Below are 72,089 nucleotides of genomic sequence, written 5' to 3'. Positions count from 1 at the left end.
TTTTGATAACCCAAAACAAAGAATGAAATCACCCATATGCCTTTTCTTATGTTTTTCTGCCCTTATCTAGAAGTTTTGTGTGTGTGTGTTTTTAATTTGAATTAAATGAAAATCCCTATTACCCAGTGATAATTAAAGAAGCACACTGGTGCATGTATTTTGTCCAGATTTTTAGGTTGATCATATTGTACATGCAACCCTGAAACCCATTTAGTTCCACCTAACTTCATAATATAAACACATCTCCATGTTATTCTTGATTCAAAATGAACACTATTATTTTGCTACATAAAATCCCACCTAGTGAAAGGTCCATTATTGACTTTAAGTTGGTTCCAATTTTTTCCACATTATAAACAACACTGAAATAAATACCTTTGAGCAGTTTCTTGTTTGTTGTATTCAGATTACTTCCCTGAGACACAAACGAATTTCCAGGTTAATTACAGGGATATAAATATTTTGAAGACTTTGGATATACCTGTCAAATTACCATCTGGGGAAAGGAGAGGTACCCGTATGTCCTAATACCAGATGGTATAAAATCCATGCCCTGTCCATCTTGCTTCTCAACCTTCTCAGTGAAAGCCTGTTTAACCGGATACTAAATAGACTTTCTCTATCACCCCCAAATATGACCTATACTCAAGGTCCCTGACTCAGGATGGCTTGACTTCTAATTTTTTGACTTTACAATGTTGCAAAAGCGATATGCATTCCTTAGAACCATACTTTGAATTTTGATTTTAATCTTTTCCTGGACTAGCCACACACAGTACAATACTCTCCTGCGATGCCAGAGATCAGCAGAAACCCCCAGCCAGTCAGCCCCGGAATCATGAGGGTAAATAACTTATTTACCCACCACTACTTTGCACCTATACAACCATTCCGTTTTTCACTGTTAGTACAGTATTCAATAAATTACACGAGGTATTCAACACCTTAGCATAGAATAGGTTTTGTGTTAGATGATTTTGCCCAACTGTAGGCTCATGTAAGCATTCTGAGCATATTTAAGTCTGGCTAGGTTAACCTGTGATGTTCCGCAGGTTTGGTGTATTCAATGCATTTTCAATTTACAAATATTTTCAACCAAGAATGGGCATATTGGGATGTTCCCCCATCATAAATCGATGAAGATCTGGAGTCCCAGAGCAAAAGACTCTGAGATTACCCACATGCCTGAGTAAAGAGAAGATAAACTGTCCTTCGGGACTCACCTCCTACCACCAACCAGGGAAGAGAAGCAGGAAACGGAAGTCTTTTTTTTTTTTAATGTTTATTTATTTTTGAGAGACAGAGCATGAGCAGGGGAGGGGCAAAGAGAGAGGGAGACACAGAAGCAGGCTCCAAGTATCAGCACAGAACTTGACATAGGGCTCCAACTCACAAACGGTGAGATCATGACCTGAGCTGATGTCGGATGCTTAATGGACTGAGCCACCCAGGTGCCCCAGGAAACTGAAGATTTTAAAGGAGTGATCTATAAAACGAGATGAATAGTCAGCTTGGTGGGAGGTATTGTGACATTTCCCCTTCTTCAAGCCGAGAGAATCGTCATAGAGACAGAAGATGCCTTCAAGGGAGGTTATCTTTCTTCCTCCACGTACAAGGGACCTAAGAAAATCACAAACCACGTGATGTGTAGGAACAGAAGGCTCAAGAATTGCCAGATGCTAGGGCGCCTGGGTGGCTCAGTCCGTTGAGTGTCTGCCTTCAGCTCAGGTCATGATCTCATGGTTTGTGGGGTTGAGCCCCACGTCAGGCTCTGTGCTGACAGCTCAGAGCCTGGAGCCTGCTTCAGATTCTGTCTCCCTCTCTCTCTGCCCCTCCCCCTTTCATGCTCCGTTTCTCTGTCTCAGTAATAAATAAACATAAAAAAAATAGAAATAAAAAAAAGAATTGCCAGATGCCTAGCTAGTATGCATTTCCCCCCTTAGTACAGATTGCTGGTTTTACTCAGTGTATCGTGCACCCTGAGAAGGATTACATTTCTGGGCCTGCCTTGCAACTAGATATACCCCAGCCAACGTAGTGGAAGTGGGGTTTCTGGGCAAGCTCTTTAAAGGGAAAAACTCAACTGAAAGGATTCCTATCCTCTTTTGTCCTTCCTCTCCCTGCTTCCTGATGCCTAGAATGTAGCCAGGAAGTCTGGCATTCCGGCAGCCATCTTGGACCATGAAGAGAAGGGCTTACAAATGGCAGAATATCTATAGAAATAGCCCAGATCCCCAATGATCATGGAGCCAGCATGTAAATCCTGGACTGCTTACTGTAAGGTTAAAATTGGCAGGAGTGAGAAAGTCACAGAACAGAGAGACTGGAAAAAGAGATTAGAGTACCCTTTATTAAAGAGCTCTTGGGCGAGTTTCTGTGGCTCGGAGGGAATTAACCAGGGAAGTCTCAGAAATGATACAGAAAACTGAGGTCAGAAACAAATGTAAAAGGCCTTTATTGGAAGCACTCTCAAGCAAGGTTCCCTAGTCCAGACAGGATGGGCCAGGGAAGTCGCACCAGGGGGACAAACAGCGAGGCCTTATATAGGGCACTAGTTCCAAGGGTGTGTCCAGGGGCAGATGATGTGTTTTCCAAGTCTGCAGCGGGTGGAAAGTTCCAAAATGGTGGTCAGATGATGTGTTTTCCAAGCCTGCAGCGGGTGGAAAGTTCCAAAATGGTGATCATCGGCAACCTTGGTGTGGTTCATCAGGAAAGTCCTGGGATGGCAGTCTGTCAGTCATCTTGATGTTCCTTTCCCCGAGCCCACCAAACCTATCACTTACCTCTGAACTTCATTTACATGAAAGAAAATGAACTCTTATGTGTTTCAACCACCTTCTGTTTTTACCTTGGACTTTTAGCAAAGTTGCAAAGATAGTGCAGTGAGTTCTCCACATTCTCCCTGCCAGTTTCTCCAGATGTTAACACCTTGCGTTCCTGTGCCTCATTTGTCAAGGTGAAGAAACCAATGACAGTTCATTACTGTACCCTTGGGTGTTACCAGCTTTTCCATTAATGTTCCTTTTTCATTCTAGTATCCCATCGGGATGCTACGCTGCATTCAGTCACCATGTCTCCTTAGTGACCTCTGGCCAATGAGTTTCTCAGTCTTTCTTCTTTTCATGACCTTGACCTTTTGACGAATACTGCTCAACTATTTTTAAGAATATTCCTCCATTTGAGGGGTGGCTCAGTCAGTTAAGCATCCAACTTATGCTTGACCAAGCAAGCAGCCCAGGTCATGATCTCATGGTTTGTGAGTTCAAGCCCAGCATCAGAGTCTGTGCTGATGGCTCAGATTCTTTGTCTCCCTCTCTCTCTCTGACCCTCTCCTGCTCACACTCTCAAAAATAAATTTCAAATTTATTTAATTATTAAAAAGAAGAATGTTCCTCCATTTGACTTTGTCTGATGGCTTCTCATGATAGACTGGGTTTAAGGGTTTGGGGAAAGAGAACAGATGTGAAAGAACCCTCCTCACTGCATCACATGGGAGTAACAGGATATCACCAAGACTTATCACTGGTGATGTTAACCTTGATCACATGGTGAATGTGGTGTCCCGCCAGGTTTCTTCACTGTTGTTATCTTCCCATATTCATTTGCTTAAAATTGAGTACCAAGTCCAGCCCACACTTGAGGAGAGAAATGTAAGCACTGTCTCTTGGTGAGAGAGGAGATCTACATAAGTTATTCAGAAGTATCGGTTAAGGAGGATTTATTCCTTTTCTCCCATTTATTAATGTATTCAATCATTTGTTTTTAATCATTTATTTGGGTTATTTATTTTGTTGCTCAAATGTTGTTCCCCTTTTGGCCATTGGGAGCTCTTTCAGACTGGCTAAGTCCTCTTGACACACACTCATCCATAGTTTTTAGTTTCATTTTGTTCGAGTTTTTTTTTTTTTTAACACTTCTTTACACGAACCTCCAGGATCATCTTGTATTTTCCCTCCCTCGATCTTGGAATCAGCCATTTCTCAAGCCCTAGTTCCTTTTTTTGGAGAATGGTGTTTGGAAAGGAAGATGTGGGCTTCGAGTATGTTCCCTGCTCCTGGAGTGTCACTGTTCCAGGCCCTCTCAGCAGAGGGAGCTAGCAAGTGTGTGTGTGCCCACCAGCACGTGCAACTAAACCAGCGAGCAGCGGATGGGGTTGCTTTGACAAACTTTAGTATTCTTTTTTACTTTTTAATTTTTTTAATGTTTATTTATTTTTGAGAGAGTGTTATACCCAGATTTTAATATCGCCCTCAAAAACTGTAAGAACACAAGTCTGAACCAAACAGACGTCATGACAGGCTTTAAGTTTCCCCTCTAAACTAGAAGGTCTAAGATTCAGTTTCTCCGGAACTATTAGGCAGTTACACATTGCCTAGAGCAGGAAACCACTTTGCAATATCCAATCAGGAAAGCCCAGCTACCTCTCCCCACATTTGTAAGGGTAAGGCCTGCAGATGGGAACTTTAGATAGGACCCTATTACCTAATGTTAAAGTTAACCCAATAGTCACCAAACAAGACCCTCAACTCGCACTATAATTGGTTAATTTCAAAGGTACTCTAAATGTTGTAACTGGGTCCCGCCAAAAGTAACGAACGCTCTGAACAATGTGTATGGTTAAAGTTGCTGCCAATACTGTTGTACCATTATGATTGGGTCACTGTACCTATGTCACAGTTTCTTGTCACTCCCCCTTCCCAAACCCCATAAAAACCCTACTCAGCCCTTGTTCGGGGCTCTCAGCACGGATCCACTGCATTGGTGAAGCTGTGAGACCGAACTTAGGCCTGGCGAGCCTCAGCCGTAATAAGTGCCCTTTGCTTTTACATGCGTGCCTCGGTCTCCCTGGCTGTTTCTGGTTTTGGGGTGATATTGAAATCTTGGGCATTACAAAACCAGAGACTACCGGGGAGACCGAGTCACACATGCAAAAGCAAAGGGCGGTTTTATTACGGGCTTAGGCTAGCCGGGCCCAAGCTCGGGCTCACAGACTTTACCGGCACAGTGGATTCATGCTGAGAGCCCCAAACAAAGTCCGGGTAGGGCTTTTATGAGTTTGGGAAGGGGGAGTTACAGGAAATTGTGACACAGGTACAGGGGTCCAATCTTTATTATACGATATTATTGACAGCAGGTTTAGCCACTCATTGATATTTTGGTGGGAGCCAGTCACAACAATTAGAGTATGGACCAATCGCAGAGTGGGCCCAGGACCCTCACGTAGGGCGTGACTAGTCTTAAGCAATAGGTGATTATCTTATAGCCTCCATCTTTAGGCCTGCCCTTAGAAATGCTAAAGATGTTAGCTGGCCTTTCCTGATTGGGTGTTACAAGGTTTGTCCCTCCTTCCTTGGGCAATGTGTGCCCTTCTATTGTCTAATGATACTGAGAAGCCGAATTGAGACCTGCATCCTTACAAGAGACAGAGCATGAGTTGGGGAAGGGGCAGAGAGAGGGAGACACAGAATTGGAAGCAAGCTCTAGGCTCCGAGCTGTTAGAACAGAGCCCGACATGGGCTGGAACCCACGAACTGTGGGATCATGACCTGAGCAGAAGTCAGACGCTCAACCAACTGAACCACCGAGGCACCCCATACTTTAGCATTCTTGCAATGCATGTCTCCTGGAGTTTGGCGTCTGTCAGCAAACACAGACACTGATGTCTCCTTCCTATCTGGAGAACACTAAAAGTGGTGAGTGGGTTATACAGGCAGGAAGTAAAGGGTTAGTGCAGTTTTTTCTCTGATGGCAGCAGTGAGGTTACCTTCACTCTCAATGTTTAGAATCGCAAAGATGTGTCTGTTTTCTCAAGGAGCAAAATGGGTGCTGAAGAAAGCAGCAGGGCGGGAGCCATCCCGAATTTTCTGTGTCTCAGAAGACAACCTGCTCAAAAACTGAGACCCCCGCACTGAGATCTGTGTGGCGTGTACTATTGCGGTAGGTTTGCCAGACAAAACACAGGTTTCCCAGTTAAACTAGAATTTCAGATAAACAACAAATAAATTTTTAGTATCAGTTGTGTCCCAAACAAATACGGTTCATCTCCAATTCCAATTTGCCTAGAGTCTTGAATTTTTATTTGCTAAATCTGGTGCCCCCACTCTGGGGACAGAAGTTGAAAGGGGGTTGTAGACTCGGCTCTAGAAAGCATCCTCCATCACAGAGATACAAAGCCCTGGGGCACCTGAGTGGCTCAGTCAGTAAAGTATCCGATTTGGGCTCAGGTCATGATCTCACAGTTCATGGATTCGAACCCCACATCTGGCTCTGTGCTCACAGCTCAGATCCTGGAACCTGCTTCAGATTCTGTGTCTCCCTCTCTCTGCGCCCCTCCCCTACTCAAACTCTGTCTCTCTTCCTTGGTGAAAAATAAACATTAAAAAATGTGTTTTTTTTAAATAAAAAGAAGTACAAAGCCCTGAGCTCCTGAATAATCTCTGTATCTGCTCCCAACAAGGCCTGTCATATAAAAGGCATCATCAGCCAAGATAAATATATAAATAACACGAGATCAATGAACTTGGTACACCTAGTTATCCGTCAGAAGGCAGCTCAAATGCCACATCCTCTCTGAAGTTTCCTTAGCTCTGCCCCGAGCCAGATCAACAGCTCTTAAGCTGTGTTTTCCAAAGCACCGGGTGTGAGCTTCTGTCCGGGCCAAGCGATCTAAAGAAGAGGCAGGCATTGCTGATGGGGTCTTGGACTAGTGGCTCTCCGTGTGCAGAGCTCTGGCTCTGTCCATCTCCGTAGCCCTGGTGTCCACCATAGGCACAAATCGAGTCCGCAGCAGCAGCCCTCTGAATGTCTGTTCGAAGAGCAAGCTGATAAATGAACAACTGCTCCCATTTTAAAGATGGAGAAGCCAAGGCCCGGAGAATTCAATTCAATTCCACACAGAGTTTTTTTTGTTTGTTGTTAATGGATCCACCAAAAACAAGGAAAATGAATGATATTTCAGAAGCCAGAGTGGAAGACACCGATATACAGTAAGGGGTAGATACGTCTGCTCTGAAGGATACTGAGCATGGCCTTTCTTAGTCTGGGGCCAGTGTAGCATCGAAGGCTGGACCCAACTGCTGCTTTTTGGCAGCAGAAAGAGCCCCTCAAGGAGCACCTGGGGGGCTTAGTAGGTTGAGCGTCCAACTCTTGATGTCGACTCAAGTCATGATCTCACAGTTCGTGGGATCAATCCCTGAGTTGGGCTCTATGCTGACACCGCAGAGCCTGCTTGGGATTCTCTCTCTCTCTCCCTCCCCTGCTCATGCTCCCTCTCTCTCTCAAAAATAAATATACTTAAGAGAAAATAAAAAGAACGAGCCCTTCAAAGATTGGAAGCCAAAAGTTCCATGTCCCATTCTGACTCTGACCCTGGGCAAATCACTGTGACTCCGTTTTCTTGTCTGTAAATGGCCAGGGATGATCTACACTAAGCAACTCTAAAGTGTTTTAAGTCTGCTTCTCTATTCATTCATCAATCAGCGTTTGTTGAGGCCCTTCCAGGCAGATCTCTGGGGATAAGAAAAAAACAAACAAACAAACAAAACAAGACTTAGTCCCTGCACTTAAGGGACTAGAAAGGCAGAGAATTGAAATTAAATGGATGGAAATGTGGCTGGTACCATTTTAACAAAACAATGGCCACCATTTACTTTGCATTCCCACTCACCCTGTTACCACTGCCACCTTACAAATGGGGATCATTTTAAACCTCATTTAGGGAGATGAAATGACTTGCTCAAGGTCACTTAGCTAGTAAGTGCTAGAGGAGCCACTGAAACTTGTTTGCCTGACTCAAAAACTACTGTTCCTCTCGCTCTCAAGATAAACAACATAAGCTTTCACAGGGGGTGGGGGTGGGGGGTCCCTGGGTGGCTCAGTCGGTTAAGCGTCCGACTTCAGCTCAGGTCATGATTCTTGTGGTTCATGGGTTTGAACCCCACGTTGGGCTCTGTGCTGACAGCTCAGAGCCTGGACTCTGATTCTTATTCTGTGTCTCCCTTTCTCTCTCTGTACCTCCCCTGCTCCCATTCTCCCTCTCTCTCTCTCTCTCTCTCTCTCTCTCTCTCTCTCAAAAAAAATAAACATTAAAAAATAATAATAAAAATAAAAGCCGGGGGTGGAGGTGGCCTCCTGAGTGGCTCAGTTGGTTTCACATCTGACTGTTGATTTCAGCTCAGGTCATGATTCTGGAGTCGTTGGAAATGAGCCCCAAGTTGGGCTCTGCACTGATTGCTGAGTATGGAACCTGCTGGGGGTTCTCTCTTTCTCTCTCTCTCAAAATAAATACAATAAACTTAAAAAAAAAAAACTAGTGCTCATGACCACTCACATACCACAGCTATCCTGATAAAAGTATATGAAAAAAGTCATGGTCACATCAAAGAAGGGCATTGGGAGTTTCTTAAGGCCTTTCTAACTATGACACAAAATCCAGAAACCATAAAAAAAGGTTCTAGGAACCATTAAAAAGTAAAAGGTATCAAATACAGAATTTACTATGTTCCATACAGAGCATTGTTACAAAAACTTTAAATATATAAAACATTTAATCCTCACAAAAGCCGTATGAGGTTGGCACTATCGTCCCCATCCTGTAGATGAGGAAAATGAAGCACAGAGAAGTAAATTTCCAAAGTCACACAGCCCATTGGCAGAGCTGGAATGTGAACTTGGACAGCCTGACCCCAGAGTCCATGCTCATCTCCATTATGCTATCTTGTCAAAGCCAAAGGTAAATGACAAATGAAAGAGAAAAAATAATTGAAATTCATACCACATAATATCCCTAATATACTAAGAGCTCCCCCTAAGAAAGAGGCCCACAAACCTACAGAGAAATAGACAAAGCATTTGAACACAGAGTTCAATAAAATACATACAAGAAAAATGCAAAAATGCAGATTTTAACCCTGCTGAGATAATATTTCTCACCGACCAGATTGGCAAAAACCCAGAAGTTGGACAAAACACTCTTTGTGAGGCTGTGGGGATGTGGGCCTCCCTCACATCCATGGTTGGGGGGGGGGGAGACAAATCAGTACAAAATCTATGGATGGCAATTTAAAGTGACCATTCCATATACTCAGCAATTCTAGATCTAAAAATTATTCTACAGATAACTCACACGTGCAAAATGGCATTAATGCAAGACTAGTCATTACAGCCTTCTTTGTGACAACAGGGGGCACCTGGGTGGCTCAGTTGGTTCAGTGTCCGACTCTTCTTTAGGCTCGGGTCATGATTCCAGAGTCATGGGATCGAGCCTCACATCAGGCTTTGGGCTGAGCATGGAGCCTGTTTAATATTCTCTCTCTTTCTCTCTCTTTTTCTCTCTCTCTCTTTCTCTCTCTCTCTTTCTCTGTCCCTCCCCTGCTTGTGCTCTAAAATAAAAGAAAAAAAATGTTAAGACTAAAAAACACAAAAAACCTTAATGCCATTACTAGGGACTGGTTGACTACATTTGGCATAACCACATACTGGAATATTTTGCACTGGAAAAAGATTAAGTACTTCATAGATTGATGTGAAAGCATTTCAAGATATATTAAGGGAAAAAGCAAGGTACAGAACAGTGTGTATGCTACATTATTTTTCTGTGTGTGTTACATACTTTTGTATAAAAATAAAAGGAAAGGAAATACATCTTGTATTGATTTGCGCAGGCGTAAAAAAATACCTTTGGGGGAAAACAGGAAGTCGGTAGACAGGAGGGAGGGATAGGAAAGAGAACTTACCCATACACCTTTCGTGCTTTTTGAAGCTTGAAACACATATTTATATTGCTTTTTTTTTAAATGTAACAAATAATTTCTAAAAGAAAGGCCTTTCAGAGGAGGGGTCATTTTAGAGCTCTCTGGTTCCCAGAGAACAACTCAACGGTCCTGTGATGAGACAGACTCTTCATGAACCCATTAGCAGAAAGAAAACAAAAAGTGTATAAGAGATGCCCATGGGTGTAAGAAAGTCCTTTCATCCAGACCGGCTCCAACAGTTCCCACTGCCTTCCCCCATTATGCTCCCGGGGCTCATTCAAGCTAAGACTCAAGTACCAGTGACATCTGCTAACACAGGTAACCGTGGGCAACCGGGCTTCTCTGTGGTCGTCATAGCAACGCTGACGTGCCTACAGTTAGGTTTCCATTGTGAAGTAATTACCAGGCCTTGTGGGATGGGGCTCTTCCACGTTTGCAGTTATTTACATTAAAGGCGATTATGAATGAGGCTAAATTAGATGCAATTTCAAATGAACTGTTAAGAGGGGCTGTGAATTGAGTGTGATTTCCATAGCCCCCCATCAGGGCTGGCAAACCTTTTGAATCCCACGCCTGATGCAATTCAAGGATGGGGTGCCACTTGCATGGCAGCCAACAAAAGCTGCGAGATGGCCAAAGACCTCCATGTTCCAACCCCAAACGAGCAGTCCCTTCTCTACCTTCTTTTCCTCCCCTCCCTCCACAAGTGGCAAGAGCAGACCCAGCATCCTCTTGGTTTCAACCCAGAACAGAGAACAAAACTTCCTGATTTACCAGAACTTTGTAAAATCCGCAGGCCTGTGTGACTAGCCCCCTACTTGACACTGGAGAAATCCCAAGGTCCTGCTCCCCGGACCCCCCCCCCCCGACTGGAAAGTGATAGGACCAGGATTCCCACCCGCCTCTGAGCTTCGCCCACCTCTGCTCCTCCACTCAGGGGCCAGGGATGAAATTCTTCTTTGTGTTTGTAAAGTGACACAGAGCGTCGTGGAATCCGTGTGCCCAGTGAAAAGAACAGGTGTTTGCGCACGCATCAGCCAGAGGTCAGAAGGAAGAGGCTTGGCTCGCAGTCAAACCCCGAGCGGGAATGAGCCTCGGGAGCATAATGGGGAAAGGCAGTGGGACCTGCAGAAGCGGGTCTGGACAAACTCCCAGTGACTCATATGGACCCTTAACCTCTGATTTGAGTGGTTCCATTATACCTACCCACATTCAAATACATTACTCTCTCTCCCTGCCCTAGATTATTCCATTCCAATGCTACCCACCCTCGGAGAATGAATCCATTTGGACGGCCTGTCACTGAAATACAGTGATAGGAACGAAGCACAGGAAAGGCAATCTCTGGTGTTTGAAAGAAGCATTGACTGTTCCCCAGCCTGTCCACATTCTTGCTCCGCGTAGGTGACTTGTGGCTTCTTTTGTGCCTCCGGCACGGGGGACAACTCCAGCAGCAAGAAATGTGGATGGGTGAGGAGGACAATGGATATGGGCAGAGATACAGCCAGTCTCTATTGGGTTTGAGGGGTTCTGTCTATGCGAGTCCAGCAACCAGCTTTGTTGGTTTCCAAAAGAAACAGGATGTTGTCAAAACCCCATTGAAATACTTCATGTTCATTCCAACTCTTGTAGTTCCGTTTGGGTTAAGCAACCCTTCTTGGGAGATAAAAATGTGCCTAGAAAAGGTTGCACTCAGGCAGCCCTCATCCTTAACCTGGGATTGGTCCATGTGTTCTTGAGTGGGCTTCCAACCACCAAAGAAGCCAACGACGGTGTATGCAAAATATAGCAGGTGTCGATCTGCAACCACAGATGCAAGTGTGTAAAAAATTTAGCAATTCTTTATTTTTGACCAATCAATTTTTTTAATCTTTATTTTGAGAAAGAGAGAGAACGAGCAAGGGAGGGGCAGACAGAGAGGGAGACAGAGAATCCAAAGTGGGCTCTGCACTGGCAGCGGAGACCAATGTGGGGCTCGAACTCACCAACTGTGAGATCACGGCCTGAGCCAAAATTGAGAGTCAGATGCTTAACGGACTGAGCCACTCATGTGCCTGTTGTTCAATCAATCTAAATCTGTCTCTAAATGCCATCCATTTGGGTTGACCAGAAATCCAGACATTACTGGACCTCTAGCATAGTATGCCCCCACCTTTTATTTCATCCTCCGCCTCCCGTTTGCGCTGGTCTTGGCTCATGTGTGGTAATCAAGGATTAGGAAGTCTTTGGTTATCAGTCCACAATGTCTCTCACCGAGATGCCTCTTGTTCTAGCTCACCTGGTTCTTTCAGATTCTGAAGCACTGCTGTGTTTATGCCACATCTGGGGTTTGGCTCTCCAGCAGGCTGGCTGGACCTGGGCACAGCGCCAGCCTGTCTGGGAGTTTTTACACCTGCCATATCCTCTGGGGACATGGTTCCCAAACACCAGTTAAAATATTCAGTTCCTTGGCCTCAGCACTAGGATTTAGAACTAAAATCATGGATAACAATAAGATGTAAGATGGGAGAAAGGCGATATAAAGCAGGGTGTCTAAACACTTTTGAAGGGAGAATACACCCCCAAAAAGAATTTCATAAATCTGTCTCTTCACACATTTTAAAGTTAGCATGCAAATGTTTTATTCCCCAATTAAGTAGTTGCAAATTATATAATTTCCAATCTATTAAAATAGTGGCATTTTTAAATTGCTATACCTCTCTTTTAAACTATCCAGTGCTATACCTCTCTTTTAAACTAATACCCATCATTAGTCTTTTAGGAAATACATGAGGAAGCTCTTCTTCAAAAAACACAAACTTGGGTCGCCTGGGTGGCTCAGTCCGTTAAGCGTAAGTCCGACTTCAGATCAGGTCATGATCTCCCGGTTCATGTGTTTGTCTGTGCTGACAGCTCAGAGCCTGGACCCTGCTTTGGATTCTGTGTCTCCCTCGCTCTCTGCCCCTTGCCTGCTTATGTTTTGTCTCTCATTCTCTCTCTCTCTCTCTCTCTCTATCTCTCAAAAATAAATAAACATTTAAAAAAAAAAAAAGCACACACTTTTGGTACCTGGGTGGCTCAATTGGTTAAGCGTCTGCCTCTTGGTTTCAGTTCAGGTCATGATCTCACAGTTTCATGAATTCAAGCCCCACATCGGGCTCTGTAGTAGTGGCCCAGAGCCTTCTCAGGATTCTTTCTCCTTCTTTCTCTGCCCCTCCCCGACCTGTTCTATCTCTGCTCCCTCAAAATAAAATAACTTTAAAAAGAAAAAAAAGCAAAAACTTTGTCAATGTCCTCCAGCCAAAGATGACCCTGAACAACTTGAGTTTACTGATTCATTGCAACAAGGGAGTGCTGGAGTCCAGCTCCAGCAGGTGCAGGGTTCCCCTAAAGGATGGATGGTGTCGGGGAGAGAGAGTGAGAGAGCCTCAAGTTTCTTTCTGATCACCAGGCATCTCTGGCAGGCATCTCTGCCCTTCTGGTTCTCAAGCTTTATTTATGGCAAAAGGTACAAGGACCAGAAAGAGCAGTAAATGATTTCTCATAGATAAGTTTTACAACATTCCAGGACATGGGTTCTGCAGAAGTTACAATTCTAGTACTAATGATTGTCAGAAAAACTTAGCTACAGGCACTCATGTTGTCATAGGTATTTTTTACAAAACCTCAGGTCTAGCCTTAAGGAAGCAACCTTTAACCAAGAGGCAAATAGCATTGTTTAGTAAAGGTCAGTTTTTTATGAGTAAGGGTCATTAGGCTATTTATAACTCTAAGAGAAAATCCCAGGAAAACAGGATTCTCAGGAAACATAATGCCTGCTCTCACAGTCCCAAAGATGATTGATACATGTTATTGCAGTAGTGACTTTCACAAAGGCGTTCAGGCCCAGAAGGTAGTCAGTTATCAGTTAATTGCTTAGGGGAAAATTATATGTTGCATTAGGGTGTGTCTAGTTTACTCATCTTCCCTGATCAAGTGCAATCACGCCTCAGGGACAGGGCAGGGGGACAGGCCACTCTTGACTCTAATCAGCAAAGCAATCCTAGGTTTGGTGCCCAAGCAGAAATGAAAGTTTCAAGAGGGTAGATTTTGGGAGCTATCTAGGGGCAAGAGACCATGCAAACCTGCCTACCCTCACCAGGAATTTTCACTCTACCAGTGAGTTCAGACAGCTCCCAATAAGGGAGAACATTTACCACAGGGAACTACAGGCCATCTCAGTGGCAAGGTATCAGAAAAAACTCACAGGATTTGGGCTTGTGTTACTTTCAGGGAGAATTCAAAGGAGGAGGGCTTTGCTCTGAATTAGATGCTGTCAGGAAGCAGGAGTAATTCTATGTTGGGTTAAATAAATCTTATCTAGAAGGAGAAAATAATAGGGAAAGCCAACACTTTAAATGGTAGAGAGGCAATAATTTATAGTAGCTGGGAGAACAGAATTATATTAGTTTTCTATTGCTTCAAATGACCACAAATTTAGCAACCATTTATATAATAGCATTATCTCAGCATCTATGGATCAGGTTGTGGAGTGACCTAACTAGGTCCTCTGCTCAGGGTTTCATGAGGCTGGAAATCGAGTGCCAAGGGGCTTCATTCTCATCTGGAGACTGGACTAGGGAAGAATTCATCTTCAAGCAACCTCACGTTGTTGACAGAATCCATTTCTTTGAAGCAACAGAATTCAGACCAATGTGCTTCTTCAAAGCTGGAAAGAAAGAAAGAGTCTCTGCTACTGGAGTCTCTACCATCTAGTACCAGGGAAAGTCTAGACCTTCTTCCAAAGGGCTACCCTGATGAGATCAGACCCACCAAGGAAAGTCTTCCTTTGTTGAATTCAAAATCACCTGATTAGGAACCTTAATTACATCTACAAGATCCCTTCAACTTTGCCATATAATTTAAAATAACCATCACCTTTATCAGATTCAATTTGCTAGAAGCAAGTTACAGGTCCCACTCACTAGAGGCATGGACTCTGGGGAGTGAGAATCATGAGGGCCCCCCTCAGCAGTACCCACCACAGGGATATTTAGTATCACTTTGGTTTGCACAGTGACCTTGTTTTGGTCCAGGCTTAGACAAGATTGGAAGACAGTTCTATTTCTTTTCCGGATTCCATCACCACAGTCAAAGAGTGACCCTACCTGAAGCTGGTGTACAGAGAGACTCCCCATGTTGGTCAGAGAACACCTCAGCCTGGCCAGGGGTCCTGGGTCAGCGTCTAACAATGCTGAGGCCACGATCTTAGTGTCACACTAGACTCCAGATGTCAGAGGCTGCCTCTTTCTCACTTTACAGCTTTCCTTTGTCCCTGGATTATTTCTCTTCCATTTCCCCCATATAACTGCATTCCAATGTAACCATCTGTATTCTGGAAAGTCTTTTATAGACCGCTCTGCTGGACTGCTCGACAACCAAATTATGAACTTAAATTGAACATTTGTATTTTCTATGTAAGCCTAATGTTAAAAAGAAATCTTTTCAGCTTGACTTGGCATTACAATTATGATTATTACACAACTGACTGATGCAACACAGAGATATACATTTGGACATATAATTTTTAAATGTATAAAGTAAAAGTTTACTAAAATGTATCTACTATGGGCTGGTTTTATTTCCAATTAATTCATGTATTCATGGATGAGCATTAATAATTGCCAGCATGAGAAAGATTCAACCTCAGGGTGCCTGGGTGGCTCAGTTGGTTAAGCGTCCGACTTCAGCTCAGGTCATGATTTCACAGTTCATGGGTTCAAGCCCTGTGTTGGGCTCTGTGTTGCCAGCTCAGAGCCTGGAGCCTGTTTCTGATTCTGTGTCTCCCTCTCTCTCTGACCTTTCCCCATTCACACCCTGTGTGTGTGTGTCTCTCTCTTTCTCAAAAAAAAAATTTTTTTTTAATTAAAAAAAAAAAGAAAGATTCAACCTTAGTTCCATTTTTAAGTTTTGCTTGTCGAGATGAGAGCATTGGACATGGAAGGGAATTGTTAAAGTAATGTCATTCAAGTCCCTCAACTATTTTGGAATTATATGCCAATTGCAGCTTGGTTACATCAACATATGGGGTGCCTGGGTGGCTCAGCCAGTTGAGTGCCCGGCTTTGGCTCAGGACATGATCTCATGGTTTGTGGGTTCGAGCCCTGCATCAGTGTCGTAACCGGAGCTCAGGGCCCCGTTACTTTACTGAGCCCCGCGTTGAAGCACCAATTGTCGTAACCGGATGGCCAGGCCGCTCGTCCCTGGCAATCAGCGGTACCTCCGACCGGCCAGGCGGAGAATCATCGCGGGTCCTTCTCCTGAGGGAGGGAGAGAAAAAGGGGGCAGGAGAGGGAGACGCAGAGGGTAAAGACAGAACTCACGGTTCTCCGATCAGGCGAAAGAGAGTTTATTCAAAGAACTGTTCTTTATATAGTCTTCAGGGGAGGGGGAAACAGGGCAAGCTGACCTAGGCAGGCTACAGAGTCGGATGCATATCAAAGAAGCGCCCCGGACTTTGCCTCAGCAATCTTGGGGGATGGAGAACTAACACTGAATACGGTTTTGATCTTTTGTGTGCCTTGGCCACTCACGTCTAGCTCAGCAAGACAGTCGCCAAAGTTATTTTGACCAGGAAATGGCAATCTCCAGCCTCCAGATGCAAATCTTGTTTACTGGCTCACTCTATGGAGTGATAAATCCTTGCCTGAGGCAGACAGAAAACTTGGCGGCCCGACACATCAGGCTCTGTGTTGACAGGTAGTTCAGAGCCTGGAGTCTGTCTTCAGATTCTGTGTCTTCCTCTCTCTCTGAACCTCCCCTGTTCACGCTGTCTCTCTCTCTCTCAATCTCTCTCAAAAATAAAATAAAACATTAAATAGATAAATAAGTAAATAAATAAATAGACATTTGTTAAGCAGAACCTGAGGATGTGGAAGGTGAACCTCCTACAATAAAATACCACAAGGTAATTAAAATACAAAAACTCGGAGCACCTGGGTGGCTCAGTTGGTTAAACAGCCTACTTCAGTTCAAGTCATGATCTCATAGTTGGTGAGTTTGAGCCCCACATCAGTCTCTGTGCTGACACCTCGGAGCCTGGAGCCTGCTTTAGATTCTGTGTCTCCCTCTCTCTGTCACTCTCTGTCTCTCAAAAATAAATAAACATTTTTAAAAATTTTAATAAAATATATAAAATAAAACACAGAAACATAGGAGCACCTGGGTGGCTCAGTCAGTTGAGCATCCTACTTCAGTTCAGGTCGTGATCTGACAGTTCATGAGTTCAAGCCCCACATCAGACTCTGTGCTGACAGCTCAGAGCCCCGAGTCTGCTTTGGATTCCGTGTGTTTCCCTCTCTCTCTCTGCCCCTCCCCTATTCATTCTCTCTCCTTCTTTCTCTCTCTCAAAAAGAAATATTAAAAAAATAAAAATTAAAAAAATAGACAGTTATTACTCACTGGTCCTGGAAGAGGTACCTAGTATATCCTGAGATGCCACAGTGGGAGGAGGGGAAGTCAGAGAGTGTGGCTGTCATCTAGGGAGAGGCAAAGAGGGGCTAGCCCATACCGACAGGTTGTCACACAAAATGATGTTGAAGGGCACAGTTCATGTGTTCGAGCCCTGTGTTGGACTCTGTGCTGACAGCTCAGAGCCTGGAACCTGTTTCAGATTCTGTGTCTCCCTTTCTCTACCCCTTCCCTGCTCATGCTTGTGCTCTCTCCCTCTCTCTCCTCCTAAAGTAAATAAACATTAGAAAATTTTTTAATAAAATCTTAAACAATAACAAAAAATGCCAGGGTAGTAATATTATGTAGTATAGCTAAATTCTCAGCAATGTAATCTAGCATCAAAATTACTCACATAAGGGGAGCCTTGTCGAGTCATCCAGTAGAGCATGCAATCTTGATTTCAGGGTCATGAGTTCAAGTCCTGTGTAGGGTGTGTAAAGACTACTTAAAACAATTATTCAGGGGCGCCTGGGTGGCTCAGTCAGTTAAGTGTCTGACTCTTGATTTCAGCTCAGGTCATGATCTCATAGTTCTTGAGATTGAGTCCTGCATCAGCACAGAGCCTGCTTGCGATTCTTTCTCCCTCTCTACCCCTCCTGCACTCACACGTGCTCTCTCTCAAAATAAATAAACATTTTTCAAAAATAATAAATAGGGGCGCCTGAGTGGCTCAGTCAGTTACATGTCCGACTTCAGCTCAGGTCATGATCTCCCGGTTCCTGAGTTCGAGCCCTGTGTCCTGCTCTGTGCTGACAGCTCGGAGCCTAGAACCTGCTTCGGATTCTGTGTCTCCATCTCTCGCTACCCCTTCCCCGCTTGCACTGTCTCTCTCTCTCAAAACAAATAAATATTTTTAAATAATAATTAAAAATAAAATGTTTAATAAATAAATATTAAGTATTATTCAAATACATTTTAAAAGTTGCAAATATTTTTGGCACCCAACCATTAGGATCATTCACTATCTCAAACCTAACACCAATATTTTTTAGTCAACTTTTTATCGGTAGCTTAAAGGCTTGTATACTCAGCAAAATGTGCCAAAGTTAGATTCAGGAGGGGCAAGGGAGGAAAATGGAGATTAAGAAAGATAGAGCCAGAAAAAAAAAAAAAAACCACCACAAAACCTTGTGCTTTCATCTCAAAAGGACTGCCAGGAAGATCAATTTTAGAAAAGAGTGAATGTGAAAACAGAGCATCTGGAAATTGATTCCCATAAAACAATCCCCATACTGCATATAATGTAAATGCATGAGTGTTCCGATTTGAAGATGCTGATCTAAACATTCTAAGAGCTTTGTATCTGAAGCAAGATAAGATATTGATTAATCTGTAAGAAGAAAGAAAGGAAGGAAGAAAAAAAGAAGAAGGAAGGAAGGAAAGAAGGAAAGAAACCAAAACACATCCAAGATGGAGGCATGTCACTAAGCTGGGGCTTACCACCTAACCCACCCGCAATTTCAACCTCCCCGGAAATGTAGTCCTACCCAGGCAGTCAGGAATTTCCTGGTCAACAACAATGAGTCCTGTCACATGGTCGTCTTCACTCCCCCCCAGAAGAGGATGAGGTAATCTTGATGATAAAACCCCGTGCTATGTCCCCTTAGAGAAAGTGACCTAGCTCGAAACAATCCTTTCTTTTCTTCTACTAATAACTTCCTTCTTCCGTTAACCTCCATCTTATAAAAACTATCCATTTGGTACAACTTCTGGGAGCTCCCCTCTACTTGAGGGACTGGCTGCCGCCCAGGCCATGAATCACTTGATAAAACCAGTTAGATCTTCACTTTTGTTCTTTAACAACCCTTTAAAAAAATTTTTTTTGAGAGGGAGAGGGAGAGAGAGAATCCCAAGCATGTTCCATGCACAGTGCAGAGCCCCACTCGAGGCTTGATCCCACAACCCTGGCTGGGGTCACCACCTGAACCAAAATCAAGAGTCAGACACTCAACTGACTTAGCCACCCAGATGCCCCAACAGACTTTAAATAAATTGTGTTTAGTATGTACGTCAAAATATCTGGGGTACCCACTTAAAAGAATAAATTTCTTTAATTTTTTAATGGTTTTTTTTTTTGAGAGACAGAGAGGGACAGTGCAATCAGGGGAAGGTCAGAGAGAGGGGGAGACCCAGAATCTGAAGCAAGCTCCAGGCTCTGAGCTAGCTGTCAGCACAGAGCCTGATGTGGGGCTCAAACCCACGAACCGTGAGATCCTGACCTGAGCCGAAGCCAATGCTTAACCGACTGAGCCACCCAGGTGCCCCTAAAAAGAATAATTATTTTTATATTGACAAGAAATGTCCAAAATATTTGGAAGTGGGATGTACTACAATAAGAGGGAAAACAAAACCATCTATCATCCAAAAGAAGGAAGAAAGGTAGGTGATAGTGAAAGGGGAGGAGCAACAAAACAAAACAAAAATACAGTAGAATTTAATAAGATGATATAAAAAATCTAAATAAGTCAACAATTATAATAAACTTAAAGGGCAAAACTTTCCAACTAAAAAAAATGATTTTTCAGACTGAATTTTGTAACAACAATAAAGAGGTTATACCTGCTATTTTAAAAAGAAGCCATCCCCCTCAAAAGAGGGGAGGAAGGAAGGAAGGAGGGAAGGAGAGAGCGAGGGAGGGAGGGAGGGAAGATGTACAGAGAAAGGTCAAAAGCCCAAGATTAAAAATAATACAGCAGGCTAATACTAACTGTAAGAAAGCTGATGCAGTACCATTGGACAAAACGGTCTGTAAACAAAGAGATGACAACGTAACTTCATGGCAATAAAAGGTTCCATTCATCAGAAAGACATGAGTCTAACTTTGTATGCACCTAACACATAAAGCAAAAATGAACACAGCTGCAAGAAGAACTTGATAAATCTACCACCAAAGGGAGAGATTCTGACACTCTTCTTTCTTTTTTTTTTTTAATGTTTATTTTTGAGAGAGAGACAGTGTGAGCAGGGGAGGGGCAGAGAGAGAGGGAGATACAGAATCCAAAGTAGGTTCCAGGCTCTGTGCTGGTAGCACAGAGCCTGACACGGGGCTCAAACCCGCGAACTATGAAATCATGACCTGAGCTGAAGTCAGACACTCAACCAACTGAGCCTCCCAGGTGCCCCTGACACTTGTCTTTCAAAGAGATCAAGCTGCCCTCAAAAGTAGTAGAAATATATTGACACTCATATGAGTAAAGTTTCCATTATCAAGTTTGGTCCAGAGGATGTACACAGAATGCAGTGTCCAGCAAATGGGGAATGCACGTTGTTTTCAAGCACACATGGAACATTTACAAAAAGCAGCCCTGTGATAGGCCAGTAGGATTGCCTCAAAAAAGAATGTCAAGCTGTTGACACCATACTGACCGTGCAGTTAGCAATTACACAAAGATAACAGAGAAAGTCCCACGATTGGAAATGTAAGACACACTTCTAAATAACTCATGGGTCAAAGAAGAAATCATTATAGAAATCTCAAAAACATTTAGAAGTGAACCATAACAAAATAACCATAATCTGAGACATACAGGATATAAGAAAATATTATTTAGATGGAAGTTTACAGCCTTCAAAGATTTACATTAGAAAATAAGAAACGTTGGGGCGCCTGGGTGGTTCAGTCGGTTGAGTGTCTGACTTCAGGTCAGGTCATGATCTCGCGGTTCATGGGTTCAAGCCCCACGTCAGGCTCTGTGCTGACAACTCAGAGCCTGGAGCCTATTTCAGATTATGTGTCTTGCTCTCTCTTTTCCCCTCTCCCCCTCATACTCTGTCTCTCTGTCTCTGTCTCTCTCTCTCTCAAAATAAATAAAACTTTAAAAACTTTCTAAAAAAAAAAAGAAAGAAAAGAAGAAATGTTGGGTACCTGAGTAGCCAAGTGGCTGGGCATCAACTATTGATTTCGGCTCAGGTTCTGATTCCATGGTGGTGGGACTGAGCCTTGGGCTCTGTGCTGAGCGTGGAGCCTGCTTAAGATTCTTTCTCTCTCTCCCTCTGCCCCTTCCCCCAATTCATGATCTTTCAATCTCGCTCCCTCTGTCTAAAATAAAAAATGATAAAAAAGAAAATTTTTAAAGTGAAAATAAGAAATGTTACAAAATTAATGTGTTAAGACCCAACTTCTGGAGCTACAAAGAATCTACCTGCCCACCCCCAACTCCTCACTCTTGACTTCCCTCACACGTTACCCACACTTTCCCCTCCTCTTTTTCCCTGCACTTACTGAGCCCTTCCAGCGCGCCCGGCACTGCCTCCTCCCCCACCATCTTTATCATCAATTCTCTGACGCGTTCAGATTTCCCTCTGGCCTATTACTGGAAACACCCAGTGTACGCAGTACCCAACATAACCGTCTTTGACTGCACACATTCATTCAACACCAACACCTGCAGACCTACCATGCTGCACCAAGATGGCGCAGATGCTACAGACACAGAAATGCAGAAAGAAAGGCCAGTCCGCGCCCCCAGAGCAGAGGTCATCATGGTGTAGCCCCCAGACCATCACCATCATCACCAACTAGGTGCTTCTTTAGAAATGAAGGACTCAGGTCTACACCTCACCTACTGAATCAGAAACCCTGGAGCGGGGCCTAACAAGCCCTCCAAATGATGCTGATCCGGCGCTGGAGGAGACTGAGACCCGCTGCCCACAGGAGTTCAAAGTCCCGCAAACATAAACTAAAGGACACTCGGGGACAGCTGGAGAAGATACTATGGAAGGTGCAGGGGTAGGAAGAAATGGGATCGGACAGATGGGATCGGGATCAGATCCTGAAAACCTTCAGTGCCTGAGAAGGACTCTTTGTTTTGAGAACAATGAGGAGTCACTGGGTAGGAAGGAGCTATAGAAATGTTAGCCATTATTAGTGACATCCAGAATCTTCACAGCAACATGGATTATACAGTCGAATTTCCAAGCGGATTTCTTCAGAAGTCAGGCAAATTATGATGACCTTTTTATCAATGGGGATATTTGAAACAAAATTTGTCACTGGCAACTAGTGTCCAGGGCCATGTGTCTTGGTGTTAAAGTGCCAGCATGATCTTACATCTGAGAGCAAGGATTGGATAATCTCACAGCTATTTTTTTTTTTTACATTTATTCACTTTTGAGAGACAGAGAGACACAGAGCATGAGCGGGGAAGGGCAGAGAGAGGGAGACACAGAATCCGAAGCAGGCTCCAGACTCCTGTCTCTGTCGGCACAGTTCGGGGCTCAAACTCATGAACTATGAGATCAAAACGGAGCCAAAGTCGGACACTTAACCGACTGAGCCACCCAGGCGTCCCCAGATAATCTCACAGCTTTGAAGGTATGCCTGCATTGCTCAGGCACTGAGGAGACCATAATGCAAATGATGGCAATTAACTCAGATACTTGCATTATGAACAAATATTCGTTCTATGGGAAGGTTTATCCATCGCCCCTGACCTGGAGACACCAACCCCTTTGGACTCAGACGTAAGCATTTCTTCAGACAAGGCTATCACATTCATCTGAAAGCAGTTTTCCTTGAAGCTTTAGACAGCTGTGAAGGCGTGGTCCCTTGGGAGCCTGCACTTGAATAGACGTTAAGAAGAGCAAAGCATCAGAGGCACCTGGGTGACTCAGTTGGTTAAGCATCCAACTTGGCTCTCTAGTCCATGATCTCATGGTTCATGAGTTCAACCCCAGCATCGGGCTCTGTGATGTCGGCTATCTCCCTCTCAAAAATAAATAAACATTTAAAAACAATTTAAGAGATGCCTGGGTGGCTCCGTCAGTTAAATGACTCTTGGTTTCAGCTCAGGTCATAATCTCAGGGTTTCATGAGTTTGAGCTCCACATTCGGCTCTGTGCTCACAGTGTGGAGCCTGCTTGGGATTCTCTCGCTCTCCCTTTCTCTCTGCCCCTCCCCCACTCACGCTGTCTCCGTCACTCTCAAAATAAATAAATAAACTTAAAAAAAAAAAAAGGGAGTAGTGCATCAAGTCAAGGCTGTGTCCTTAAATTCATCTGGATGGTGCCTTCAGAGCTCAGTTTCTGAGTACCGCATAGATCTGATCCCCAAACTGCTGATAACATTCGGTTATTTAAAATTCCCTGGGGTAGTCGAAGAATCAGATCCATCATTAATCTCTACTGAGAGTGAAGAGAATTAACCAACCAAGTTTAATTTAATTTAGGTCTTTCTTACTGACTTAATTTAATAATTATTTGTAAGCACAAAGTATAAGCATCCTTCCTTCTGTAAGATCTGCCGGAAATTAATCACTTCTCCCTCTGGACAGGTTATTTGCATTCTTTTCAACATTTTCTAGGACGAAATACATAATGCCTGCTACCAAATGTAGAAGATATCAAAGAGCACATGGCGGGGGGGGAGGAACACAGAAAGAAGTACATCATCTGCCCCCCCCAGAGGTAGGCTCTGACAACTATGGAAACATGCACATATACTCGGTTTTTGGAATTTTTTTTATTATTATATGTAGTTTTCAATACTGTAATGTTCTATTTTGGTGACTATTCTGTACCAGTTCAGGAGCGGCCGCCTTTTTGTCATTCCACCGTGAGGTTATACCTACTTTATATCACTGATCCCCTACACACAGACATTTAACTGGCTTCCAATATTTTCTATTTCAAACAGTGCTGAAAATTAAATCCTTGTATGAAAATCTATCCCCTATATGAAAGAATAAACAAAAGGCGGTAAATACCTACCATAGATAATATTATTCAACCTTAAAAAAAAAGAAAAAAAGGACATTGAGAGGCGCCTGGGTGGCTCAATTGGCTAAGCATTCGACTTCGGCTCAGGTCATGATCTCACGGTTTGTGAGTTCGAGCCCCACGTTGGGCTCTCTGCTATCAGTACAGAGGCTGCTTCAGATCCTCTGTGTCCCCCTTTTGCCCCTCCCCCTCTCACACGCTCACATGCACGCAGACTGTCTCAAAATAAATAAACAGAAAAAACAGAATAAAGGATGGGGCACCTGAGTGGCTCAGTCAGTTAAGCATCTTACTTCAGCTCAGGTCATGATCTCACGGTTTGTGGGTTCAGGCCCCACATCAGGCTCTGTGCTGACAGCTCAGAGCCTAGAGCCTGTCTTCAGATTCTGTGTATTTCTCTCTCTGACCTCCCCTGCTCACACTGTCTCCCTCTCTCTCTCTCTCTCTCTCTCTCTCTCTCTCTCTCTCTCTCTCTCTCTCTCAAATAAATTTTAAAAAACATTGGGAAAAAAAAGACATTTGGACACATGCAATCACATGCATGATCCTCGAGGGCATTATGCTGAGTGAAATAAGCAGGTCACAAAGGGATAAATCCTGCATGATTCCCCTGTACCTAAAGAAGTCAAACCCGCAGAGACAGAAAGCCAAATGGTGGTGACCAGTGGTGAGGGGTAGAGGGAAGTAGAGAGTTGGTGGATAATGGGCACAGAGCTTCAGTTTTGCAAGATGAAAAATGTCCCAGAGATGGATAGTGGGGATGACGGAACAGCAGCATAATTATACTTAATGCCACAAACTGTACACTGAAAAATGGTTAAGATTGTAAACAATATGTTATTTATATTTTACCACAATTTTTAAAAACCCATTTTCTGGGGTGCCTGGGTGGCTCAGGCAGTTAAGTGTCCAACTTCGGCTCAAGTCATGATCTCACAGTTCAGGAGTTCGAGCCCCATGTCAGGCTCTGTGCTGACAGCTCAGAGCCTGGAGCCTGCTTTGGATTCTGTGTCTCCCTCTCTCTCTCTCTCTCTCTCTCCCTCTGCCCCTCTCCTACTCATAATCTCTCTTGCTCTCAAAAATGAATAAACATTTAAAAAATTAAAATAAAATAAAAGTTTTGAGAAAGACAGATCATGATGGAGGGGCGGGGCAGAGAGAGATGAAGACACAGAATCTAAAGCAGGTTCCAGGGTCTGTGCCGTCAGAGCCTGACACAGGGCTCGAACCCATGAACCATGAGACCATGACCTGAGCTGAAGTCAGACACTTAACCAGGCGCCCTGGAAGTTCACATTTAAAACCATTCTGTACAACAGAATTCACCACAGCCATCTTTTCTATAGTATGTTTCTTACTGCTCCACCCATCTTGCCAGTAAAAGTGAACACTCTGGCTCCCTTTACTTTATTTGATATAGATAACATTATTAGTGCACCTGAGTGGTGCAGTCAGCTAAGCATCTGACTTTGGATCAGGTCATGATCTCACAGCTGGGCTTATGCGTTCGAGCCCCACACCGGGCTCTCTACTGTCTTCCCAGAACCCAAATGGGATCCTCTGTCTCTCTTCCCCCACCTTCTCTCTCTGCCACTCCTCCACATTTTCTCTCTCTCTCAAAAATTAAAAACATTTTAAAGTTAACATTAATTTTAACATTAAGACATTAAAAAACTATGACATTGACCTGCGCGCCCAAAATGTACTTGCGTGAAGTTGTCAGAAACACAACGCCTAGTATAAATGTTTCACGCACTTTATATATGTTCTCTTTTGTTTCAAAAACCATTTGAGGCGGCTGGTATACGCATGATTGATGTTTACCATAGATCTCAAGTGTGCTTTCTGAAGATGGTTTCAAAATGTACTCCTGAAAGACCTGAGGCTTTGTAGAGACTTATCTGAGGCTTTGGAGAGACAAAGACCAGAGCTTTCTAGGCCACAAAGTCCAAAAGCCTAGGAAATACAGGCCAAGAAAAACCATCTGTGAACCCTCCAGAAATCCTGCACATCCAATAGTCCGGGGGCCTTTGAAACGCGAGGGCTCACAGGGCCTCGGCTGCCACATAACCAGTAAGCAATCCTCCGGGAATGCAGACATTTTATTGAAATCTGAAGAGCCCCAGAGCACCCTCTCTCCTTCCAAAATATGTTTCCTGCCCTTCAAGAGGGTTTTGTTCAAGCCCCTCTGCAGCCACTACAAAAACCCCAGTTGTCTTACGGGTACAATTCATATGCTAAGTGGCAGAAACCCAGAGGCAGTGAGGCAGAGTGAAAAACACAGGCTCTGTTTCCCGGTGTTGAATGAAGGATCTCCTCTCTAGCCCCCGACCCTGGAAAGACCACTTTGCTCAGACATCAAGTAAGCAGTGCTGTCCTGTGTCTCCTAAGGTACTTGAAGCAAGGCAAAGCGTGCAACACGTATCTATCATTCGTGCATTGATTTCCTTCTGTGCCAGGAGCACAGCGACTGGGCCAGGCAATCACGGATGATGGGCCCAGCGGAATAATCACATGAGTCACCACTAGATGGCAGTCAGGGCGCTAAGTAATTCGTTATTAACATTGGTTCTTAAGACAGCTCTATTTGTTACTCAGTATTTACTCGTTCATTCATTCATTCATCCAGGAAATAATTATTCAATACCTACTATGTGCCTGGCACCACAAGGATCAGCAAAGAAAGACATAGCCCCTGTCCACAGACCTTATGGTTCTAGGTGAGAAAATGGACAAAGAATCACACCAGTAAAACATCCCAAGGGTTGTGATACTGCACAAGGGGAGAGCCGGCCTCCTGGGGAAGAAAGCAGCCCTAAGAAAGAGATGAGTCCAAGAAGCGGAAGCTGCTAAGGTCCGAAGAACAGGACTTGGTGGGTGAGGGAGAGAAGGGAGCACTCAGGTGGAGGGAAGAGTCGGTCAAAGGCTGCCAGGTGACAGGGAGGACTGGGCTGAAGCCCACAGTACTAGGAGCTGCCCCTCCTGGAGGAGTGAGCAGGAGCCTGGCTGTGCAGGACCTCATAAGCCTTGCTCACTCGGGGGATGTGGGTCTAGATCCAAAGAGCAATAGGTCACTGACAGGTTCTGCACACTGGGAAGGGAGAGAGCTGGCTGGCTATATTGGATTTGCCTTTGACAAGGTCAGATCTGCACTCTGGAGGGTCACTTGGGTGTGCTCCAGGAACTCCACTGAGGGGTAGCCAAGTGGATGTAGGGAGATTGGCTAGATAACCTTCAATGGGGGCCGGGAAGGAAGGAGGAGCCTGGGATCAGGGTAGGGGCAATGGAGATAAAGGGACAGGATGGCCCAATGGCTAGAGCGTCAGAGAAAAGGGGAGCATCAGAGATGGCTCAGAGAGTACAGCAGATGGAAGGGAAACCAAGGCAGGGAAATGGTCTTGCATAGTGGTTGGGTAGTGGGGAGTCACGAGCTCAGTGTTAGATGGGGCTGACTACGAGGGGTTTTGAGACATCCAGGCAGAGACGTCCAGAAGGGAAAGGAACACCTGAGTCTAGACTTCAAAGACAGACCCCTGTTGAGTCAGGTTGGCAGAAAGGAGACCATCATGGAGTGAAGACCGGGGAAGCATTAAGGCCATCTGGATGAAGACCAGCAAGGAGTCACGGAAAGGGAGAGACGCTGAAGGCGGCATTAGAAACCTAACTTCAGGGGGGCCTGGCTGGCTCAGTGGGTGGAGCGTGTGACTCTTGATCTCAGGGTTGGGGGTTCAAGCCCCACCTTGGATGGGGACATTGCTTAAAAATAAAATCTTAAAAAAAAATCTAACAACAGGCAGAGGTCAAAATACAGGTAAGGGAAAGTATCAAAATAATCAAAGCCAAAAAAGAACAAAACTGAAAGATAAGATTCCAAAAAACATGTGATTCCATTCCAGTCCCAGCAAATTGCTCTTTCTTAGAGAAGAGATGTGGCTTTTCCGGACCCCTAATTGCTTAGGGGGCTGTCCAAACAGCCTGCTCCGGGAACCTGCATGTTCCCATTCCAGACACCTTATCGCACAGCTTTCAGTTTAGACGCTGTGGGAAGGTGGAGTTTGGCCTAGTGCAAGGTCATCATCGGCTCAGAAGGAGGGTTCTTTACATTTGAAAGACCCTTCTCTAGTCCGTTCCCATTTCGCACAATCAAAGCAGTATTAGCTTGACTTTGTTTGTTTTTCCAGCTTTGGTATTAGACACGCAGTCTTGGGTTCAAATCCCAGGTCCCTTCATCAAGGCTCCAGCAACGATTTACCTCGCTCAACTCTAGTTTCCTGAACTTTAAAATGGGAATGCTCTGCAATTCTCATATAAATAAACAGAAAGGGAGAAGAGGGGCACCTGGATGGCTCAGTTGGTTGAGGGTTTGACTCTTGATTTTGGTTCAGGTCATGATACCAGGGTGTGGGAATCCATGCTGAGCATAGAGCCTTCTTGGAATTTTCTCTTTCCCTCTGCCCCTCTCCCCTGCTCGAATTCTCTCTTAAAAAAAAAAAAAGGAGGGGGAAAAGATAAAGCAAATGTGACCCAAATGTTAATTGGTGAATCCAAGTTAATGCAATGGCTTTAGTCCTTTTGCAATATGTATCAAATCAACACATTACCTAACTGAAACTTACATAATGTTATACGTCAATTACACCTCAATGAAGGTGGGAAACATTGGTTAATCTGGGTGATATAGATGTTTGTGAGACTATTCTTATAGTTTTTTAGTAGCTTTGAAATTATTTTTTAAAAAGTTTTTTTAATGTTTTACTTATTATTGAGAGAGAGAGAGTGTGTGTGTGTATGAGTAGGGGAGGGGCAGAGAGAGAGGGGAAACAGAACCTAAAGCAGGTTCCAGGTTCTGAACTGTTAGCACAGAGCCAGATGCGGAGCTCAAACTCATGAAATGCGAGATCATGACCTGAGCCGAGGCCGGATACTAAACCGACAGAGCCAACTAGGCACCCCAGCCCTGAAATTATCTAAATAAAAAGTGTTTGGGGTTTATAACAACAAAAATACCTGGTGGGGACCATGAGTCCAGATTAAACCAGGCTGACTATTGACTAAGAATTATGGATTGAGGGAAACATGGGGCCATTACATTATTTCTTACTTCTTTTTTTTAATTCGGCTCCATGCCCAATATGGGGCTCGAACTCAACCTTGAGATTAAGAGTCGCATGCTCTACTGACAGAGCCGGCCAGCCACCCCAATTTTCTACTTCTATAGGTTTCTTTTCATAACAAGTTAAAAAGAAAAAAAAAACAGTTGCAGGGGTTGGGGGGCAGGGAGGGGGAAGATATGCAAAGTGCCAGCCCCTGGTTCTGTTTGTGTAATAGAGACGTGTTTTTGTTTGCTCTTCTTCCCTAGAGTCAAACCTTCCTCTACAGTGCCGTTTTTGTCTCAGATTTGCTATGAAATATAAGGTTTGGGTTGGAGTGGGGATTTTTTGTTAGTTTTCATCTCAAATCAGCTGATGACTTAAACGCTGCTGACAACGGATTGGAAGCTTTGCCCAGTTCCTTGGATTTAAGGGTTAAACAGCGGAGAGGCCTTCCCCTCAGGCAGGCACAGCAACCCTAAGGTGCAGAAAGCCACAGGAATGCTGGGGAGATAATGCAGGAAGACAGAGGCCCCATTCGCCCTGGTCTGACCATGCTCCGGGTTCCTGGGCTCCTCCTTCCCCGCTGCCTGCAAAGAGGACCCTACAGCGCCGAGGGCCCTGCCCCAGCCTAGGGGCGCGAGTGCCCACTTTCCTACCTCATCTCCTGCTGCCTCCGCCACCACCCGTGTTCCAGCCACCCTAGACCACAGGCAGTTCCCAGCTGGACTTGGCTCTCTGCCACAGACGTGTTTTTGACCTTGTTCACACGATGGCTCATGCCTGGAATGCCTGTGCCAGCATTTTCCCTGGCAACCCTGCCTACTTCCAGGCTGAGTAAAAGTGAACTAGTTGCTTAACTCGCTAAAACGATCTTTTCCAAGGGGACATTAATACCTTCCGCCTGAAATTGTTTTGCAGATCGGAGAGACAGCTTATAGGTGTGGTGCTTAGTATGAAGAAACAGCTCAACAAGTATTTTTATTTAACACTTAAAAGACTCTATGGAGATTCTCTTATTCCTTGCCAGAATGTAGGTTTTTTGAGAACAGGGAATGTATCTATTTATCGTCTTGGCATCTCTAATGTCTATCATAATACATACCAAATGTAAGATTTAATGGATGGAGGCAGAGATGAGAGGAAAGAAAGAGACCAAATTATGGAGGCAAGAAAGCAAGCCTTTATTGGGATCTGTGATTCCTGGGCAAGCTTCCATGACTCCGGGAGTGGGGAGTCAGGGAAGTCGCCCCTGGTACAGGAGGGGCGAAGTATTTTATGGGTGAAAGACTTCCAGTCCGGTCCTGGGAGGGCAGACCACCAAATAAGGGCACTTTAGGGATGTGGCGGGATGGAATAGGTTGCCTCCTCTGTCAGGGTGGTGGGAAGCTGGGGCTCCATGATTGGCTGTTTTCAAACTGGCATGGAACATTCCAGGTCTGCAGGTGAGGGGTGGGGGTGGTCGGTGCACGGTGTTTTCCAACCCACAGCAAAATGGCCACTCGGTCGCCATGCCAAGGTGACTCGCAAGGTGACTCTTACACCAAATATCCATGATTCAGAATCACGTAGGGTGTACTTTCACGTGGTTGCAAAATATAGACTCCTTGACTCCAGACCTATTGGGAACGGGGTCCCAGATAGTGCAGAGGGGCCACGGAATCAAGAGATCACCCTCTGTGATCTATATCAGTACCTACCCTTCACCTCTAACATGGACAACTGATATTTGCAAAGTCGCATGTCAAGTGCCACAACGACTCTTCAAAACAAGTTGTGTCCTACCCTGAATTGGTTTCCTAGAGCGGCAGTGACAAATTCCCACGAACTGGATGACTGAGAACAACAGAAATCTGTTCCCTCAAAGTTCTGGAGGCCAGCCGTCCGAAAAGGTGTTAGGGTTGTGCTTTCTCGAAAGGCTCTGAAGGAAAATCTGTTCCACGCCTTTCTCTTTGCTTCTGGTGTTACCCGCAGTCTTTGGCATTCCTTAGGGTGTAAACGTGTCACTCCAATCTCTGTCTGTAGTCATATGCTCTTCTGTCTCCTGCTTGTGGGGATATGTGTGATAACAAGTAGGGTCCACCGTGACGATCCAAAATCTCTCCATTGTGATATCCTTAACTTAATCACATCTGCAAGGGTTTTTTTTTTTTTTTTCTTGCTGTTTTGCCAGAGTTCAGGCTCCAGCAGGTCCAGGGCTCCCTAAAGGATGGACACTGTCGGCGAAAGAGGGAGTGAGAGAGGCTCGGCTTTCTTTCTGATCACAAGACAAGCATCTCTTTATTTATAGATGAAGTGTTAACAAGACATCAAAAAAGTGGAATTTTTACTACAAAGAATTCTCAGTGATGTTTTAAAAAGTGTACAAAAACAGGTTTTTCTGAGGCATTTTTGCAGGATTACTCTAATTTCAGTGAGGTAGTTAATTTTTACAAATAGGATAACAATATATTCTCCGTGAAAAGCAGATAACATACACATTTGTTTAATCTGGTAGTAAATCTTACATCTAAGAAGATGGCAGGGTAGCAAATACATTTGTTTATATCAGTAACGCTAAGATTCAGGCACAGGCTAGGCTAGGAGTCGTTCTGTCTGGCTCACAAAAGGAAGAATGTATTTGTGCTGGTTAGTAAGTTACTTACGTCAACCTTGTTATTTGATGTTGAAGGTGTAGGCACCATAGGGGCCCTAGATGTGCTGGCCTTTGTGTAAGAGTTTAACTATTTTTACCCACCCTCATAATGGATATCAGTGTAAGGGAAGGTATTTTGTGGCACCAATTAGCAAAGGTAGGTGCAGTAACTTATGTCTGACTCTTATCTGTTTCTTATCTCTAAGTTAGACTTTTTCTCCGGGCCAGAGTTAATAGTAACTCTTGTGTTCTTTAACCCCCTTTATTATCTGGGTCTTGGGTTTGTGAGGCCCATTAGAAGAGCCTTTCGGCAAACATCTGCAGTGCTTTGCTTAAATTCTTCTTTGTAGAGGTGAGAATATGCTTCTCCCCATGAAGCATCTGTGTGGGAAATATCAGTCTGATGTGGAACATTGTGAGGCCTAATCAATAACAACAGTCCCATTCCCAATATGAGCCAACAGTAGAAGGAGGTACTGGTTTTGCTTCAAGGCAGGAACAGTGCAAACATGTGCCATTTCCTTGCCGTGACTGTGTTATCCAGCAAGGCCGATGTGGCTCCCAGCAACTTATCTTTTCCCTGACCAGGTGCAATCACGCCTCAGGGACAGGGCAGGGGGACAGGCAGCTCCTGACACTAATCAGCAAAGCACTCTGAGGTCTGGTGCCCAAGCAGAAATGAAAGTTTCAAGAGGGTAGATTTTGGGAGCTGTCTGGGAGCAAGAGACTGTGCAAACCTGCCTACCCTCACCAGGAATTTTCACTCTACCGGTGAGTTAAAAAAAAAATTCTTTTAATGTTTTATTATTTTTGAGAGACAGAGACAGAGACAGAGAGAGAGAGAGAGAGAGCGAGCAGGGGAGGGTCAGAGAGAGAAGGAAACACAGAATCTGAAGACAGTCTCCAGGCTCTGAGCTAGCTGTCAGCACAGAGCCTGATGCAGGGCTTGAGCCCACAAACTGTGAGATCATGACCTGAACCGAAGCCGGACGCTTAACCAACTGAGCCACCCAGGTGCCCCTCTACTGGTGAGTTCAGATAGCTCCCAACACTGGTTTTGGTTTTATTTTTTGTTGTTGTTCTTTGTTTTTTGTTTTTGCCAGATGAGATAACATTCACAAGTCCCAGAAATTAGGATGTCTTCTGGGAGGGGCCACCATTCAGTGTGCCACACACCCAAACCCCAGGAGATTAAACTGACGTCGATTTGTAAGCTTCCCATGTGACTCCCAGCTGTGAAGACTACTGAGCTGGGCACTGACCACAGGTTTGCTAAGTGAACAAATGGCTTCCGTTACTGCACCAAACCCCCCTCTCCACCATCTCTTTCACTTTAGCTATAGCCCTCACAAGGAGAGACCTTTCTAGAATATTCCATGCCTAAAAAAGGGGGGGTGGGTGAAAGTTTTTGGAGTTTCTGACTCTCAAAATACAGTGGGCCACAGACACCTCCATCATTTAGCTCTTCCATCATGACCCTCTGCTCATTTAGTCTCTTTCCTTGGAAGTGCAAGTTTCTTCCGGGGGGAGGGGGCGGACGGCTCCCTGGGCTGCCCAGTTTCCCCCTTGTCCCAGAAATGCTTGTGCAATACAGAACACACTCACCAAGAAAATCTCGTGACTCACCCCTATTCTACAATTTGATTAAGAGACATCCTTCTCCGGGCTTCTCCCAGCGGGGCTTCGGCTGTGGGATGACATACTGTGCTGATAAATGTTTAACAAACAGTTCTCCGGGGCAAAAGCTTTGGATTTGTAGCTTTACCTATTCCTGAGACATAAACAGTCCCATTATGGCCAAGTTCAAGCTGCCAGCATGATGTCACCAAGAGACAAGCACGGAGGCGCCTGAGTGGCTCAGTTGGTTAAGCTGCCGACTTCAGCTCAGGTCATGATCTCGATCTCACAGCCCACGGATTCAAGCCCCGCGTCGGGCTCTGTACTGAACGCTCAGAGCCTGGAGCTTGCTTCTGATTCTGTGTCTCCCTCTCTCTCTGCCCTTGCCCTGCTCATACTCTGTGTGTGTCTCTCTCAAAAATAAACATTAAAAAGAGAGAGAGAGAGAGAGAGAGAGAGAGAGAGAGAGAGAGAGAGAGAGACAAGCACGTGCAGCTTTTGGAGAGTCACTACAGTCAATTTCCTAATTTCAGGGACCAAATGCTACTACTAGGAGCAAGTGTTTAAAATAAACACAAATCTTTATAATCCCTACCCAACAAGAAAGTTCTAGAAACACCACTACCTTTTTCTTCTCTGTCACCAGTTTATTTCTCCATTTTTTTTTTAAGAATTAATTTAACATTGGGGCACCTGGGTGGCTCAGTCGGTTGGCTTGAGCGTCCAACTTGGTCTCAGGTCACGATCTCATGGTCCATGAGTTCAAGCCCCACATTACGCTCTCCACTGTCAGTGCAGAGCCCCCTTCGGATCTTCTGTCGCCCTCTCTCTGTCCCTCCCCCGCTCACTCTCTCTCTCCATCTCAAAAGTAAATAAACTTTAAAAAAACGTATCTAACATCAACTCCGTGCCAAACATTGTTCCAACTGCAGTACTTACCATGACTCAATTTACCCTCACAACAAGCCTAGGAGGCAAGTACTTTAAAGATCTCTGTTTTAACAGATGAGCACATTGAAGCACTATGACGTTAAACAAACTTGCCTAAAGTCACACAGCCCTGGGGTGCCTGGGTGGCTCAGTAGGTTAAATGTTGGACTTTAGCTCAGGGCATGATCTCACAGCCCATGGGTTGGAGCCCCAAGTCGGGGTCGTGCTGATAGCTCAGAGCCTGGAGCCTTCTTTGGATTCTGTGTCTCTCCCTCTCCCTCTCTCTCTGCCCCTCCTCTGCTTGAGCTCTCTCTCTCTCTCTCTGCCCCTCCTCTGCTTGAGCTCTCTCCCTCTCTCTCAAAAATAAATAAACATTAAAAAAGTTAAATTGAAAATTGTAAAAAGTCACACAGCTCTGAACTGTCTTTGCAATTTCCAACAAAGTGTAACAGAAAAATGACAGTCTCCCAACCCCTGTATAGATCTGTGTAAAAATAAGCAGCATTATTTATACATATATCATTGTAAATTGAACCTAATAAACACATAAATACACCAATAAAATTTTTCACAGTGATCATCAGTCTTGGGAATAAGAGCAGTTTGTCTTTTCACATTCATCTTCAGTAAAGGGGCTCAAATCTCTTTGCAATTATCAATTAATTCTATACCAATATTCCTCAGAGGCTTTATATTTCATTTACAGTCTGTTCTGTGGTCATTTTATTGCTGTTATTAGTAATGAAAATGAGACTGTTATGCAACATACAACGTGCCACATAGAAACCAGACTGAGACACAATCATCATTCGAATGTTTACAACAGAAATTAAATTTCTAACAAATTAGTATTTTGTTATTAATACAAGACCTCAAAAGTATAGGGCATTTCATGTTTAAAAGTTTTTCATGGGGTGCCTGGGTGGCTCAGCCTGGAGTCTCCTTCAGATTCTCTCTCTTTCTTTCTCTCTCTCTCTCTCTCTCTCTCTCTCTGCCTTTCTCCCCCTTGTGATCTCTCTCTCTCAAAAATAAATAAAACATAAAAATAAATTTTAAAAAAAGTTTTTCATGTGTACTCAGTAGGGCACATGGAATGTAATCTGCAGCCAGTCACACTTGACTTCAAATTCTGGTTTCTGTTCTTAATACTGTTCTGTGTATAATTCTTAACTATTTAATTTTATTTGGAATAAGTCCAATTCATATGATTGAAATTCAAAAGCTACGAAGATTTACAGAAAAATGGTCCCAACTCAGTAACCGCGCCCAGCAACCTACCTCCCTTTTCTTGGAGGTTAAAAAATTGACTTTTTGATATCCTTCCAGGGATATTTTACGCATATATGTTACAAGCAAACGGCCCACATAACGCCTGTGCCATTTTATACCAATGTTAGCATTCCTCCCCAGTAAAAGGGCGACGGGAAGATTACATCAGAGAATTTCAAAAATACCTAGCCATAGTGTGGCCTGGAGACAGCTCGCAATAGTTTTCCTTCCCCTACCCTTAAAAAGCCTGGGGGTCCAGGGGTCCTTAGCATGCCTCACACTCAATGCTTGTTGATACAGACTGTTTGCTACCTCCCCCAGTTTCCAATTTAGGAAGACTGGTGGAGGCCGCAGCAAGTGCATCTCCAACCAGCTCCTTAAGCTGCAGGAGCTGATCAGGGGGTCCCTTGGGGGCCTCCCGGCAGAGCGGGAACTCAGATGCCTGTGATGACAACTGCAAGTTCTGCCACCGGCGCAAGTCATTCTCTGACCCTCAGTGTTATTTCTTAATAAATGGAGTAACTCCCATGGCAAAGTCCGCTTCTAGGTTACGCCAGAGGCAGCACGTGCACGGCCTCCGTCTTAGCACATGCTCAAGAAAGGAAGCGCCGAAGAGACGTGGGGCAGCCGGCAGGGGGGCGGATCTCCCGGGGCCCGCGAGCGGGAGCCCCCACCGCGGGGGCAGGCGGGCCCTGGGGCAGCCACATCCGAACTCCGCGGTGGGGGCTCCTGCTTCAAAGCCTTCAGGTACACCGAGCAGAGCACCGCGCACCCTAACCCCTCCAGGCAACTGCATGGCGCCTACGGTCCAAACTGCGCGCAAGGATGCCGCAGACCTCGATTGAACTCAAGCGCAACGTGGGCGCACAGGATAGGGCGCCGCCGGCAGCCCCGCCCACTCGCGCCCGGCCGCTCTCGGGATTGTTTGCGCGCGAGCGGACGTGCGGCCGGCAAGGGAGGAAATGGCGGCGGGGGCGGGCGGGGCCGGGAGCGGCCGCCCGCCAGGGGGCAGTCGCGCGTCTGCGGGCCGCGGCCGGCTGGAACCGGTCTGGCCGGAAGTGGGGGCGGCACCTTGGCTTCCGCAGCGACGCGCCACGTGCGCGGCCGGGAGGAACTGGAAAAAACAACAAGATGGCGGCGGCGGGGGGCGGGGTCCGCTGGGCGCCCTTGATTTCTCGGGTCCATTTAAAGGGAGTTGGCGTTCGTTGGACAGGGCGGACGTGGGAAGGAGGTCGCGGAGCAGTGTTCTGTCCCTTTGTCACGCTGCATCCGCTGTGTCTGTTCTGCACTGGGCGCCGAGCAGCCGCGGTAGGCTGTCAGGCCCGGGCCTCCCCCAAGGTCACTGCGGCGCATTCGCGTGCAGCCGCTGACCTGCTTTGCAGGCACAGTCCCGGTTGGTTTTTGTGGGGGGTTTGCCTTTTTGCCTTGGGGCTTATGGATTTGTTGTTGTTGTTTGTACCTGCGTTCGCTGCTCCCAACGAACTAGGACAGCAGCAACGCCCTTCTGGGGCGTTTTCTTCCTGAGGGCGAGGCTAGGGGCGGTGGATGGAGCCAGGCGAGTCCTAGTTGGCTCGAAGTGCAGTCCCTCATCTCTTTCCAGCAGTTTTGATTACGTTTCCAGCCTTTGTTCAGAGTTCGAACTGCCTCTTTCCTGTTAGAAAAGGAAAAAATATCCGTGCTTTAAGCGTTAAAGTGGCCTCCCGTCCCTGTCCAAGTGTGGTAGGAATGAGTGTGCCCATTGTGTATGCGGGAGCTGCCCTGGACCCCGAGTGTGTGGCAGAGGCCGAAGCTCTGTTCTCTGGCATCCAGCTTGGTCACGTTTTCAGAAAGAGAAATGTAGATGTGGGTGGTTGTGAATTATCACTGCAGGAAATAAGGAAGGAAGGCAAAGTCGTTTAATGTTCATGGCTTTTTGAGAAAGGCCTGCAGCTTCCCTTTTCTTGTGCGTGGATCTGGAGCTGGAAGACTGTGCCATTCGGCCTCTTTCTGGACAGTCGCCCCCAACCCGATTTTCCTCCCTCGCGTTTTTACTTTACATGAGATTGAGATGCAAGGGAGCCAGTTTGGGTAAAAATAGTTAACACAAGCCATGCTGCTCATGATGTTATATTTAGAATAAAGGAGACGTTTGTCTTTGGCTTTATTTATAAATGTGTCTCCCTAATCTGCGTTTAGATGCTCTCGTTCTTGGTAGTTTGTGAGGTCCTTTAGTAAATATCTGAAATGATGTGACAGTTTGGGGGGGGCGGGGTTGGTAAATTTGTCCTCCTGCTTGGAGATGCTCATTCTTGGTAATTTGTGAAGTCATTTAGCAAGTCTCTGAAATGATGTGACTGGGGGAGGAGGGCGGAGTTGTTTGCTTTTATATAATAAAACTTCCTTCCCAAAGGTTTTGGGAGGTTTAATTAGTAAAACTTTCTGAATGTACTAAGGACCCCAAAGGAGGGTACACTACAGTGACAAAGCTCAGGAAAGACATTGGTTTATAAAGGAGCCTTTTTGGTTTCCTCCCTCTCTGTGTGGTTTTTTACGCTTGTGCTGTGACCAAAACTGCGTCGCTGTTAAGTGACAGACTAGCAACGGCATAATGTGGTCAAGAGGGGAAGAAGGAGGTTCCAGGCCTTTATTAAGGCTTAAATGCGGATTTCTGACGCAAGCAGAGGTTTGAGAGAATTTCCCTTTATCCCTCCTTTTTGTAGCCATGCCTTCCAAGATTTCACTGCAGACTCCGGCCATCATTTTGCAAAACAGGGCTGGACTGTTTCCAAAGGATTCTTTTCACCTGAAGGGTTAAGGACCTTCGCTCCCTTCAGCCTGGGAAAAGAATGCAACTTCCTTAATAAGCTTGTCGTCTAAAGGAGCCTGCCCCATGTGGTCTTTGTGTTTTGCAGTGATTACCACCTTTTATGTCTCCTTTTGTACACAGGGTTCAGATCTTGGGCAACATTTTCCTGCAAAAAGCACTGAGCACAAGAATTAGAGAGTATCCTCAGCCCTTAAGTCGTTCGCCTCCAAGAATTTCATTGGCACTTCCCGCCTGTTAAAAGGAGAAAATGGGCTTTAAATTTTAGAATAAAATGTTACAGCAAATTTGATTTTTTTATCTGAAAAAATTAGAAAGAACTAAAAGAATCTGTACTCCAATAATTCAGAGATACTTCTTCAAGACATAAATTTAAGTTCGTTTTGGGCGGATTATGTTGTGTGTACAATTTGGTGCCTTTACTTTTAACTAGATACTGCTTTAGTTTATGATAATAGAGTGAATTATGCTCAGTGGGAAACATGAAAAGTACAGAAAAATATAAAGAAAAGAGTATCACCCAGAATGCCACTCTCAAGGTGTAACCACTGTTAAACAAATGGTCTGTATTTGTCTTAATGTAATACCATCCCTAATTTTGCAACTCACGGTTTGTATTTAGCCATGTATAATGTACATTTTCTTAGGTCAAAAAAAGAATGTTAATGATTTTTAGAGCCTACATTATATTCTATCAGGTGAATTAACCATTAAGTACTTAGTATTGAACACCAAATTTGTTTGCCGATTTCTGCCCTTGTAAGTAATACACCAATACTTATGTACAAAAAGCTTTACAGATTTTGAAAAGTAAGGTTTACAATGACTCTGAGCTTTTTAAGGTTTGTTGGTATATATTTGCCTCTCCAAACTGTGGAGTTAATGGCATTACATCTTGAGCCTTGTAATTACTGTGCGTCAGCCTGCCACCTGAAGTCAAATCCCATCTCTTGTGCTTCCTTTGCTCTCTTCTTAATTTATTTGTTTTGATTGTAAATCATTTATTCTTGGCACACTGGTTTTGATACGGGTGCGTGTCTAATACATACCAGATGTTTAAGTTAAACATTTAAAAGGCGTCCGTCCTTTCACTGTTAAAAATACAGAAACCTCTTTTCCTTGGAACTGCTTCGTTTCTATGTATAAATGTGACACAAAAAGAAATTAATTGCCGAAGTTTTCTTTCTTGAGGCAAGTATATCAACTTTGTAGTTCTCATTATAAAGTAAACGAACTGAGGGACTGTGGGGTTTTAGTTTAAAGGCCTCTGACCATCATATATCGTATTTTATTTGTTGTTTCCGGTGGTTTTGTTGTGGCTGTATATACTGCTAGACCTTTAACCACGGGGACAGGAAAAACACCTCTGTTGGAAGCAAGGTGACGAAACCCAGTAGTTCTAAGATTTCTGCAGCTCAGTGTGATGACAACTGAGATACTCCTATCCAGGAAACCATTCTGGGGGCCCCCGGGCGGCTCAGTTGGTTAAGCGTCCGATTCTTGATTTTGGCTCAAGCACAATCTCACAGTTCCCGTGACAGATCCCCACGTCGGGCTGTGTGCTGAGCATGGCACCTACTTGGGATTCTCTTCTCTCCCCCACCCACAGGGATGTGCACACCCTCTCTCTCAAAATAAATAAGCTTTATTAAAAAAATAAAAGGAAACTATTCTGCGTCGACTATTCTTCCAAAATTAACCAGTTTGCCACATTCTTCTCCCTAAAGAGCCCTTGGAGAATACGGAGAAATATAACAGAATTAGACAAATGTATGCATAATGGAGACATACCAATCCGCAGCCATTCCGTGGTCATGTCACAATTATCTCGTGACAGCTCTTTCCTGGGGCAGTGTCCGTTCTCTTCATCCGTACACTTGAAACAACCCTAATCTCTCTTTAAATGAAGTCCTAAATACCTAACTTGAAATAAGAGCCGCTGCACTAGAATAAAGGACACAGTTTGTTAATATTTATTCCAACAGATTTGGGGACTTGAAGAGCTAACGTATATGGCAATCATCGTTATGCTAGAAGTCTTCCTTTTGGTGACAGTGCCTCAGTGCAGCGGCTTATCTCTACTTAAGGACTATCGTTTTTGAGACTCAAGAGTCTGTCTGAATCTATAGATAAACAGCAGTAAATATGTGAAGATTTTTTTATTATACCAGCACTGTGTATCTGAAATTAAAACCTGTTGTCAGAGATACGTTCACTCCAGTCCTTTTAAAAACAGCTCTAGATTTTTTTCATTTTATCATTTGTGTTTCATAGATGATACCCAAGACAGCAAATGGGTGAATATTTTACATTTTAGCTCTTTTAAGGGACAATGGACTTTGAGCATCTTTGGGGAGCCATACAGCTCTTAGCAACCTGTCTCCTTGGAACTGAAGTTTAAAATTTGCTACTGATAGAAAGGAAGAAGGGGTCTGAGAGTAGGAAGAAGAAAGAGGAGGAGAAGAATAAATATATTTTTGTAATACTTATTTAATATTCTTTATTCTTGAAAACACCCAGATTTTACTCTCAGGCACAGTTAGTGTCCAGCGATGAAAGGCAGAAGTCTTGTAAACCAACCCCTCAAGTCGGCCCTTCCTGCAATAACAGAGGGGTCTGGGTTGTCTCTCGTCCTAGACTTTAGGCCCTGAAGTCTGTCGGGGCAAGTTGCGGGCACATTCCAGCAGAGTCTGTCAACCAATGCATTATTATCTTCTAGTCTCCCCCCGATCTCCTCTCCCCCATATCAAATAGCCCTAAAGTTCTCATGCTTTCAAGGCTCCATGGACCAGTGATAATGACCTAGCTGAATTTGGGTTCGAGGTCTGTGGCATTTACAAACTGTGACCTTGACCAGAGTAACATCTCTGAGCTAAAGCTTCCGTCCCTGGAAATCGGAGCTATCTCTTCCGTTGTTGTGAGAAGTAAATGATGGGCTGTACACAGTGCTGAGCACAGTGCCTGGCACAGATACGCTCTTAGTGGAAGGCACTGATTATTAACCCTTCTACTTCTTGGATCCGTCTTCTACCTGCACTCCATTCCTCATTCTCCTCTGACCAATTGCTTCCTAACCAGTCTGTAGCTGTCCTGCCTAGTGCCCTGAGCTGCTCGCTGTCCCTTGTACCACTCTGTCCTTTAAATACACCCTTAGCTCTTTCATCTGCCTGGCAAACTCCTACTTATTCATCAAAACTCAAACCTTAATATCAGGAGGATGAAAGTATAAACCGATGTAACTTCTTTGAAGGGAAGTTTCTACAAAAGTCATCCACATTTAAATGCGCCAACTTATGGATCCAGGAATTCTATTTCTATGAATGCAAAAAAAAAAAAACGGGAATGTAAATAAAAATACTATTTGTGATAGAAAAATATTGTAAAACCCTACATATCCAAGAGAGCACCAATATAAAAATTCTGATTTGTCCATATAAGGAAATACTACAGGACTATTAAAGAGAAGTGAGAAGATCCACAGGTACTGACTTCCAAAATCTATTGTTACAGGAAAAAATCGAGATATAGGGGCACCTGGGTGGCTCAGTCAGTTGGGCATCCGACTTCTGCTCAGGTCATGATCTCATGGTTTGTGAGTTCGAGGGCCACATCGGGTTCTGTGGTGATAGCTCAGAGCCTAGAGCCTGCTTCAGATTCTGTGTCTCCCTCTCTCTGCCCCTTGCCCACTCACACTCTGTCTCTCTATATTTCAAAAAATGAATAAAAAATTTAAAAATCAAGATATAAAAAGCTGAGATGTCTAAAAAGAAGAGGTGGTACATTTACATTAGATTTATATTGATGTAATGGTGGTAGTTGCCTCTGATGGTCAGTCAAGGGTCTGAGTGAGGGAAGATTTTCTTTTCACTGTATATTTTTGTTGTTGTTGTTGTTCCACTGGGAAAATGACTAACCATTTCCATAAAATATTACATTTTCTTTAAATTAAAAAAAATACCTTAATTCCAAGCATCTGTTCTTTTGGGAAGCCATGGCTGGCCCTCTCCCTCCCTTCCCTGCCTGTTTCTCCTTCCTTCCTACTTCCGATTTGCCCAGGTGTTTTGAATGTAATTCACCCCACTGTATTGAACATAACTGCCTATGAGACTGATTTCTCTAGAAAACCAAGATCATGTAGAGGGTAGGATTGATACTGTATTCATTGGTTTGTTTGCTTGTTTAGAGAGAGAGAAAGAGAATCTCAAGCAGGCTCTGAGCTGTCCGTGCAGAGCCCGATGCGGGGCTAAAACTCGAATTCCGAACCATGAGATCATGACCTCATCTGAAGTCAGACGCTTAACCGACTGAGCCACCCAGATGCCCCAAAATTGTATTGTTTTTTAGGTCCAGCCCCCAGATGATACACATGCACGCGCACACACACACACACACACACACACACACACACACACACACACACTTTTTCTTTTTTCTAGTGACTTGAAAAAGTCTAGCATGGGTCTCTCCCACCACTGTCCTGATCCTATTCTGGTTGCCCAAAGGAGAACTTGAGTTCTTGTAGACTCGCCTTAATAATCTGGCCCCACCCTGCATTATCCGACATTTCCAGCTACACCTGGTTCTCATGGGGTTGTTATTTTTTTCATTGTCGTTGGTTTGTCCTGTTGTGTGTGTGTGTGTGTGTGTGTGTGTGTGTGTGTGTGTTTTATCCAGTCTCTTCACACTCCTTGCCTGGCGTATATTCCTCTACTAATGTCCTTTTCTTACTTCGCCGGCTCAGTAGTCTCCTTCTAAGTCCCTTCCTCTTCACGCTGTTGAACACTGGTGAGCGCAGCCATCTTCCAGAAGCACTTCCCCTTTGAAACCTGGCTGGTTTTCCCCTGCTTAGGTCAGATAACTTGATGTTCCCATGGCTCACTGATCAGACTTGTGATCACTAGTCATTGACTGCAACTATCAGTTCACATGTTAGTTCACTTGACAAAAGTAAGGACTCTTCTAAGACAAGGATTTTTACTCTTGCTCATCTTACTGGTCCTGGGATTTATGCCTGATGCATAGAAGGACTCAAGAACTAATTGTTGCATGAATGGGTGAATGAAAAAGGGAATAGTAAGGGTTCATGATATTTTGATGAGCTGTATGTGACAGCCATCTGTTACTTATTTGCAGCAACATAGTTGTGTGCTGTGGGTCATATGTCACACCTCAGCCTGGCATTTTGAACAGGGAGCTTTAAGTGGTCCTTATCACTCTAATGCTGGTAGAGAAACCTAATTAAACGTGTCCTTTTTAGGTCCCTTAAAGTAGGATTTCCAGGGGCACTTGGGTGGCTCAGTCAGTTAACTGTCTGACTCTTGGTTTTGGCTCAGGCTGTGATCTCACAGTTTAGTGAGTTTGAGCCCCACATCAGGCTCTGTGCTGACAGTGTGGAGCCTGCTTGGGATTCTCCCTCTCTCTGCCCCTCCCCCCACTCACTGTGTCTCTCTCAAAATAAATCGAGATTTTAAAAAATAGGATTGCCAGATTTAACAAATAGAAATGCAAGTTGCCAAGTTGAATTTGAATATCCAGGAAACGCAATATTTTTAGTGTCATTATGTCCCAATCTAAACCCCTAAAAGAATTATTCATTGTGTATCAGAAATTCAAATGTGAATGAATATTCTGTATTTTATCTGGCAACCCTACCACAAAGTCCAAATTCTAAAATCCTGTCTTCCTGTGTTCAGACCCAGTTGATTCTTCTTCGAGAATTGTATGAACTGTGCAGCCTTATCATATTTGTTAAATAAACAACCCAAATTTTCCAACTCACTTAATAGTTTTATTTTACACATTTAACAACGTTGCTTCCTTCCAAAACACCTTTATTTTAAACCATCAGAGTTAAATTCTAATTTATAGTACTTTAGACTCTTAGCCACTAAATAGTACAACTGGATCTGAGAGGGAAAATCCATGTGACTCTTTGCATTTGAACTTTCTGTATATTTTCTTTCCATCTCTAAACGGAGATTATGTCCCAGCGTGGTAGGGCATCAGGTCTGCTCTCCGAAGTTAGAAACCTTTAGCAACTTTCTGGAAAAGCTGTTCGGGTTGTAAAATGCCACTTCCCTGTGGAGGAAGGCAAGAGCCACACTACCAAGGGCTAGCACCTCTACTAGCCAACTCAGCAGCCGTTAAGGATTATTACAAACCAGGCTTTCCACAAGACTGCTTAAAAAAGTTAGACAGCATATCATCAGACACGGGCATTTTTAGATTTCAGTCTCTTAGCCGTAGTAAATTATCTCCTAGGCCAAAAATGCAGACCCCAGCAGCACCTGCACATATTTTTGTTTCAAAGGAACATTTCCCCTGACATTAAATCACATTCCCCTGCAGCTTGGAAGTGACTGACAACTCTACACCACACACCTTTCTCTTACATGTAATTAGTTTTCCCTGTGGTTCTATAAGGTAAGATAATGTCACAAGTGTCCTCTCTTCTTTAGCATCTCAAATTGAAAATTATAGGCTAAACATTGTCCTACGTGTCTAAACTCATGCAAAAAAAATTGCTTAGTACTCAAATAACACAGCTGTGAGATCTGGAAAAAACCACAAACATCCATCAAAAATTACTAAAAAGCGGCGATTGGAATGTGACAGAATTTACATTCAGAGGGGAAAAGGGGACATTTCAAAAAGGGCTAGGGGTGAAGATGTAATGTGACTTAATAAGGTACAAAAGCGTAAGGAATATGGCTCAGTCCTGGAGTGGAAAATCTATTTGCCAGGGGCACGATAAGCCTGAAACACAACCTCCACATTTCCTAAGGACCCATTCTGACACTAATTTCTGCAGTCGGAGCCTGAGTACAGGAGTGAATGGGTATGCCTGATAGCAGCTTACAAAAGAAAAGCCAGGGAGCCAGGGTGGCTCAGTCAGGTAAACATCCAACTCCAGCTCAGGTCATGATCTCACAGTCCATGGGTTCGAGCCCCACGTTGGGCTCTGTGCTGACAGCTCAGAGCCTGGAACCTGCTTCTGTCTCCCTCTCTCTCTGCCCCTTCCCCTGCTTGCTCTTTATCTCTGTCTCTCAAAATAAAATAAAGACATAAAAAAATTTAAAAAGGAAAAGAAACTGTTAACTTTAAAAAAACAAAACAAAAGCCAACTACCACCCTGCAAACCAACAGACAAGGAACAGAGTGAAGGAACATCTTTCATATTTTAAAATGGACTGAACAGACATTCGATAAGTCAAGAGCCAGTATTTCTTTTGCACTCCCATGTTTCCAGGATGGCTTGTAGCAAATATAGCTCGGTAAGGGGAATAAATTCAGAGCTACGGAGTGTAGTAGAATATTGTAAAACCCCTCGGGTCAAACTGGACCCTAGGGATAAAATACCAGCCATCGGTTTACTCACTAACCCCATTCTGGCAAACCATTACAAGTTGAGCAACCTGGCTCTGGAAGTCCCTAACATGTAACTGGATAAGAACATTGTGACCAAAAGGTTAACTTGTTTTTCAACATTCTGTTAAGCACCCCACCCTTTTCGCTTCTGTACAACCTATTTGCCTCCCCGTCTAACTGAAACTTCGCCCCTTCCTAGAAAAACCCTGGGCCCCTGCTTGGCGGGGCGCTCTTCAAAGGACTTCCTAGTGCTCCAGAGGGGCTGGCCGGCTGGACTAAAATAAACCTAAGTGACCGACTCCGTTTGTGTTTTCGTGGGTTCTGTTCTCGGTGACTCTCAATGGAAAAGGAGGTCTAACTTTTTTTCATTTATTTTTTAATGTTTATTTATTATTGAGACAGAGAGAAACAGAGCATGAGTTGGGGAGGGGCAGATAGAGAGGGAGACACAGAATCTGAAGCAGGCTCCAGGCTCTGAGCTGTCAGCACAGAGCTCAACGCGGGGCTCGAACCCACGAACCGCGAGATCATGACCTGAACCAAAGCCGGATCTTAACCGACTAAGCCACCCAGGCGCCCCTCTAACATTTTCGGAGGCCCCAGTGAGATCCCGAGAGGAGAAACCCCTTTCAGTCAGGCCTTGGCACTAGGCTGCGATCTAGGAGACGGGTCTAGGTCTTTTTTCCAGCATCTCTGGATGTAAGGTTTGTGCCAGTCACTACCAGTTTGGGGATGGTTGGTTTAGAGGAGGCTGATGAGCCTGAGACCTCGCCAACCATTCCGGCCAAGACATTGGTCCGGGAATTTGATACAACTTGTGTTTCTCATCCACATCACATCTTTGATTGTTTCATTTTTGCCAGTCTTCTTGTGCTTCGTTCAACTTTGTCTTCAGTCAAATGGGCAGTTCAGGGTCAAAAATCTACACACCTCTAGAGTGTTTTCTCACCAACTTTAAAGCCATCTATTTGCCTGGAGGGGCGGATGAATATGGGATCAAGTTCTCTAGGGGCAGGTTGCAGCCCCTCTGCGAATAGGAATGGCCAACTTTTGGAACCAGAAGGTACCTTTGAGCCCTCAGTTTGTCAAGCTGTGTGGCAGGTGGTGACAGGCAACCCAGGGCACCTGACCAATTTTCCTTACGTCGGTATTTGGACACAGGCGTATGAACAACCAACTGCTAGTTGCAGGGTTGGGGCACCTGGGTGGCTCAGTCAGTTAAGCGTCGGGCTTCAGCTGTCTGTGCTGACAGCTCGGAGCCTGGAGCCTGCTTCAGATTCCGTGTCTCCTTCTCTCTCTGACCCTTTCCTGCTCGTGCTGTCTCTCAAAAATAAAACAAAACAAACAAACAAACAAACTAGTTGCAGGGTTTTAGTAACAGCGAAGAAACCCACGTTTTCTCCACAACCTGAGGTAAAACCTGTCCTTACCTCTCTGGTAGAAGATTTCCTTGACTGCTCTGGTTGGGCCCCTCCCTGCCCTCCATCCCCCGATTCCTCAACTCTGCCGTCTCTCTCTTTTTAAAAATTTTTTAAATGTTTATTTATTTTTGAGACAGAGAGAGACAAAGAACGAGCTGTCAGCACAGAGCCCAACGCAGGGCTTGAACCCACAAACCATGCCATTATGACCTAAGCCGAAGTTGGATGCTTAACTGACTGAGCCACCCAGGTGCCCCCCACCATTGTCTCTCTCGAATCCATCATCCCCCTCGCCCCATCCCGTAGACCCCCATTCCCTCTCTCCCCCATCCCTCTCCAGGAACCTCTCATCACTCCCCCCCATACTCCTACCAGACTCCCCTATGGCCCTCAGTAGGCTCTGCCCCTGCCTACTCCCCACCTACCCCTACGGGAGGCCATTGACAGGAATAGATATGTTTATGTCCCCTTCACCACAAGTGACTTATATTGGAAACCTCAAAACCCCACATTCTCTGAGAAGCCACGAGCCCTCCTTTTACTGCTAGAATCTGTCTTTCACACTCACTTCCCTGCCTGGGATGATTGTCAACAACTCTTGCAGGTCCTGTTGACCTCTGAAGAGCGCTAGGGTATCTTCAACCATATCCACCGCACAGTCCTGGGCACAGATGGGACGGCCCTCCAGGCGGCTCAGTATGCCCGCCTGGAAGAGGAAATACCCTCAGCACGCCCAGATTGGAACTACAATTCGTCAGCACATAGGCGATCACTCACCAACTACCACCAGCATCTCCTGGCCCGCCCCAGGGGTGCCACTCGCAAGCCTACCTATTTGTCAAAGGTAAGCGAGGTCCTACAGGGACCTGAGGAATCCCCTGCTGCCCTTCTGGAGAGACTTCTGGAGACATACCAGACCTATAGCTCTATAGACCCGGAGGCCCCTGAAAAATTGAAAGGTGATTAATTTAGGCTTCGTTGCCCATTCAGCCCCAAATATTCGTGAACAGTTACAAAAGTTAGAGGGTTTTGATGGGGAGAATAGGGATAAGCTTATGAGCATGGCTATGAGAGTCTTCCATAATCGGGAAACCCAGAGGAAAGATTCGCCAAAAAGTTGGGAAAGGCAATCACTGCAGCTCTGTCAGACAAAGGACTTATGACCCCCACAAAAGGGAAAGAGAAAGGGGCCATCAAGACACTCCCCACCCCCTTGCAAAGGACCAATGTGCATACTGCAAAGAAAAAGGACATCACAGACAGGAGTGCCCTAAACTTAAAAGGAAGAAAGAGGCTGACTAACTCACATATGGCCAGACGTTCACGGTTATCACACTGCACTGCATGCGGTAGAACCTCTACTCCACAGCTCCCCCCATAGATGGCTCTCGAATGCCCGACTTCTTCAATACCAGGGCCAACTGTTGGATCAGCCCAGGCTCAAGTTCCAGCAGGTAACGGGACTCAATCCTGCTCCTCTTCAGCCACAATCTAATGATGGTCCACCAATTCATGACTGTCTTGAGATAGGAAGGGACGACCCGATTTGACCGACCAGGCACTCCTGGACACAACTGAAACTTTCTTCACCGACGGGAGCAGGTTCATCTCTCAGGGACAACGATACGCCAGAGCTGCGTGGTAGATCACCAGTTGCAGGTCATATGGGCCCAAGATTTACCCAAGGATATTCTGCCCAAAGGGCTGAGTTAATTGCCCTAACCCAAGCACTACAAGCCGGAAAAGATAAAAAGGTAACCATATACACAGATAGTCGCTATGCCTTTGCTACTCCACATGTCCATGGAGAAATATATAAAAATAGAGGACTGTCGACGTCAGAGGGAAAATCCATAAAAAAAATGAGGAGGAAATCTTAAGCCCGCTTGAGGCCATATGGGCCCCAAGAAGGTGGCCATCATTCATTGCAGGAGGCATCGACGAGGCAATTCCCTTGAAATCCTGGGAAACCAGGCCACAGAGAGGCAAAAGCAGTTGCCCCCAAATCAGTGGGAAACATGGAGCAGCTGGTCCTCCATCCTCAACCCACGCTACCAGAGAACCCGTCCTACTCCCCAGAGGAAGAGGCCAAATACTCCCACAAAGGTTGGAGAAGACACTGAGATGGTTGGTGGCAACACAGGTCACGGAAAGTCCTCAAGACGACCATCCCTACAAAGATAAGACTGGTTCATTAATAACTGTAGTCTTTCTGTTGACATGTATCAACAGGAAGTCCCTGTTTGTATGGGGACCCAAGTCATGTATCAATTGGCCCAAGTCACGTATCAATTAGCTCGCAATAACCACCAGCCCTAGGGCTTATTAACCCACAGAGCCTAATAGTACTCAAATCAATGTATTAAAGCCCCAGCCTCTCATAGGACCTTATCTTAACACCTTAAAAGTTTTGTATCAGGTTTTGAATCAATCTAACCCCAGTCTTAATGAGGATTGCTGGATGTATTTAAGTCCCCAGCCCGCTTTGTACGTAGGAATTGACTTTACTCACAGAACTTGACTTTAATCCCGGCTCCCACTCGCAACTGGTACAAGCAACAACTATCTATAGGGGACATCCAGGGACGGGGACTCTGTCTAAAAAGCCCACATGTAAATGAGTTTTACTTAGATCCCCTCCGCATTTTCCATCCCCTTCCCTGTCCCTCCGGTAACCTCACCTATGTAGAAGCCCCCAGTAACTCATGGTGAGTATGCACAGAGAATCTCACCCCTTGCATCTCTATCACCTTTCCCCAACATCACCCAGACCTCTGTATTTTAGCTCATATAATACCCCAAATAACAGTTTACGACGGCCTCACTGGTCGCACTTACCTAGCCTCCCAGGGCACACATCGCTAAAAGAGAGTGCCTGTTCTAGTCCCAGTCCTAACTGCAACAGGCATTGCTGGATCAGCTGCCTTAGGCGCCTCAGCATTAGGAATACAGGACATAAATTTCAAGTCCTTAAGCCAACAAGTAGCCCAAGACCTAGGACTTTAACTCAGTCTGTAACCCATTTGGAAGGCCAAGTTGATTCCTTAGCTGGAATGGTGCTCCAAAATCAACTCGGTCTAGACTTGCTCTTTTTGATGGAGAGATGATTATGTGTAGCACTGGGAGAACAATGCTGTTTTATGCCAACAAATCAGGGACAATAAGAGAAACTCTCGCCACAGTAAACCAACATCTGTTAACCAAATATAACCGAGTAGAGTCAAATAATGGTTGGTTCCAATCTCTATTCAATTGGTCTCCCTGGCTAACAACCCTGATTTCTGCTTTAATTGGGCCTTTAATTATCTTTTTCCTAGCCCTGGCCATAGGACCCTGTATAATTAACAAACGTATGGCCTACAGTAGATCAAGGGTGGGCTCCCTAAAACTCTTGATATTAAATCAAGGGAGTTACCTACCCCTAGACAATGAAACTCCGGTGTAGGATTAACTGGAGTAATAAAATCAGTGGGGTATGTAAAACCCCCTCGGGTCAAACTGGACCCTAAGGATAACATACCAACCATCGGTTTACTCACTAACCCCATTCTGGTAAACGATTACAAGTTAACCTGGCTCTGGGAGTCCCTAAGCTGTAACTGGATAAGAACGTTGTGACCAAAAGGTTAACTTGTTTTTCAGCATTCTATTAAGCACCCCACCCTTTCCGCTTCTGTACAGCGGCTTCGCCTCCTCCTCTAACTGAAACTTCGCCCCTTCCTAGAAAAACCCTGGGCCCCTGCTTGGCGGGGCGCTCTTCAAAGGACTTTCTAGTGCTCCGGAGGGGCCATTAGGCTGGAGTAAAATAAACCTAAGTGACCGACTCCGTTTGTGTTTTTGTGGGTTCTGATCTCGGTGACTCACAATTGAAAAAGAGGTCTAACAATATACCCTAGATGTTTACGTTGCAAAAAACCAGGAGAATGAGGTTATTTGTTCTTTCAGAGAAGAAAGAGCAATAACTATCCCTTGTATATTATAATAGCTTCAAACATGAAAAAAGTTCTTTGACGACTAAGAAGCGGGAAAAATCTCATAGACTATTTATTCTACTGTAAAAACTGACCTATAAAGGATAAATTTTTGATGCACGCTGAACCCATCCTGTTGCGTCTTAAACACGTTTATCTTGTTTTTTTTTGTAATGTTTAGTGTATTCTAATTTGTCAATCCATTGGTCAAAAATTGGTTTCCTTTGCTTCAGAGCCGAATCATTTTTAAACCTGTTGCATAATCTATGCAACTTTTTTCCCTAAAGTTGTTCCTTTCTTCCCGTTCCCAGGTGTTTAGTGGCTCTTTCTGCACCAGAGTAGGTATTTCAGGGGTTTGGGGGTTCCCCCCTTTTCCTAGTTATATGGAAGCGCATTCATTTCGACATTATTTGCCTAATTATAGACTAGTCCTGTACACCTTGAACTGAATTTTTAGTTCCTCTAGGAAGATAAAATGAAGACTCCATGTTTTGGCTTGCAGGGGCTTGGGGTGCGCAATGAGCGGTGCCTTTAAGAACAGCCGCGGTAATTTTCCATGGCCCGGACAGCCCCGCCCACGCAGCAGGGTGCGCCGGTGTGCGGCTGCGCGACGCGGCGCGCGCCTCCCGGTTGCCTGGATACCGCCTCCTCCACCCCCCAGCCCCCGAAGCCCTTTTGTTTCCAAGATGGCTTCCGAGTTCTGTCTTACTGCGCACGGAACAAAGCCAATTGAACCTCCTTAAGCTTAGCGGAAAGCAAGAATTGTCTGACTGGCTTTAAGAGTGTTCGTTGTCAATATTTATTTACTATTATAATTTTACAAAAATCCTCTCCATTGGATTGTCTGGATGGGAGAAAAACCGGGGATCCCCTCAGGCTGTGTGAGCCAGGGTCTCTTAGTCTTTTGGCTTCAAAGTTGGGGATACCTTCGTTTCTTTTGAGAATAATTGTTTTTTCCTGTTACACTAGCTCAGGAAGAAGTCTTTTCAAATTTAAACCTATGAGACTCAATATTAGACTATATAGTTATGTGGAGCTCAATCAGGGCAATACCTCCTGGCTGTCTCTGCTCTCCTTTAAGAATACCTGTTGACTTTCTGTTTTTCTTTTTCCTGAAAGGTTAGTTTAAACCCAGATTCATCATATTCTAAGATGGTAAATGCCTCTGGGGATGGGAATTCTGTTTTATTCATCTTTATGTTTCAGAGGCGTTTCTGTCTATAACAAATCTTGTAACGATGTAGCTAAATAATCCTAATTAATTTTTGAGGCCCCCCCCTTTTTTTTTTTACTACGCCAAGCACTGTGCTATGAGGCAGGTACTATGAGATAGCTTTCTCTCTCCCATTTTGCAGGCAAGGAAACTATGGCCCCAGGAGGTCAAGTCCTTGCCGGATGCATCGCAGCTAGTAAATGAGGGAAACGGAGAGGCCAGCCCAGATAGTCTAAGGACAGGCTGCCGCTATGCCACCTACTGCCTTCAAAAACACTGCGGGGAGTCCATGATGTCTTCTGATTGCAGCACTTTCAGGGACAAGCGTGTACGTCTCCTTCCTGAAATAATGTTCCTCTCTGTTGTGAATAGACTTTTCACACTTGTGTCAGTCAGAGCATTTAGATGCTTACCAGACCCGGGGCTGGAAGACACAGACTCAGCCAACCTTGGTGGCAGGTGTTGGGGAAATCAAATGAAAAACAAACATCTCCTGCCAACTCGAAGAAATCTCTGCCCAAGCAGAAGAGAAAGAGAAGAGTCTCCTCATTGAATAAAGCATTAAAGCGAAATAGGATGTGCATCATATCAATCCACTGAGAGACTGAAAGGACAAAGAAATTTCACCCTTTTGCACGGCTAAGCAGAATCACTCTATCACATACCTGTTCTCAGAATAACTAGTTTCAGGTAAGAGGACTTGGAGGCACCATCTGACATACAGAGTTCATCTTCCACTCACCTTGGCAATTGGTAGCTGGAAATCTGTGTTAGCTAATTAGCATTACCCAAAGGAACCGTGAGATCATGACCTGAGACTTACACCTTTGTGACAGGAGGTGGGTTTGCCACTTGGAACCAGGAGCCTAAGTTAGACTCCTGTCCTCCTACAGAAGGGGGATGTTGTCTTCCCTGGTGATTACATTTCAAAGAGACTGCTCCCAGGTCATTCCCGGGTCGTAAAAAGGGCTAGAGGCTTATTTACCTTTTAAATAGGTTCATGTACTTCTCAAAGGGGCAGAGAATTTACAATCATTCATTTTCTAAAGTAAATGCTTTACTTTAGAGACCCCCTTCTGTACTAGGGGAAATTTACATATTTAAATTTATAGTGACCCTGACAAAGATCCGGAGATGACTCAGGGCCGCTCTTCCAATGGAGGAGTCTACTTGGATTCAAATTTTCACCTCACCAGCCCACCTTTTCACACAGACATAATAATGAGTCAAACAGTAGGAAGCCAGGAGAAGCAAGTTACCTAATGCTGAGGGTTAGGTTTTCTATTTTAATGCAAATTCTTACTTCCTGGTTTCTTTGAAATTACATCTAATTTCCAGCAGATGCTGAGTGAATTTGCGTGCTGCACTAGACTATGAAGCTGTGTCTAAGAACTGCCAGACAGGCAACTGGCTTTCATGTACTTTCGAGTTCAGTCTTAACTCTTCTGTCTTCCCTCTTCACTGCACGGCCTTGGACTTGGACGTGTCTGATGGGGAGGACCTCCCCCTCCCCCACCCCCTTAAGTCTGCTCTGCCCGACCTCAGCTTCTTTAACCGAAGGCTAGGTTGCTTGTGGCCTCCTTGCCTTAGCACGTGGTGATACCTGACCCGGGGCCTCCTTCCTGTACGTTCCTGGTTGAGTCGCTCAACTAGCAAGACAGCTTGGCATACCATCTTTCTGGAATGGTTCCCTGACCAGCCTGCCTGACCACTAACTTGCATCTGACTTGGTCTCTCTTGGGCACACACAGACATGGGTGCCTAGTCATGTTTGATGTATTAGGCCATAAAGTCCTTGAGATTGAAGATCTTTCTCTTTTTTTTTTTAAGGTTTATTTTTGAGAGAGAGAATGTGTGTGCGCGTGTGTGTGTGTGTGTGAGAGAGAGAGGGAGACACAGAATCCGAAGCAGGCTCCAGGCTCTGAGCTGTCAGCACAGAGCCTGACCCCGGGCCAGAACCCAGTAACTGTGAGATCATGACCAGAGCTGAAGTCAGACACTTAACGAACTGAGCCACCCAGGTGCCCTGAGAGCCAAGATCTTTCTTAAAAGACAGAAACAAAAACCAAAAAAAACCCCACCTTTGAATTCCCAACACCTCACAGCAGGGTGCCTAGATGAGCTGCTAGGAGCTCTCAAACTGATGAGTCACAGGCTTCATCCAACCCACCGAACTATTTTCTTTAACTCTTTAAAATTTGCTTTTTAAAAATTCCAGATCACATTTAAAAATCTGGATTTACCTACAAATCAGGGTCTTTGCCTTCTCTTTAAAATTAAGATGTGGACATTCCGGGTCTGCTTCCACCAGATACCCACTAAAGAGACTGGCCACTTTATTTTTTTGAAGTTTATTTATTTATTTTGAGAGACAGAGACAAAGAGCATGAGTGGGAGAGGGACAGAGAGTGAGAGAGAGATTCCCAAGCAGGCTCCATGCTGTCAGCGCAGAGACCAACTCAGGGCTCTGTCTCAGGAACCCTGAGATCATGGTCTGAGCTGAAATCAAGAGCCAGGCACCCAGAGACCACCACTTAAAATATTTTTTTAATGTTTTTAATTTATTTTTGAGAGAGACAGTGTGAGCAGCAGAGGGTCAGAGAGAGAGGGAGACACAGAATCCGAAGCAGCCTCTGGGCTCTGAGCTAGCTGTCAGCACAGAGCCTGACGCGGGGCCCAAACCCGTGAACCGTGAGATCATGACCTGAGCAGAAGTCGGATGCCCAACCTACTGAGCCCCCCACGCGCCCCCAGAGACCGCCACTTTAGACAGGACAGGAGCTCTCCACTCTGCCTCAGCCTTTGCCACTCCCTGCCACTTGCCCAGTGAAGCTAAGTATGAGGTATCACTGATGGTGAGTACGCACTGGTATTTTTCTTGGAGTAAAATACTTCTCAGTACCGAAAGAGAGAGAGCAAGACTAAAGCATTTTTCGAGGATAGTGGGAGAGAGCCCATTTCATGGTGGGGAAGAGTTGCCTCTATGTTCATTAGGCACATAAAGTACGTCTGTCTCTCTTTTTCTTAAAATCCACCTGCCTTGCTTATCTACATTATGTTCCTGCCTGCTACAGATCTCTGACCCGTAGCGTAGATACTCAAAAGCTTTTTGCGAAAGGGAGGGAAGGAAAAATAAGTTCAGCAGATGGTTAGGATTCCAAACTTTTTAATCCAGCTACCTAAACAGACTTTCCAATTTACCACCTTTATCCAGTCCTTCAGGTTCACCCTGAACATCTAGCTCTCTTCTGCCATTTACTACGGATTGGTCGGGTGTGCACGTGATACCCAGATTCCGATAGCAATTTAGCGAAAACCAGTGAGGTAGATTCATACATCTGCCCCTCTCTTCCTGACGACTCCGCAGGCAGAGATGGCACAGGACCAAAAAGTTCACTTCAGGCAGGTAATTGGTTTTCAGAGGCTTAATCAGAGCACTTTAAGATAGGTAATGTTTGATGGGTAGAACTGATAACTATTCTGCACAGTTTCCTAATAGAAAAATTGTTAGCCTGTTGCAATCTGTGTTTACACATTACAACGAGCATCTAAATACATACTAACTTTTCTCTCTGAACACCAGTGAGATAAGTATCAGGAGGATGTTGATACTCTGTTTCATGTAAAACTGATCAAGATAACAAAACCATACTTAGGAAGCTTCAAACATTGTTTAATAGAGCTTTTGTTTTCAAGGGAGGAATCTTAATGATCATTTCCTCCTAAATTGTCATAGCTTAGATTTACGGTGTTTGAACAAGCCTTCTGTCTGGTTTAAATGGAGCAGAGAATCTTTCTGAACACCTTAGAGTGTGTGCTGGTCCTTTAATGGCATTATTAAGTTGGAGCGATAAAATAGAATGATAGAATGCAAAGTTCTCCTTTCTGACCTGAACATGCTGTGACATCATAAAACAAAACTCAAGTCACTGGTCACCTTTTCCTTGCCTGGATTAAAAAGTCATTAAATTGGGGCGCCTGAGTGGCTCAGTTGGTTGAGCACCTGGCTTCAGCTCAGCTCATGATCTTGCGTTCATGGGTTTGAGCCGCATGTCAGGCTCTGTGCTGACAGCTCAGAGCCTGGAGCCTGCTTCAGATTCTGTGTGTGTGTGTGTCTCACTCTCTCTGCCCCTCCCGTTACGGGACCAGGCTGGATCGCTGATGGAAGAACCAAGCTCTCGAAGATCTTGGAGGATTGGAGGTTTATTTACATCGATGGGCTCAGGGGAGACAGTTTCTCCAAAGACCTGAGCCCCGAGCCTTGGGGAGGGAGCAATTGATAAGCTTACAGCTTCTGCGTTTGTGCTCCATGGCTGTGAGACATAAACAAGTGATGGAAATGGGGGAGGGAGGCGTGGCCTTGCAACAAACAAACAGAGAAGGGCTAACATCATAAGAGTCTCGAATGTGTCTATCAAGTTCCCTTCTCTTTTTAGGTCAGGGTTTGGGTTTTCCCCCATCATTCCCCACTTTGATGATTCTAAAAATCTTCCTTTTAGTAGGCATCCTCTTTCTGTCTTATCGATCGATAAGGGCTTATCTTTGAAGGGCTAAGATAGCCCTGCAGTTTGGCGTGTGACAGTGTTTTCAATGAGAAGCACGAGGGTGTTTAGGGTGCACGGGCCTGTGGTTACAAGCAAGGTTAAGGACAGGAGGGGTTCCTGCCAGGGTAGGGAGCCAAGCTGTCCAGCATGCAAAATCCCATCCCTTTCAGGGACTGTTACCTTTTTGTTGTCTGCATTGAATTCTTTTAATTCCCTGACTTTAGTTGTGACTACTACTGATTGGTTTACAAAATAACAGCATTCCTCTCCTAGAATTATGCCAGTGCCTACCTTTTCTGCAGTGAGGAGGTGGAGGGCTAGCCGATTTTGGAGGGATACTGCTGCCAGGGAGCTTATTTGACTTTGTAAGGCCACCAGGGAGTCGGCTACCTGTTTCATGTCCTCATTTAGTTACTGGGAGAGCTTGTGGTATAGTCCTACAGAAGAGTCTATGCCTCCTATCCGGGTTCCGTTCCTTGTAGCAATTACTGTTCCTCTTTGGACTGCTCATGCAGCCCAAGGCTTAGGGCTAAAGGCTGCTAGGAATTGGTCTTCATTGTATCTCTTGGGATGGGGGATGGGGAGGGTAGGAAGTCTAGCACATCTGAGTCCAACTGGCCTCTAAGCACAGATAGGCTGAATTGGAGCACAGGTAGAAAACCCCAGGAGGTGACAGTAGGCTTTCATTTTTATCTATGGTTATGTTTTTCCTGCATAGGGAGGCCCGTCTGTATCCTCAGAGAGTATGAAGTTAGATTATCTGCATTTGTGAGACGGACCCCAGTACCCAAGGGCCCAATTAAGACAGTGACATTGGTTGTGAGATTTTCAGGAGCTTCCCAGTCCAAGGGGATAGGAATGACTAAGTAAGCCCTTCGGCAGAGAGCCAAACACATCCTGCAATTCTGGGTGGTGGTGTTATGCCATAGAGGATCTGGTAGGTGGTGGTGGCCCAGCGCCGGAGTAGGAAATCGGGAATCATTTGATTAAAGGCCGAGAGGTTTAGGCCCCGGTAGGGTGTTGAAGTGGTCACCTTTACAGCTGTACCAGCTTGGCCTGTGTATTCTTTATAACCTTTTGAAAGGCCTTATCCTGTAGCACTTCCCCTTCCGAGATTCCCAACTGGGGGAAGATAAGTAAAGCAGACTTTCTTCTCTTTTGTAAGGCCATGTTTTTGCAGAGTCCGTCTGGTTTGATGATCTCTGTACCCCAAAACTTACGTGACCCAGTGTCCTGTGCCTGGCAAACAAAGGCCCCTGCCTCTTCATAACATTTTGTATGGAGGGAAGTGAGGGAGCTGAATGCTCCAGTTTTCTCTGACGTACCTCTCGTTACCATCTTATGACAGTCCTCAGGGCATTGTGGGTATGCCATGATTGGGAGGGTGAGAGAGGTTAGCATAAGATACAGGCCATACTTAACACCTCTCCCATCTAGAGGAGGTAGGTGAGACCCAACACAAGCTTTCTGTCCCATGTCCAATCTGTTGGGGCAAACTCTGCCAGTCCGATGGCCAGAAACAAGGCGAGGGGCAGAGGTTGACAGAGTTGCTTGAAAAAGGGTGTTAAGGATGGTTCACATAAGCCGTCGAATCCTCAAGCTTCCGCCGTGCTTAGAGCAGCCAGCTTCCGGGATGTGGCTGGAGCAGGGCTGAAGGTCTCAAGAACTGGAGTCTTCCGGGGGGTTAGTTTGAGGGGGTCTCCTGGTCTGGGTCAGGTCAGAGACTCCTCAGGACTGGCTCTCTTGACTCTGGAGTGGTGAACCCATGGGGTGATGCCTGAAACCTTCAGGGCGGTAGGGGTGGTGAAGATAACAATGTGTAGCCTGGTCCACTGTGGTTTGAGAGGTTTCTTTTTCCACTCCTTGACCCAGACTGAGTCTCCTGGCAAGAAGGGATGTACTGGGGACCCTGGGGAAATTGGGGCCCTCTCTATAGTGTATCTTTGTAACTCACTTAGGGTGGTTCCCAGGGCCTGAAGCTGTTCCCTTATTCATTTATTCCCAACCTGCCAGGATGGGGGAGACCACCCATAAAATAACTTGAAGGGGGAGAAACCTAATGTCCCGGGTGTGCAGTGAGCACGTAGGAGAGCTAAGGGTAGTCAATCTGGCCATGGCAGGCTCCTCTCTTGACAGAACTTTGCCAAGGTTTCTCTTAGGGTGTGATTCATCTGCTCTACTTTTCCGGAGCTCTGGGGCCAGTGAGTGGTATGAAGGCTCAGTCTCCAGGTACTGTTCAGAGACTTAGTCAAGATCTGCATAATGTCGGCTACAAATGCGGGCCCACCGACACTGGATTGTAAAGGGTAGGCCAAAGGGTTTGGGGTGGGGAGGGAGACATGATTTCCCACTAGAAGACTTTAGCCACTTCTCGGCTTCGTTCCATCCTGGCCGGGAAGGCTTTGGCCCATTTAGAATATGTGCACACTATCGCCAGGAGGTATCTGAACCGCTTGCTTGGCTGCACATCTGTGAAGTGTATTTCTAGATCTTCGGAGGGGGGCGGGTCGCTCCTATTCTTTGAAAGCTTGGCAGGGGCCACCATGCAGACTGAGCATTGTTTTTAGCACATATCATGCATCGTTCACTGGTAGCTCCCCATCGTGCTGGCAGCGGGCTGATGTAGTAGTGTGTTTTGAGGAGGGCTTCTAATGCAGTCTTCGCTAGATGAGTGAGTTGGTGATGCTCCTTGACTAGGTGCCCCACTGTTGGTGATGGAATGAAGACGCATCCATCTGGCATAAGCCATCACCCCTTCTCAGTCAGGGTGGCCCCTTTGCCATGGCCCATTTTCTTTTTTTTTTAATTTTTTAAATGTTTTATTTATTTTTAATACAGAGAGAGACAGAGCATGAGAGGGGGAGGGGCAGAGAGAGAAGGAGACACAGAACCGGAAGCAGGCTCCAGGCTCTGAGCTAGCTGTCAGCACAGAGCCTGGCGCGAGGCTTGAACCCACGAACGTGAGATCTGACCTGAGCCGAAGCCGGAGGCTTAACCGACTGAGCCACCCAGGCACCCCGTTTTCTTTCTTCTCCAGCGTAACTGGGTGGAAGGGTTTTTACCATCAGGGTGATGGCGAAGGAAGGAGCCCTGTGTCCTTGCAGGCTGCAGCCTTGACCGATTCATTGGCCAGGCGATTTTCCTGGGGTCCCTTACAGTGCAGGATTGCTATTTCCTTTAGAAGCCAGATGGCTTTGAGGAGTTATAGTATTTCTTCCTTGTTTTTTAAAGAAATGTTTTTTATTTTATTTTTGAGATAGAGAGAGAGACAGCATGAGCAGGCGGGGGGGGGTCAGAGAGAGAGGGAGACATAGAATCCAAAGACAGGCTCCAGGCTCTGAGCTAGCTGGCAGCACAGAGCCTGACACCTGACACAGGGCTCGAATCCAGGAACCGTGAGATCATGACCCAGCTGAAGCCGGACGCTCGACCAACTGAGCCACCTAGGTGCCCCTTCTTTCTTGTTTTTTATAGCTTTCCCTGTGGCATTAGGATGCCCCCTTTCCTTATAGATGGCCCCCTGTACGTGTACAGGAGCAAAGGCATATGGGGAGTCAGTGTAAATGTTAGCTCGTTTGCCTCCTCTGAGGTCGAGAGCTCGGACTAAGGCATATATAGTTCAGCCCGTTATGCTGACCACCCTCTGGTAATGCCTTGGCTTCTAAGACTTCAGTAGTTGTGGTCACTGCCTACAACTTTTTGGGCACCCTCCTGGAAGTAACTGCTACCGTCGTTAAACAAGATAAGCTCTGGATTTTTTATGGCTTGACCCCGTAGATCTGGGCGCCTAGCATGGAGTTCATCTGTTACTTCGGAGCAGTCATGGTCGGGTTCCCCCTCTTCTGTGGGGAGGAGAGCTGCTAGGTTTCATGTCATTACTGTTTCGAGTGGGACCCCTGGGTTTTCACAGAGGAACCTTGGTACTGTGTTAGCCAAGAGTTGGAAAGGGCGTAACTGTGTGTGGGACCTTGACATTAAGTTCTTGCCCCAGGGTAAGTTTGTCTGCTTCTTTAATGAGCAGGACTGTGGCCCCTAGTGCCCTAAGGCATGGCGGCCACCCTGCGGCCACAGGATCCAGCTTCTTTGACAGGTATGCAACTGGCTATTGCCAAGGTCCTACAGTCTGAGTGAGTACCCCTGTGCTATTTTGTCGTTTTCATGTACAAAGAGATTGAAGGGCTTTTCTAAGTCTGGGAGGCCCAGAGCTGGAGCCTGCCCTAAAGCTATCCATGAAAGTGGCTCTTGCTTCTTCAGTCCAGGCAGGAGGCTCTCGATCTGGTTCCCCTAATAGATCATAGAAGGGTCTCACCATTGTTCTTGGCAATGGTGAGGCCTGTGGGATCCAGATGCGGCAGAATCCTGTGGCCCCCAGGAATTCCTGCAGGCCCTTCTTGGTTTGGGGCTGAGGTAAAGAGATGATGACTTTCTTCCTACCTGGCCCTCGTTTTCTTTTTGCCTGGATGGGGAGGAAACCTAAGTATCGGACCTGCTGGGGGCAGATCTGTGCCTTCTTCCATGAGGCTCGGTAGCCCGAGTCTGACAGGAGCTGCAAGAGGGTCTTTGTGCCTCTTGTGCAGTTTTCTTGGGTGTCGCTGGCAAGGAGGAGGTCATCTACATGCTGGAGGAGGGTGCATCTTGTGGCCTTTCTCGGAATGCTGGTGAGGTCTCTAGCCAGCGCCTCCCCAACAAGGGTTGAGTTTTTGAACCCTTGTGGAAGGCGTGCCCATGTCAGTTGCATTTGACATTCTGTATTGGGTTCAGTCCATCCGAAAGCAAACAGTGGCTGGCTCTGGGCAGCTAGGAGGAGGCGGAAGAAGGCATTCTTTAGATCCAGGCAAGTGAACCATCTTTGGCAGAGGAGGGCGTATGGGTTTGGGACCACTGGGTACAGAGAATATTATCTTGTTGATGGGCTGTTGGTCTTGAACCGGTCAGTGTCCTCCTCCTGGCTTCCTGACTGGCAGGAGTGGGGTATTCTAAGCCAACTGGCATTTAACTAGGATCCCCGCCTCTTTGAGCTTGACCAGATGCTCTTGGATGCCCATCCTAGCTTCTTGTGGAAGGGGATACTGTCTCTGCCTCTAAGGCTGGGCTCCTGGGACCAGTTCGACAATGATAGGGGCCCGATTTCAGGCTAGTTCAGATGGGTTACCTTCAGCCCACACAGAAGGGAAGGCAAGCCTGAACTCTGGTGGGCCACGGATTCACTCTGGGCACAGAATAGTCTCCGTTTTCTTCTCTCGGCATGGTGATTGTTAACATCAGGGTCTCTTCCTGGTCTGGGTTTAATCAGAAGCTGGTGTGTCTGGTGGGCTCAACCTTGGAGAGTAAATCCTGGCCCAGGAGGGGAATAGGGGAGTCAGGTAGGTAGAGGAACTCATGTTGGACGTTGTGGCCCCCAAGTTCACATTGTCGAGCCTGGCAGAAAGGCTGCTGTACTTCCCGCATGCCGGTAGCCGCAGGATGGTTGCAGTCTTTTGGCTGAAAGGGGCCCCTGGGGGAGTGATGACTGAGTGCTCGGCTCCAGTGTCAACCATGGAAGTCACTGTTTGGCCCTTCACTTTCATTCTGACCATGGGCTCATGGGGGCCGAGAGAAAAAGAGCCCCGTCCCCTTCAGTCTGAGTCTGTTTCTGTAAGGCCAATGAGGTCTCCTTCTCAGGGTTCTTCCTTGTATCGGCTTGGCTTTTGGGCTCCCTTCCCGTTAGGGCTTTCATTTTTCCAGTGTCCCTTTCCCTTACAATAGGCACATTAATCTTTCACCAAGGGGCCCTGGGCTTCCCCCTTTTGGTGGTCAAGGCTTCCCCATCTTTGTATTATCCTTTTCTTTTAGGGCAGTGGCGAGGAGCTGATCTTTAATTTTTTTTCGGGCTTCTCTGTCCCTGTTTATGTAGACCTTATCAGTGACCTCTCTTAGCTGAGTGATACTCATTCCAGCAAAGTCCTCTAGTTTCTGAAGCTTCCTCCGGATGTCTTGGGCAGCCTGAGCCACAAAGGAGGAATTTACCATTTGTTGGCTTTCCCATGCCTCAGGGTTGAATAGAGAATATACCTGGTAGGCTTCGTAAAGTCTTTCGTAGTAGTCCTCCTAAGTCCTCAGGGGACTACTGGGTGCTGGGTGACTGATGGTATCTTGGCCCCTGCACGGATTCCCTGGAGGAGGGCTTCCTGGTATTGGCAGACGTGGGCCTGTCTTTTGTCCATGGTGAAGTCCCATGCCACGCATTCTGTAGGATTCTCTCCGCCTTCTCTCCTCTGTTAAACAGGGTACAGAGTAACTGTTGACAGTTTCCCCAGGTTAGCTGGTGAGTCTGGAAGAGGGACTCCTTCAGATCCACCATTGCCTGTGGTTTCTCAGAATAGGACAACGCATTGTGTTTTCAGTTGAGGAGGTCAGTAGTGGAGAAAGGCTGATAATACATCTTGGAATGGCCAAGCTGGACCGTTCCATCTTCATTTTGCCTCTCAGGTTCCCGAGTCTCCCCTACCGGCATCTGGAGGGTGTTAGGACCGGGTCAGGGACAGAGTCTGGCTGCAGAGGAGAGTGAATCTTCTGGGGGGGGGGGGAAGAGGAGAGATGGAAGGTGGAGAGGTGTCAGGTCACTGGGTGGCAGGAGCTATAGGCCTTGGCGGGTCATAGGGTGGGGGGAAGGACAGGGTCACCCTCAAACACTGGGGGAGAGCTGGGCTTCTGTTGTTTCTTTGGTTTTTCAGATGAGGTGCTAGGACTCTTGCCTGGCCCTGTTTGCTGTGGATGATTCACACCTGGGGGGGGGGCGGCTATTTCCAGCCAAGAGTCAATGTATTGGCATTGGTCAGGGTGACTTGATCCCAGTGACTACCAGATAGAGTTATCGGGTTATTTGGACATCCAATTTCCCTTTTGAGGGCCATCTTACATTGAACGTGGGCCATTCTAACTCACATAGGGTCCTTAACTTTCCTGGTGTTCCTGAGAACCCTGTTTTGAAATTTTTGAGCATAGTCTCGAAGACTGTGGGCTTACTTTGTTTTGATCCCATTTCTGAGACTCTCTGTGTCCAGTGGCATGAAGACAGACAAAGGGAGGATGTCCCTTCAAACCAGCAGACCAATCAGATGCTTAACTGCCCACGTCCAGAAAGTGCTTCAGTGAGGCTAGCTATAGAGGACTCAGCTTTGTGACTTACGATCAGAATCTATTTCCGATGCCACCCTGGACCGTATGCCTTTCACCATGATGCAGTGTTATGGAATCTGGTCTGGATCACCCATCTGAAGAACCAAGTGGCACTGGGAGATCTGGCAGGAGGTTTATTTTATACTGGTGGGCTCAGCAGAGATCGTTTTCCAGAGGTCTAAGCCTAGAGCATCAGCAGAGGGAACAATTTATAGTCTGTTACTTCCACATTTTTTATTAATGCTGGCAACAAGCAGGGTGAGAAGAACCTGGAATGGGGAGTCTTTGATTAGGGACAGCTATTATTATTATTTTTTTTATTAATCTTGTCTCCCGCTGGTATGGGCGAGAGAGGATCTGCCGAGTCCAGAGTTGCTGGGGAGACTGAATGTGGTGGAGTCTTTCTCCGGATCACCAGGAAATATTTGTGGCTGTTGGCCTTTCTTGGGCCACTTTGTCGAGGTAACTAAGACCCTAGACTGTCCCTGTTTGTTGCAGGTAAATTGCACCCAAGGTGGAAGGGTTTGGGCAATCTCTAACAGTAGTCTATACAGGAACTGATCAGGGTAATCTGGGAATCTGGAGACAACATGCCAGATGCAGCATATGGGTGGGACACCTAAGGTTTACTCTGAGGGCCATCCTACACCAAAAATGGGCCATTTTAATTTACATGATTTTATAGTCTCCTGAAAACACCTTCTTTGCATTCTTTCCCAACCCCATAAGGTTCCCATGAGGCGATGTCACAAAGACAAACAAAGGGGTAGGGGTGCCCCCTCTAATGAGGAGACTGGTCAGGTGCCCATCTGGCCGTGTCCTGAAGGAACTTAGGTGACACGTCGCCGTAGCAGTCTCAGCTTTGTGACTTATGGTCAGAAACTGTCCTGATCCCACCATAGACTCTGCCGTTCACCATGGAATCGAAGATGGGCCCACCCAGACTCCATAGGCTTTTGGGGACCTTAAGGGCGCTCACCTGTGGAGCCACAGAATCGAACTCAGCAGGCAAGCCAGACGGAGCTGCACATTCACATTCACATACACACCAGAGGCTATTACATTTCCTCCCATAGAACTTTTATAGATGAGACCACTGGGGTCTCTGGGGAGTGATCAGGTCCCCCTTCCACCGCCATGGGTGGGTGGATAGGGCTCCGTACCAGAATTTCTACAGATGAGACCACTGGGGTCTCCATGGAGTGATCGGCTCCCACTCCCACCATTATGGATGGGCAGGAGAGGACAGATTGAGGGCCCAGGCCTTACTGGTGTCCGACATCAGTTCCAGGTGCTCACTTGCCAAGTCCCCTCAAGTCCAGGGGGAACGGCAGCAGAACGAGGCTGGCCTGAGGCTGGAGACTGCTGAAATTTAGGCAGGGCGCACCTTCTCCTTCTTGATTCCTCACTCATCACTGCCTCACCGTTTCCCCAAAAACCAGTGGCAACAACGGGCCAGAGCTGGTGGGTTTCCAGGTCACGGAACCAAATGTTACAAAATTTGGTCTGAATCACCCGGGAGAAGAACCAAGCAGCACTTGGAGATCTTGGAATGCAGCAGCTTTGTTTTACACCCGTGGGGCTGTAGATCATTTTCCAGAGGGCTGAGCCCCCAGCATCAGCAGAAGGAATAATTTAGAGTCTGTTACTTCTGCATCCCTCATTAATGCCGGCCACAAGCAGGGCGGGAAGAACCCGAAAGGGGGAGTCTTTGATCAGGGACAGGATTTCCTTATCAGTCTTGTGGGCCATCTTATAATGGATTTTCCCCTATCAGCAGGAGGGCCCAATCAGACTGTGTAGATTTCTGGGGACCTTAAGGGGGCCCATCTGTGGAGTCATAAAATCAAACTCAGCAGACAAGCCAGACCGAGTCCCACATTCACACTCACGTACACATACACATACACTCACATACACTCCTATCTGTGAGACCTCTGAGGTCTCCAGGGAGTGATCAGGGTCCCCTTCCACCCCAGTGGGGGGGCCTGACTGAATTGGGATCCATATCTTACCCGTTTCATCGGGTATAGGCCCTCACTTGCCAAGTCTCTTCGAGTCCAATGGAAACGATGGAGTGGGGTCAGACCCAGGCCATCGGGTTTGGAAGCTGCCAAACAACCTGGCAGGGGTGCCCTTTTCCTCTGTGATTCCCAGTTCCGTCACCGCCCCGCCGTTGTCCCAGACCAGTGGCAACAAGGGGCCAGCACAGCTGGGTTTCCTGGTCAGAGAACCAGGCTGGATCACTGATGGAAGAACCAAGCACTCGAAGATCTCGGAGGACTGGAGGCTTATTTACATTGATGGGCTCAGGGGAGACAGTTTCTCCAAAGACCTGAGCCCCGAGCCTTGGGGAGGGAGCAACTGATAAGCTTACAGCTTCTGCATTAGTGCTCCATGGCTGTGAGACATAAACAAGCCACAGAAGTGGGGTAGGGAGGCGTGGCCTTGCAACAAATGGAGAAGAATCTGGAGTGTGCCCACCAAATTCCTTCTTGACATTTCCCCCCACCCCTACCCCCTCTGTCTCTCTCTCTCTCTCTCTCTCTCAAAAATGAATAAACATTAAAAAAATATTTTTAAAAAGGATACTGTCGATCAAAGATACTCAATTCGCCAAATTATAGCGGTTTGAAAAAGAGGAAAAATATTTTTTGTTATTTGGATTGTTTCTAATTCAGAATCTGCGTGAGTTTTCCATCCACGGTATGGAGTGGCCCTGTGGCTGTCACAGGAAAGCAGCCCAAACCAAACCAGTCCCTACTGTGGCCGTGATGTGTGTGTGTGTTTAAAATAGTTTATTGTCAAATGGTTTCCATACAACACCCAGTGCTCTTCCCCACAAGTGCCCTCCTCCATCACCACCACATCCTTCCCCCATCCCCCTTCCCCTTCAACTCTCAGTTCATTTTCAGTATTCAATAGTCTCTCGGGGTGCCTGGGTGGCTCAGTCGGTTAAGCCTCTGTCTTCGGCTCAGGTCAGATCTCACATTCGTGGGTTCGAGCCCTGCGTCAGGCTCTGTGCTGACAGCTCAGAGCCTGGAGCCTGCTTCTGGTTCTGCGTCTCCTTATCTCTCTGCCCCTCCCCCTCTCATGCTCTGTCTTTCTCTGTATCAAAAATAAATAAAACATTAAAAAAATAGTCTCTCAAGTTTTGCGTCCCTCTCTCTCCCCAACTCTCTTTCCTTCTTCCCCTCTCCCTGGTCCTCCATTAGGTTTCTCCTGTTCTTGCCGTGATTTTTGAAGGAGACATGAACTGATTGATGTCGATTACAATGAACACATCTACTGCCATCTTATTAATCACCCGATTTAATCTTCACATCCCATGCATGTTCCCTTTGCTTCAACGCTGACTGTTCTTTTCCTTATTCTAAGTCAAGCTGGCTTGGAATCTATTCAGGGCCGATACTTCATTTGATGAGGAAAACCCTCCTGCATGCTAACTTCCCAGATTTGAGTTAGAGCCTAGATCCTGAATCTGCACAGGACTTTTTTTCTTGGCTTTCCACCTCTTCCTGTTGAACATTTCCCCCGAGATACCTAAACTGGGGACAAGGAGATGTAAGGGACCGTAGAAACAAAGAGTTCGAGGCACCTTGTGTGTGATACGTCTGCAGAAAAGTAGTGCAATGTCTGTAGTCTGGCTCTCAAGCTTTGGGGCCAGGATATACTCATGGAAGGCAAAAGATCCCACAGTCCAGAAAAACCTACCAATCCAGTTTCCCAAGGAGCCTAAAACTCACTGACATCAGAGGAGGGCGCCGTAAGGGACAATCTGAGGTGGGGGGTGAGTGTGAACACACTACTTTAGAAATAGGAGTTCGGAAGACTCCTGTGGCCTTTTGTGCGTGTGCGTCTTCAGTGTGGCTCTGGGAAATGACCTGTCAAAATTTCCCTTTGTACGGAGCGTGAGTCACACAAAATCCAGTACTGAATCTGGCCAGAGCACAGGCTTAGGCAGACGAGAGGTTTAAGCCAACTTCGCCTTGTGCTACGGGGCCAGTCACACAAGCTGTAAATTAAAGGCCTCCTGGCTTCAGACCCTCTTTCTGTTTGTAAGACAGTAAATTTAAATCCTTTGTCCCCGCAGACCAACTCAAAGCAGTAACCTTGGCTACGGTTGCTGCAGAAGAAACACAGTCTTCCAGATTTCCAGTTCTATATTCAGGTTTAGAAAATTGGGTTCTGTTAAAAGGGAAGAAACAATTTTACTTTGCCTCGGTTATTGACGAGGAGAAGCACTCCTCAGACTGCTCAGAGGGGAAACAATGAGTCATTCATGCTGTCAGCCCAGGTGGCGCATGAATTCCAGACCAAGGCCTCTGAGTTAACCCCTGAAGGCCTCCTCCCTGCGCGGAGCCTGCCTCGGGCTCCCTGCAGCCTCTGGGGGGAAGCAAGGCGGCCCCAGAGCAGGGCGGCCTGGAAAGGAAGGTGAAGCCAGCGCGTCAGGCCGCACCTCTGCTGTGTCAGCCCCGAGGGGCCTCCGAGCTGTTTGTCACCGTGCGATTGGCTCCAGGAGAGGGGTGGAGAAGGGAAAACAGCCTGCCCAGGATATATTTAGTTGAAGTGCAGCTGGGGAAGTTCTGAAACAAGGGAGCTTTGTCCTCCGGCTGAAGTGTTTTCCTTAACTCTACAAGGGTGAAACCCTTCGGCCAATACCACCTTCTCCCACTCCACAGTCTCTTCTTGGGTGGGGTCATATACAAGGCTGGTCATATACAAGGAAATGGAGCCATCCCGATGCCCGAGGGGACCCATGAACTGTAAAGCGCATGCTAGCGCTGGAAGGACACAGTTAAGAAATTCAGAAATTTGTGAATTTCTTAACGTATTACGTACGTTCGCATTCTCACCATTAATCCTCTGTCGGCTCAAACTGGAAGTTCGGTATTTTCAAACGTCTTTACTTGGATGAATTTGTGGAGTTAGAAACATAATTAAGTTTTATAAGCTGACAGAACCCTGTTTCACTCGAGTTGATTCACATTTTCCAGTAATGAAAGATTGACTTCTGCGCTGATGAGCACAGCTTCTTTGCAGCAGATAACTGATGAGCCGTGTAATGGCTCCTCCCGACCTCCCCCAAACTGCGGAGAGCCGCGGCCTTGCTGTGAGGCTCTACAGCCACTACCTAAAAGCTGTGTATTAGGGGTGCTTTGTCTACTATTAAGAAATAGCGCTGGAAGCACGTTAAATGAAAATCTGATCTGCAGTTAAGAACCGAGGGCAAAAACTTCCGAACAAGAAGTCTATGGTTTTGGTGATATTTACGAAAGCAGGTTGTATTAGTCCGGGATCTACAGATAAACATGACTGAAAGAAAGACAGAGGGGGAGAGAGAGAGAGAGAGAGACAGTTGTTTCAAGAAATTAGCTCATATGGTTATAAAGGGTATCAGATCCAAAATCTGAAGGGTGAACTGACACTCTGGAGACCCACGAAGAGTCAATGTTGCAGTTCAAGTGTGAAAGCTGTCTGCTGGCGGAATTCCCTCTTGCTGGGGGAGGTCAGTCTTTGTGCTATTCAGTTCTGCAACTGATTGCACGAGGCCCACCCACATTAAGAAGGGCAATCTGCTTTACTTCTCTTTCCTTGGTTTACATGTTAAGCTCATCCCAAAATACCCTCACACAAACATCCTGAATAATGGCCACACGCCTGGGTACTTTGACCCAGTCAGTGTAACCACGACAGAGGTTAACATGCCAGTTTTGAAAAATTTACTCACTTACTTACGAGGTTACTTAGCAGGTTGAAGCTGTTGTGAGTGTTTAAAAATAGGGAGGACCCGATAACTTTTTAAAAAAATGTTTATTTATTCTTATTTTTAAAATTTTTTTAATGTTTTATTTATTTTTGAGAGAAGGAGAGACAGCATGAGCAAGGGAGGGTCAGAGAGAGAGGGAGACACAGAATCCAAAGACAGGCTCCAGGCTCTGAGCTACCTGTCAGCACAAAGCCCGCCATGGGGCTCGAACCCACGAACCGTGAGATCATGACCTGAGCCGAAGTCAGACGCTTAACCGACTGAGCCACCCAGGCGCCCCTAATGTTTATTTATTTTTGAGAGAGAGAGCACAGGTGACAAGGGCAGAGAGAGGGAGAGAGAATCCCAAGCAGCTCTGCGCTGTCAGTGCAGTCTCTCTCTCTCCCTTCCTCCCCCTCCTCTCTTCGGAGGCTTCCGCTGGGAGCCAACCCAGGCACGGCATTGTGAGGAAGCCCGTGCCCCTCAGAGGAGCCATGTGAGGGGTCCAGACGACGGCCCCTGGCCAACGTCACCCTCATCTCCGGACATGTGGGTGGGCCAGCCCTCAGGCGTTCTCATTCCCAGGCTTTAGTTTTCCACCTGGTGGAGCAAACTGACCCAAAGAAACGATGAGAGCTTTTTTTAAAAAGAAAAAAAAAAAGATGCACGCTATTTTAAACTACTAAATTTGGGGGTAATTTGCTACACGGCAATAGATAACTAATATAGTAAGATTGTGGCAAACTTTATAAGTAACTACCAAACTCTTTCCCAGAGTGGTTTTACCCTTCTGCATTCCTCCCAATAGAGCGGGAGCGTTCCGGGTGCTCCAGCCCTACTAGCAATTGGTATTTAGCAAGTGTTTCCGATTTTAACCCTTCTGATGGACAGATGGAGCTTGGAGTTAGGTTTCTCATTGTGGTGTTAAATTGCATTTTCCTGCTGATGCAATACTTACTTTGGATCAGAAATATCATGACCCAACTGAGAAACCAAGCTTATTTACCAGGATATTTCATACTCCTAAACCAACCCATCCCTCCCCCTGATATTAGCTTCTTCATGCACTTCCAATTCGTTTTAAGAATAATTCCTACAGGGGCGCCTGGGTGGCTCAGTTGGTTAAGCCTCCGACTTCGGCTCAGGTCAGATCTCACGTTTGTGGGTTTGAGCCCTGCGTCAGGCTCTGTACTGACAGCTCAGAGCCTAGAGCCTGCTTCCGGTTCTATGTCTCCTCTTTCTGCCCCTCCCCTGCTCGCGCTGTCTCTATCTCTCAAAAATAAGTTAAAAACATTAAAAAGAAGAAGAAGAAATGCCCTGTGCCCGACATTTTACATGTCAATTCTTGTTTGCCACAACACCACTATGAGGGTCATATTTTTACCCTCATCTTATTCCCGAGGAGGAGTAGGTTTACAGAGGTCAAAGACTTGGCTGTGGCTGCATGCTGAATCTGAACCCGATATTGTTTTATTTGATCCAAAACAGGTTTTTCCTCACTTCTTTCGAATTTTGTACCAGAACATGAGAAAACATTTTGGCCTAAAGTAAACAGTGGAAAATATTCTAGACTGGGAGCTGGGAGACGGGTTTTTTACTCCTGGCTGTCTCTCTAATAAACAGTCAACTCTTGGGCAAGTCCCTCTCTGGACCACAGTTCCTCATTATTAAAATTAAAAGGTTGGGTTAAGACCTTATCGAGCTCACTAATTGCTATAGACCAGGCACTGTGCTAAGCATTTTATAAGTGTTAAGTTATTGGGGCGCCTGGATGATTCAAGTCAGTTAAGCATCTGACTTCAGCTCAGGTCATAATCTCACAGTTCATGAGTTCCAGTCCCGTGTCAGGCTCTGGGCTGACAGCTAGCTCAGAGCCTGGAGCCTGCTTCGGATTCTGTGTCTCCCTCTCTCTCTGACCCTCCCCTGCTCGCGCTGTCTCTCTCTCTCTCAAAAATAAATTAAAAAACATAAAAAATTTAAAAAACCCTGAATAAACATTAAGAAAAACATTTTAAGTTATGCATCTCATAAAAGCCCTATCCTATAGGTACCATTATTGTGTCCATTTTACAGGTGAATAAACCGACACACAGATGTGGAATAACTTTTCCAAAGTTATTTAAACCCAGGCAGTCTGGCTCCAGAGTCAAAGACCTTCCTAAACTAGCGTTCATTAAAAGTTTAATTTTCACAACCACCCCATGGCATCCTTAAGCAGCATTATTCTCTCCCCATCCCTACCTTCCCTTCTACTTTTTGAAAGAAAGTATTGAGTGTTAGGAGTGCCTGGGTGGCTCAGTTGGTTAACCATCCAACTTTGGCTTAGATCATGACCTTGTGGTTCATGAGTTTGAGCCCCACATCGGGCTCAGTGCTGACACC

At 45.7% G+C, this 72,089-nt stretch overlaps 1 long non-coding RNA gene across 1 annotated transcript; it reads left to right on the top strand.

Annotated features, from left to right (window-relative positions):
• Positions 1-51,759: 51,759 nt before the first annotated feature.
• Positions 51,760-54,030, top strand: LOC115301730. Its single transcript, XR_003913264.1, has 3 exons — positions 51,760-51,827; positions 52,399-52,946; positions 53,598-54,030. It is a non-coding gene; the product is annotated as an uncharacterized LOC115301730 (long non-coding RNA).
• The last annotated feature ends 18,059 nt before the right edge of the window (positions 54,031-72,089 follow it).

The sequence above is a fragment of the Suricata suricatta genome, chromosome 9 (genome assembly GCF_006229205.1).
Source record: "Suricata suricatta isolate VVHF042 chromosome 9, meerkat_22Aug2017_6uvM2_HiC, whole genome shotgun sequence".
NCBI lineage: Eukaryota > Metazoa > Chordata > Mammalia > Carnivora > Herpestidae > Suricata > Suricata suricatta.
The sequence above is the reverse complement of the archived record's forward strand: the minus strand, read 5'-3'. Positions and strand labels throughout refer to the sequence as shown.